The sequence below is a fragment of the Choloepus didactylus genome, chromosome 11 (genome assembly GCF_015220235.1).
Source record: "Choloepus didactylus isolate mChoDid1 chromosome 11, mChoDid1.pri, whole genome shotgun sequence".
In the NCBI taxonomy this organism is placed as follows: Eukaryota; Metazoa; Chordata; class Mammalia; order Pilosa; family Megalonychidae; genus Choloepus; species Choloepus didactylus.
In genome coordinates this window covers 56,378,554-56,450,642 of record NC_051317.1, presented here as the reverse complement: position 1 = coordinate 56,450,642, position 72,089 = coordinate 56,378,554, and the positions used below count along the sequence as shown (strand labels likewise).

At 35.9% G+C, this 72,089-nt stretch overlaps 1 pseudogene; it reads right to left on the bottom strand.

Annotated features, from left to right (window-relative positions):
* Positions 1-14,629: 14,629 nt before the first annotated feature.
* On the bottom strand, positions 14,630-35,612 carry LOC119506026 (annotated as a pseudogene).
* Between the last annotated feature and the right edge of the window lie 36,477 nt (positions 35,613-72,089).

Genomic DNA, 72,089 nt, shown 5'->3' with positions numbered 1-72,089 from the left:
TGTCTTTTGGCAGTTGTAAATGATGCTGCTGTTAACACTGATGTGCAAATATCGGTTTGAGTCCCTGACTTCGATTATTTTGGATATGTACTTAGAAATGGGATTGCCAGGAATTGTCTTCCACAGTGGCTGTACAACTTCACATTCTCACCAGCAACGAGTGCTCTTATTTCTTCACATCCTCTACAACACTTGGGATTTTGTTTTTATTTTAATAACAGCAATTCTAATGGGTGTGAAATGGTATCTCATTGTGGTTTTGATTTTCATATCCCTAATGGCCAATGATGCTAAACATGTTTTCATGTGCTTTTGGTCATTTGTGTATCTACTTTGGAGAAATGTCTATTGAAGCCCTTTGTCCATTTTTGTCTTGATTGTTTGTTTTGTAAAATTCTTGAGACATAGAGGAGATAAGATTTTAAGCATGGTTGATTGAGTTTAAGCTACTAGAGAAGGTGGAGAATAGGTACAGATGCAGAAAGGAACCTTGGATTATTGGGGTAAAGCTGAAGTTTCAAGGTTGCTTTCTGTATGATACATGTGTCAGAGATTAAATGAATTGCTTTGATGTGGTTTGAATTCTTTGTGGCATGTTATGGTGGACAGACAGACCTGAGGGTGGCCCTCATGATTCCCAACCCCTAGTGTTCACACCCTTTGTAATCTCTTCCCTTGAGTGTGGGGATGGGATATGTGGCTTGCTTCTATCCAACAGATAATGGTAAAAATGAAGAAGTTTTTCAGATATAGTTCAATTCCCAAAAAGTTGATTTGGATGTTTTTGAGTTAATCTAGTGGGAGATTATTCTGGGTTGGCAAGTCTTAATCAGGGAAAAGCTCTTAAATGAGGGACTAGGACTCCTCCAGGGGAAAATATTGCCCTTGCTGGATTGATGACATAAGCAGCCACACTGAGGAAAACTACACACCAAGGAACTGCAGGTGACATCTAGACATTTCAATTGGCTTCTAGGACCAGAGGGTGGCCTCCAACCAAGAACCAGAAGAAACCTGGGCCTTATGTCTTATGGTGAAGAGGAAATGACTTCTTCCAACAATGTGAATGAGACTTGGAACTTCTTCCCGAGTTGATCCTCCATATGAGAATGAATCTATGCAGCACCTTGATTGTAGCCTTATGAGACCAGAAGGAGAGAACACAGGAACATCACGTCTAGACCCACAGGAACTGTGAGATAATAAATGCATGTCATTTAAAAACACTAAGTTTTTGGCAGTCTGTTACACAGCAACAAAAACATAATACATAGGGCTTTGAACTCCAATAATTTTGGTGGGACAAATCAGAGTTCTGGTAGTCTGAAGAGTTGAGTTCTAGTCCTTACATGTTAACATTTAGATCCATTTTAACTTACACATCTTTGCTCTAGATCAGTTTCCTGTTTTGTGGGGAAATAAAACCTTAAATATGGTTTAGCTTAAATTAAATCTTTATGATTGCTTCCAACCAAAACATTCTATGATTGTTTAATTATTGATTATCCAGAGAACGATTCTCAGTAGTCATTCTCTACAACATAGAGAGCCATATTAAAAACTTGGCACTTACCACTTTTTTGAAAGTTGGCACCGTCCCCACAGACATTGGCAACAGACACTTAATATTCAAAATAATTTGTACTAATAGAATAATTATATCATCTGTATGTTAAAATTAATACAAAAATTGATTTTTTAATTTGTACTTGGAAGATTGCCAATAGTGAGTTCTGAGGATCTTCAGAAAAAAAAATTGGAATTATATTTTATATTAATCTTATATTTTTAAAGTACATAACAAGCAATTGAGTTTTCTATAAAATCAACAATTCCTAACTATGGCAATTGAATCCTGATAGCATTTATATGACAAATATATTTGACATGAGACACGATTGCTTGTATCTTTAAATTTGCTCCAAAGAACCCTTTTTTATATTGCAGGTAACACTCCTTGTTAGTCTAAAAGTCATCTGATCATGAAGAGACACAGCTTTCTTCTTTCTTATATTTATACAGAACATAAATTTCTTCTATTTATATAAGAATAAATATATTTATTAATATAAAGTGTTACACAAATTTCTTGTATTTTTTTATTCTTATACTCTTTCTTCTATTTATTTACTTTAAAACACCTAAATTTTAACAGCAGCATTAATAGGAGAGTATTAGAGAAATACCCTTCATAAATGTGACTGTCAGAGTTTGAAAATAGGTGACGATAAATAATATACCCGGGAGGGTAGCTACCCAGTAGGGTGGTTTGGAGGTCTATTTTTATTCCTGTCAGAGCCAACATTCTTAACAATGATCCAAAACAGTAAAACAGTCCACTAACCAGATTTGCACATGAAATTACTTTGAAAGAAAGTGCAAAGGGAAAAGAGAAACAGTGCGAAACAAATAAACTGAGGCATGATCACCACAAACCCTTCAAGTTGTTGACAGTGTAAAACTTCAATCTAGGAGTTCTTCAAGCAAATCAGAGTAGAGATGAATGCCAATGGGGTCAGCAATGATTTCATTATTTAGAGCTGAAATTAGGAACATGATGTGAAAAGGACATATTTGAATGTGTCAAAAATGATCCATTATTTTGCAGAAAGATAACACAGATACATATAGGAAAAAATTGAAAGGAAACAAATCAGTATTTTTTTTTTAACTTGAAAATGAACCATGAAATTTGAAACATTTTCAAAACTAAATGGATTAACATATTTTGGCAGGAAAAGAAATAAGGACCTGAGTCAGTCACAGCATGAGTCCTTATGCCATATGTTTTATGTAAACTAAATAAATAATATCATCTTTACATTATGCATGAGACAGCATTTGTCATAAGTGTACAGAACATTTGGCACAGCCTTGAAAATTGGGTTCTTCTTGTCTTTGTTCCTATACAGATATGTTTCTGGGGATAAGTTGCCAAATTTCTTTTAACTTTAATTCCTACAACTGGAAGATGGGAACACTGACACATCACTCAGTGTTTGGTGAGAATCAAATAATAAAATGATATCTACAAAAGTACTTAATGCATACAATGAGTCCATGTAAAAGAAGATTGAAACTACATTTCATTCTTGCAAGAAACAATAGATAAATTAGTAGCTAGTCATCAGTGACTAGACTGACAATTACTCCCTTTATATTCCTAAACCAAGAAAGATCTAATTTTTTGCATCCTGCTTCCATCTGTCTTCCATTGCCTCTGTGAACAACTTGATTGTTTCCTCATCTTCTCTCCTCCTCTTCTGTCATGAAGAAAAAAGGCAAGGCAGCCAATAACGCAGTTAATGAATTTTATCCTTTGAGCAAAGGTTTTTAAACCATACATTAAAGAATTAAAAGCAAATTAAAATCACGAAGTTTAAAATATAAAACCTTCAATGACTCAAACATTCTTTCTCCCAGACTTACCTATTTAGAGCCCCCCATCCAAACTTTCATGTTTTTAAATAATCATCATTTTAGGGAATTCAAAACATTGTAAAAATGGAAGCAAATGTTTTTATTTAATGATTTCCTTCAACTTTATCAACATTTTTTTTTTTCTTTTTTGATTCTCTCTGGAAGAATTACTACTTAGCAATGGTGGACATATCTTAGATCAATTAGAATTTAAGGTTGCCAGATAAAATATAGGACTCCCAGACAAATGTGAATTTCAGATGAAGAACAAACTGTTTTTAGTATATGTCCCATGAGACATTAGAGATTCTTATACCAAAAAAAAAAAAAAAAAAAAAAAAAAAGTTTGTTATATATCTGAAATTCAAACCATATATTAGAATTAAATTTAGGTCATAAAAAGTAGGCCTGTATTTTTATTTGCTAAATCTGATAATCTTGCTAATATTTTCAAGGGTAGAAGTGGCCTAGGATTCAAGTGCTCAGCTAGTTTTCATTTCCAATATGTAAAATGATTAAAAATATGGGGAAATATAGGATATTTGAAGCAACATTTATGAAAATAAAAGAATGAATGAAAATATTAAGAGACAATTGAAGTGAAAACTAAGTGTTTCTAATTATAAGAATAAGAGAAGAGAGGAAATACAGAAAATAAATATTCTAGTTCTCTTCTCATACCCTTTAGGATTTAAGTCACTTTAAGGTATAGTAACAAGTGCTGTCTAAATTGGTTTACATACAGTGATTAAACCAAAGCAGTTCCTGTACAAAGGATTCATGAAACTAACATCTTTCTTGTCTGCAATGACACCTGTCAGTTAGTACCTGATGACTGTTTTAATGGCTGACTGAATGAATGAAAACATGGATATTTTTGAGTCAAGCAATCCTAGACTAAATTAAAGCTGAGTTGATTTAGTAGCTGTATGATATTGGGCAATTACTTAATATTCCTAAACTGCTGTCCACCCATTCATGAAATAAATATATTAGTGTCTCTCAATTCCAAATAAAATCAATTAAGTTTACAAGGTCTGATGTGGACATTATGAAAAATTTTATAATAGTCTTTTCTAATGAATTACATCTGCTTACTCAATAAACCTATAAAAATGTAACTTCTAAAACAATATCTCAATGACAACAATATAATTTTCTAACATCTAATTCTTACCTTCTTTTAAAATATATTTTCATACTTCCTTAGGTGCTTCATGACTGCTAACATGTCCAGTGTTTTTTCCTGGACTATGATATGGCTACTTTGGAGCCACTTAATTCTAATGCCTTTTTGTTGGAAGCTTCAGGATTAAGTTGGGCCTCACACTATCACTCAACCAACAGGTCATTCAGCCCAGTGCTGAGACCAGAACTGGGAAACCTCCCATTGCCACTGTCATCAGAAAGAGAAGTCTGCTACTCCCATGGCTATCCTTTTACACAAGTAGGTTTTAAACATTTTTATTCTTTAACAAATATTTTAAAGTTTTTATTCACTAACTCTGAAAATGTTTTTCATTAGAAGTAGAAGCTTAAAATTCAATGGACTAAAGTGCTTTTGTTTTCTTAGTAAAGACTGGGTTTGGGAGTCAGACTAGATTTCAAATTATATTGAGCCACTTGGAAACTAAATATGTGGGGAAAAGTCAGTTAACCTCCCAATCCTTCTATTTATCAGCTGAAATGGAAGATAGCCACCCACCGATATTTGAGTTTTCTCTCTGTGAGACTTTCTAAGGAATCTGTTTTAACTGGGCTGGAGTATGGCTCATTGAGCCGTTTCCACATGGTAGGTGATGGGAGCTGAGCAAAGTAGCCCCATAGGTTAGGTAAAGTAGACTCAATTTATTCACATTGTGTTTGCCCACAAACACCTTTCTTCTGCTCAGTGAAAAGAAACTGGGAGGGAGCAGGGCAAGATGGCCAAGTGGTGAGGTGTGGAATTTGGTCTCTCCTCCAGGGCGGCTGATAATTAGCCAGGAAATGTATGAAACAGTATTTTCAGGGTGTCCAGTAACCACTCACACATTGTACACAAGTTTATAATGGGTGGAAAAGCTGAGATCACAGAAAAATTTGTAAGTCCCTTGACCAGGGGTCTGGTACCCCTCCCCACTCAGACCACATGGACTGCTTTGTAGCTGGCTCCCTGAAAAGAAAACAACAACAACCACAACAAAAACAACAATCTGCTGGAAGCAAGGAGGGGGGCTCAAACCAGCCTCCACTGCAGAATTAATTTACAAATTAATTAATTAACTTTTGGAACTGGGGGTGCTAGAGAAGGGCTGGGCTCTGGGAATGGGAGGCACATAAAAGCTTGCACCCATTCCCTGGCTACAAAAATGCTTGTTTGTTGTTGTTGTTGCTTTTTCTACATTTTATCCCTTCTCCTTTCTCACTCTCTGACTCTTTATGTTTTTATACTTCAATAGACCCCTGGCAAGGGTGGAATTAAAACTTGGAGAGCAATTATCTATCTAATAACAAAAAGTGCATCTTTAAATGCTCTATTCTGACACTGATGAAACTTTCAGGCTGAGGAAAGTCTTTAGAAAGGGACTTCTTTTTTGTTTTGTTGTTTTGTTTTTTGCTTTTTGTTTTTCTTTTCTTTATTTTATTTAAAAGTAACATATGTGGCTCAAAAATTTAAAGTAACATATGTGGTTATTTCTATCAGGCAGCCTAAGTTGAAGGTCTGGGTTAATCTTTGGGTGAAACAGAGATCCCAGAACTTCTTTGAATTCCAGATTCACTTCTGAAAAAAGTCTCCACCACAGTCTTTAATTGGCAAGTTAGGCTGACCAATGAATTAAGCTTGAGTTGCCTGAAACAGGAGAGAGGAGAAGGGAAAACTGCCCCTGGGAGACAGCTGGAGTTCCTAGGATTGGGAGAGTGGAAGGAGGTCCAGCTTAATTGGCGGCCCTTCTTCTGGGATCTCAGACCCCAGGGGTTGGAATTCAGAAACCATCTTCAGTCAGTCACACCCCGAGATGATCAGAGTCAATGGGAGAACTAAAGGCACTGTGCCACCTTACACTGGTGGGGGATCTGTGGGCTGGCAAGTGTCACATGCTGGACAGGATAGGAAAAGCGAAAGTCTAGGGGCCTCAAGGGAAGGTCTCATTCTCACAGAAACTCCATATCCTCTTCCTGAGATCTGGGTCTCTCTAGACTGGGGAAACCTGACTATATTTGACCATATCTGAAGGTAGCCTTTCACAAATAGGCTACATAGAGGCAGGACAAGAAAAAGAAAAATAAGAGGTGAAAAATTGTGATCAACTAAATAGAACCTAAGTTAGAGGTTTAGAATAAGTTGAGCTGAACACCAAAGGTTAGAGAACAAACACAACCAACAAGGAAACCCTAGGTAAAAGAATTGAAATGAGCTCCAGAATAAACTAATCAAGAAAATCAGATGCATGAACAACTTAAGATAGTGAGCCATACTAAGAAACATGAAAATATGGACAAGCCAAAGGAACAAACTGATCAGTGACTTAGAATAGGTCTATTGGGATCTATTCTGTTTGGGGCACACTGTACTTCTTGAATCTGTAATTTTTCTATCTTTCATAAGATTTGGGAAATTTTCAGTGAATTTTGCTTATATTATTCTTTCTGTTCCCTTTCTCCTCTCTTCTCCTTCTGGGATGCCCATAACACATATATTTGTGTTCTGCTGAGATATAGAAATTGAGGCAACTAATGCTAAATCAATTCATTGAACTGAGGGAAGACCTAATTAAAGATGTTCAAACAAAACTCCTAAATCAATTCAATAAGCTGAGGGAAGATGTGGCAAAAAACATGAAGTATATAAAGATGCTGTTTAACCATAAAGAAGAATTCATAAACTTGAAAGAAACAAATGGCAGAACTTATGGGAATGAAGGACACAATGGAGGAGATGAAAAACACAGTGGAGGGATACAACAGTATATTTGAACAGGCAGAGGAAAGGATCAGTGAACTGGAAGACAAGACATTTGAATCTATACACAAAAAAAAAACATGGTGAAAAGAATGGAAATAATATGAGCAGGGTCTTAGGGAGTTGAGTGACAACATGCAGCACACAAATATATATATATAGCTGTTTGTTGCATCAGAAGCTCAGAGAAAATGAGAGGTTTCCTGCCCCCCAATCACTATTGGTTTAGACATTTTAAAGGCTTTGGGGGACATATTTTAAGATATAGTTAAAATTAAAGCATTATTGTAAGCATACCTCAGTTACCTGTATAACATAGCAATTTATGATTCATCACACAAAATAATACACTTAAAATCAAATTTATTAATTTTTTCTTTATTTTCCCCTTTCCAAAATAAAACCACCTTATAAAAATAATTTTTAAAATTGCCCAGCAGAAATCCATATGAATTGACAATTAGAGTAGGCATAATTTTGTTTGTGGCTTCTTCCACTCAGCATATTTTTGACATCCATTCATGTTGTCACAAGTATTGATAGTTTGATGTGTTTTTGTTTTTTGTTTTTTGTTTTTTGTTTTTTTTTGCCAAATAACTTACCATTATAAAAATAAACCCGGGGAGAACCTAAGATGGTTGCTAAGAGAGACAGGGCAAAAGAACACCTCCATGAAAAATACTAAATAGAGTCCAGTAAGTGACCCAGAACCCCAGTTCCAGTGATGCACCAGCTGGACAAGATCTGCTAAATCCATAGGGACCATGCATTTGGTGAAACCAGGAGTCTGTGTTCTGAAATGAGTGAGTGAGCCTGCTCAATGTCCAGCAGCCATGCTGCAGTGTGGGAAAACCAGGGGTTGGCATTTGGATGTGGATTAGTTCTTTTTTAAGAAAAACCCAAAAGTGGCTGCAGATACAGCAGCAAGAACCACACAGTGAAGCACAGCAGGAAAGGGCTGTGTGAACACATCAATATCTGGCATGGAAGATAGCCTTCTGTGCACCCACTGCTAGTTGTCTCAGAGTGAGGAGGGCAGAGGGGAGCCAAAAAGGGGAGAAAACCACACCCCTTGCTTCCATCTTCCCAGCAAGCTGGGAACACTCCTGCCCAAGGCCCGAGCCACAGCCCAGAGCCGCACTAAGGGAACCAGTGTGATGGGAAGCGTTTCTGGCAACACTGCACAGCTGCCACAATAGCAGGCATGGACAATAGCCTTTTGCACACCCACAGCTAATTGTCCTGGAGCTGGGAAGGCAGAGCTGTGCAAAAGGGGGGAAATTAACACACCCCATTCAGCCATCTTTACAGCAGACTGGGAATGACCCTGCATGTCCTGGTGGCCCAGGGCTTCCCTTGAGGGATGACATGCATTTTTGATATAGCACAGCCTTCCCTCAGTAAAGAAGGGCATGGCTGGGAAGAGGAACCCACCTGGAAATCCCAGGGACCCTATGCCAATACCAAGGACTTGTGGGTCAGCAGCAGAGACAAGCTGTGGTGAGACTGAAATGAAGGTTTAGACTCTTGCAACAGCCTTAATCTCCAGGAACTTGGAGGTTTGATTATTAAAGTTGCCCTGGCTCCCTAACCACTTAGACACATGCTCCACATTCAGGGCAGACAGCACCAACACACCCAAACTTGGTGCACCAATTGGACCCCACAAGGACCAGACCCCCACATACCACAAAGACAAAGTTGGGGAGAACTGAGTTGAAGGGAATAGGTGACTCATGGACACCATCTGCTGGCTAGTTAGAGATAGAGAAAGTGTACACCAACAAGCTGTAGATCTGACAAATTAGAGATTGGTGTCTGAATAATCCTTCATATCATAAAAGAACACTATCAAGTTAATCAAAGGCCAAGAGCCCAAAAACAACAGAAAATGTTAAACCATAGAAAAAACCAGATGATATGGATACCCCAAACCCAAACACCCAAATCAAAAGATCAGAGGAGACACAGTACTTGGAGCAATTAATCAAAGAACTAAAGACAAACAATGAGAGAATGCTGTAGCATCTCAGAAGTCCTTCTGTTTCTGAGCTTTTATAAGGCTCCAGTGAACTAATCAAGACCCACATTGAATGGGCAGGGCCTCACCTCCATGGAAAAACTGGATCAAAGGATTCCAACCTAATCAACACTAATATCTCTGCCCTCATGAGATTTAATCAAACATGGCATTTTGGGGGACATAATTTGCCCAAACTGGCACATGATGTCACTCCTAAACCCAACATTGTAACATTTGACAAAATTTATAGATCACTTGAAGTTTGTACTGTGTGCAAGTTGTGGGAGGCAAGATAATCTAAAAGAAAAATAAAAGCAGGTTAAGAATTAAATGATAGGTTCTAAATTTAAGTTACAACTATTATGTTTCTATAAATCTTATTTTAAATGTAAATCTATAGCCAGAACATAAGGAGTTTTTAAAAAGTATCATTCCATTAATTTTGAAATTATTAAATAATTTTATATTCATATATGCTTGATAAACAGGGAAAGAATTTCCATGCAATTGTCCATTTTCAAAAGACACAGCATGCATATTAAAAGAAACATAAGAAAAAAGTACTACAATTATTTATTTTATACCATACAAAATTAAAGTATACTTTAGTGAAATTAAAGAACATAAATATAATTATTTTTTTCAATATTCAAGATTTGAAATTTTGTTTTGTCCAACCTTGATTAACTGTACACTCCTAATCCATGTTTCAATTCTCACTGAGCCTTGTAACTTAGATTTTTAAAACATATTAGACCATGCCTGCTGTGTCACAGAACTCTAGTTTACATTGCCTGACTTTTCTTCTCTTTTAAAGAGTGTGAATCAATAGTTGGTATCTTGAAGAATGGCAGAATGCTTACAACTAATGGCTTTATCATTTCCTCTTACTATTCAAACCTCACATTTTGGTTTTAATTTTCCATTGGTCTTAGCTGGCAAAACAAATTCAGTCTGAATCCACGTGACATGTTGTTTTCTTTATGTTGTTGTAAGTATGTTTGTTTTGTGGTTGTTTTCATCAGCCCAAACTAAGACTCAATACTGACACTGCCTTACCAAGGGGAAATATCAGTTCTGTTGCTCCCACACATATTTCTATTAATGACTTTTTTGTGGCACTGTTTTTGTCACTATACATTAGTTTGGGGGTATTTTTATTTTGGGAAAATAAAAGCTTACGATAAAATCAATCTTAAAATTATAAAATAAAATTGTAAAATAGAGGATATAAAAACATGCTTTTCACAATTTAAAACCTTTCATAACCATGCAAAAAAAAAAAAAAAGAAGCAAACCACATTTCTATTTGGAATGACATGGAAAACATGAATCACAGTAAAATATCGTCATTTATTTCCCAATTGTAGAGAACCTCATGTAAGTTAAATTTAGGATTAAAAGATGCAACTTGGAATAAATTACATTAAATATTTAAAGTAAGTGCTGTTCTAAAACTAATAATAAATTTTTCTATATGCCTCATTCTTTAGACAACCTTTCCTCCTTACCATTCTTTTAACTTTTCCTTTGTCATATTACTGATTACAGAGAACATATGATTTCTTTTCGGGCTATCTTTTCCCTCATATGTGTGCAAAATCATGTGTCACAAAGAGAAGGCTATGCATTCAAACCCACATGGTGTCCTTGACAGTGGTATGGTAAAGAATGGTAGATGGGAATAAACCAAAAAGCAAAGCGAAACTAATTCCTTTATATTCTTGTCACAACATGCTGGTGAATTTACATGTTCATTCCATAAAGTATTATAACCTCTTTAATAGATGCAATGGAATATATTTTCATTTGTTTCTAGGCTTCCATTTTTCCTTTTTGCATATATATATATATATATATATATATATATATATATATATAAATGTCAATGCTGACAAACATCTGATATCTGGTGAAAAGTAACTACAGAAGCTGAAAGATTTCAATGAAATAAGAAAACTGATTTTATATGAGATACCCATTGCATATTAATAGACAATATTTCAAATACAATTTCCAAATCCAAATTCTGCTGAGTAAGAAAACTTGTCTCACAGATTAGTAGAAAATTCACCAGTACAATTAAATATTTAATGGACTCCCAAATATTTATGTAAAAGCCTTTGGTATTATTTTATTCTTTGATTTTATTATTTTTATTATTCCTATGAATATTAACATTTGTTGAGCTAGTGCTATGTGCCAGGCAAGATGCAAGCACTTTAATTATCTTCCCTATTCCTTTCAAGAAGCTTCTAAAAGGTGTATTTTGATTATACCTTTTTAGTAGTGAGAAAACAGGTTCAAAATGATTATGCTACCTGCACTTCAAAATGGATTAGTTTCAAGTAACAATATATTTTTCCACAGTACTTTAGTAATCATGCAAACAATATGGGATATAATTCTAGGATCAGGATACTTTTCAGGTTTTTTTTTTTTTTTTTTTTTTTTTTTTTGGTAGCCTATGTTAAAATTGCAATCATATTATAAAGTAAAATGTAGGTATAGTATTAAAAAAATACCTTCAACCACTTACCAATCATATAATTACACTAAAAACTAAGAGCATTTTAGAAAATCTGACATTATTCTCAATATTTCCATAAACAAAGAAAACTTTAGAGCACAAATCTGATTAATTGTTACCTACCATATAAACAAAATGTTATTTAAAGAAAATTCCAAAGGGCTTGATATTTTGTAGAGAGCATCAAAATGTATTCATGTAACTTTTCATTACTCATTAAGCACCATGCTTTTTCCAAAACATTAGCTGGTATTAACAGTGTCAAGCTAGCATTCTAGGTATCTATTTTAGAACTACAAATATCAGAAAAATTATCTAGTGGATGGTTCATTGTTCTATTGTGTCACTAATTAATATTTGCTGCTGAATATAAGAATTTTGTTAATAAAATATGGTGTGGGCTTCCAGTAAATGTTCACTAATTAACTACTATGTGATATATGCCACTTTGTTTTTATTATTTTTGTTTTGGAAGACCAAAGTCATCTTTTCATTTCAAATACAATTTGCTTCAAGTTTTGTCGAGATAATACATGAATGTGGTACAAAAGGAAAAAATATGTTAGGAGGCATAGACTCACTCCATACGCTTGACTGTCCAGTTCTCATCCACTCCTAACCCCTAATATCTACAGATAAGTATTAATTATTTTTGGATTTTTCTTCCATATTTATTTGTGACTATAAATTCAAATAGAAATAATTATTTTTCTATTTGGCACAAATAGCACATAATAAACATTTTTGCACTTTGCTTTTCCACTTAAAATTTGCCTTGCAGATTTTTCCTTTATAGAACATGAAGGGCGTTCCCTTACTCTCTTTTTACAATTGTATACTCTTCCACTTGATAGTTGTACTATAATTTATTTAACTGGCTCTGTATCAATAAAAATTAATGATTTTGTTATTATAGACTAAATGTTGGTAAACCTTTTCTCAAAGAGCCAGATAATAAATATTTCAGGCTTCAGACATATGGTCTTTTTAGCACCTACTCAGCTTGGCTGATGTAGCATGAAAGTAGCCAAACACAATAAGTAACAAAATGGGCATGACTTTTTCTAATAAAATATTGTTTAAATAAGTGGTTGGTCAGTCTGTGGACTCTAGATTGCTGACATATATACAAATGCTGCAATGAATCTGAACTCTCCCTAAGAATGTATGAATGTGCTGCTTTATCCATAATCTCCCTGCTTTTGGCTGAATATGTATAAGTCCTAACCATACCTCAGAATGTGTACTTATTTGGAAACAGTCATTACAGATTCTTTCCAAATAAGTATTAAATTAGTATTAGCAAAGTAAGATGAGCTCATAGTAGAGTGGATTGGATCCTTACTCCAATAAATTTGATGTTCTTATAAGAATGGAAGAAGAGCCACCGAAAAGTGAGGAAAGAATGCCATGTGGCAATGGAAGCAGACACTGAAGTGCTGCAGCTGCAAGTCAAGGAATGTGAAGGATTGTCAACAAACCACCTGTGATAGTTTGCCAGGCTGTTTTCACAATAGCACTCATTGAATGGCTTAAACAACAGTAATTTATTGCCTCATGGTTCTGGAGGTGAGAAATCCAACATCATGGTATCACCAGGTCGTGCCTTCTCTTGGGGTCTGTAGTTCTGGTGACGGATTGTCAGCAATTCTCTGACACATGGTGATCTGTCTCCTCATGACTCCTCTGGTTTCTTTTTTTGTGTCCAACTTCCTTTGCCCATAAGGACTTCAGCCATATTGGATTAATGTCTACCCTCATTCAATTTGGCCACACCTTAACCAATAACATCTTTAAAAATCTCATTTACAAGTGGGTCCACACCCACAGAACCAGAGCTTAGGACTTGACATATCTGTACGGATACATGATTTATTACCCAACTTCCACCAGAAGCTAACAGGACCAGAGAAGGACTCTTCCCCAAAGGTTTCAGAGGAAGTATGGTATGGACAACACCTTGATATTAGACATTTAGACTTCAGAACTGTAAAACAATAAATTTCTATTGTTTTCAGACACTAACTTTGTTAAACCAATAAATTTCTGTTGCTTTATGTACTTTATTATGACAGCACTAGGAAATTAAGGCAAGCACCAACAGAATGTATTATTGTGCCTTTGAATTTCCTCTTCAGTTTTCTTCATTGGGGATTCAAACTATACACATGTTGCCTTTGTTTTGTTATTTTTGCTTTTCTTCCACATCTATTCAATTTTTCTCTAAGACTTCAAAAATACTTTTTATATTTCCATTTTATTTTTCCATTATTTATTTTTGTTTAATATTTCACCTGTTTTATAGTGTTTTCTGCATTGTGGGTTCTTTGTTATACTTTTAACATTATTGTCTTTATTTCTGTGATCAGCTTTTTTTATTCCTTCCATCTTTTTAATATGTTCTTTCAAATCAGAGTTAATTTCCCAAGAAAACCTTATTGTCTTTACAGGATTCTTATATTTCTGTTCTGTGGTCCACCTTCATAGATGTGGTTGATTCTTTAAGGTTTTGTTTTTTAGGCATTCCTTGGAGATTTTGCAGGTTTGTTTCCAAATCACTGCAATAAAACAAATGTCCCAATAAAGTGGGTCACATGAATTTTTTATTTCCCAGTGAATATAAAAGTTATGTTTATACTATTTGGTGTGCAATAGCATTACATATAGAAAACAATGTACATACCTTAAATAAAAAGTACTTTATTGCTAAAAAATACTAACCATCCTCGTGGCCTTCAGCAAGTTGTAATAGTTTTCCTGGTGGTGGAGGTTCTTGCCTCAATGTTGATGGCTGCTGTCTGATCAGGGAAGTGGTTGCTGAAGGTTGGAGTGACTGTGGCAATTTCTTAGAATAAGACAATGAAATTTATGACATTGTTTGATTCTTCCTTTCATGAAGATTTCTTTGTAGCATGTGATGCTGTTTGATAACATTTTGCCCCCAGTAGAACTTCTTTCAAAATTGGAGTCAATCCTTTCAAACCCTGCCACTTCTTTATCAACTAGGATTATGAATATTTTAAATCCCTTATTGTCATTTCAACAATATTCACAGCATCTTCACCAGGAGTAGGCTCCATCTCAGGAGGCACTTTCTTTGCTCATCTGTAAGAAGCAATTCCTCATCCATTCAAGTGTTTTCATGACATTGCAGCAACTCAGTCACATCTTCAAGCTCCACTTATAATTCTAGATCTCTTGCCATTTACACCATATTTGGAGTTACTTCCTCCACTGTTATTTTAAGCTCTTCAATTACCCATGAGTGTTACAATCAAGTTTTTCCAAACTCCTATTAATGTTGACATTTTGACCTCCTCACATGAATCACATTCTTAATGCCATCTAGAATGTTGAATTCTTTCCAAAAAGTGTTCAACTGACTTTGCCCAGATCCATCAGAGGAATCACTATCTATGACAGCTATAGACTTATGAAATGTATTTCTTTTTTTTTATTAAATTCAGTTTTGTTGAAATACATTCACACACCATACAATCATCTGTGATATACAATCCACTGTCCACAGTATGATAACATAGTTATGCATTCATCACCACGATCTATCTCTGAACATTTTCCTTACATCAGAAAGACCCAGAACAAGAATAAAAAATAAAAGTGAAAAAAGAACACCCAAATCATCCCCCCATCCCACCCCATTTGTCCTTTAGTTTTTATCCCCATTCCTCCACTCATCCATACACTAGCTAAAGGGGGTGTGATCCACAAGGTCTTCACAATCACACTGTCACCCCTTGTAATTTACATTATTATATAATTGTCTTCAGGAGTCCAGACTGCTGGGTTGGGGTTTGGTAGCTTCAGGTATTTACTTCTAGCTATTCCAATACATTAAAGCCTAAGAGGTGTTATCTATATAGTGCATAAGAATGTCCACCAGAGTGACCTCTCAACTCCATTTGGAATCTCTCAGCCACTGAAACTATTTCGTCTCATTTTGCATCCCCCTTTTGGTCAAGAAGATACTCTCAGTCCCACGATGCTGGGTCCACATTCATCCCCAGGAGTCATACTCTGCATTGCCAGGGAGATTTACACCCCTGGGGGTCGGGTCTCACGTAGGGGGGAGGGCAGCGAGTTCACCTGTCGAGATGGCTCAGTTAGAGAGAGAGAGGGCCACATCTGAGCAACAAAGAAGTACTCAGGGGGAGACTCCTAGGCACCATTACATACAACTTTAGACTCTCCTTTGTAGTAATGAGTCTCATAAGGGCAAGTCCTGTGCTCGAGGGCTCAGCACATCAAACCGCCAGTCCCAACGTTTGTGACAACATCAACACCAGTCCAGGTGAGGATGTCCAACACATCCGCACCTTCCCCCAGATCCTCGGGACTGGGGAGTGGGAGGCTGTAAATATATTTTTTATTGTCTGCCCAAATTACTCTAGGATGTGTCAGTATTTCACTCCAGCCTATACTAACCTACCGTTATCTCACTTCCTATTCAAAGTTCCATGCAATTGTGGTGTCTGAACAAATAGACTGTAGAGTTGTACGGCTTAGAAAATTTAGATCCTGTACCAAATAGATATCTATTCCCTTGGTCTCATATGAAAGTTGAAGTTTTAAAGCACAATGAGTTTCAACCTTTATCCTTTAGTCTGGCTTGCCCTGGTCTTAACCAGAACTGCTTCATTCATATCACTAATTGAAGTTTGGGCTCTTTTTCAGCTTTTTTTTTTTTTTTTTTTTTTTTTACAGTGGCTGTATGCACTAATACTGACATTCATATCTGCCGAGCTCTAGCTCTGAGTTTCAGGTGTCTCAGAGATATGCATTGTTCCAGAGACCAATCAGGTTATACACTAGGGGATCAGCATCTCAAAGTCTAGAGATAAGCCTTACAATTCAGGGATAGAGTTAACTGCTGTAAGAGCTTACAATCTAGGGACTATTAAAATTATTGTGTCCATGTTAGGCTATGTTCTAAGATTCAATTCCGAGTTTACACATTGTAGTTAGTCCATATTGGTGAGGCATCATCCCTCTCACCATGTTTTCTCGAACACTTTTACTCCTATATATAAATTTTCCTACAATTTTATAGAGTTATATTCACATACCATACATTTGTCCACAGTGTACAATCAGTTGCTCATGGTATCATCATAAAGTTGTAAATGTATCACCACAATCAGCACTTGAACATACTGATTACTACAAGAAAAATTGTTTTTTTTTTTAGCAATAAGAAAAAATGATAAAAAGAAAAATAACATGTCATACAATACAATATACTACTAAGGACAGCAAATAACACCACTACCAAGAATCCGATATTACTCCCCTATATCCCCCTCTCATATACATTTAGCATTGGCATAATGCCTTTGTTACATTTAATGAAGGTATATTACAATGTTACTGTTGACCATAGACTCCAGTTTGCTTTGATTATGCTTTTTCCTGAATACCATCCCTTTTTCAAATTTCTACATGGTTGACATTCATTTGCTTTCCCACATGCAAAAACATTTTTATATTTGTATATTTAGTAACAGTCATTGGCCACTCCAGTTTTTGCCACGTTATACAGTCCCAGTCTTTACCATCTATCTTTACCTCTGGTGTCATACATTCTCCTATCCCACCTCTTTCAGCTTTACTCACAGACATCTTTGTTCAGTGTACTTACAATACCGTGCTACCATCACACAGTATTGTGCTATCTATTTCTGGATCTATGCAATCAATCCTAAACATTCTGTAGTCCTTCAGCATCAAATGGCTGATCTCTGCCCTCTTTCTATCTCCTGGTCGCCTGTGTTGTCAGCTTTTAACTCCCAAAGATTGTTCATTAATGTCTGTTCATATTAGTGAGACCATACAGAATCTGTCCTTTTGTTTCTGGCTAACTTCACTAAACAGAATGTCCTCAAGGTAAATCCACATTATTACATGATCCATGTCTTTGTTCTGTCTTACAGCTGCATAATATTCCATCATGTGTATATACCATAGTTTGTTTATCCACTCGTCCTTTGATGGAAATTTGGGCTGTTTCCATCTCTCGGCAATTGTGAATAATGCTGCAATAAACATTGGTTTACAAATGTCTGTTTGTGTCTTAAGTTTCAGTTCCTCTGAGTATATACCCAGCAATGGAATAGCTGGGTCATATGGCAAATCTATATTTAGCTTCCTGAGGAACCTCCATACTGTCTTCCAGACTGGTTGCACCATTCTACATTCCCACCAACAATGAATAAGTGTGCCTCTTTCTCCACATCCTCTCCAGCACTTGTCATTTTCTGTTTTTTGGATAATGGCCATTCTGGTAGGTGTGAGATGATATCTCATTGTGGTTTTGATTTGCATTTCCTTAATAGCCAGTGAAGTTGAGCATTTTTTCATATGCTTTTGAGCCATTTGTATTTCCTCTTCAGAAAAATGTCTGTTCATGTCTTTTGCCCATTTTTAAATTGGATTGTTTGTCTTTCTGTTATTGAGATGCAGGATTCCTTTATATATTCGGGATATTAAACCCTTATCTGATATGTGGTTTCCAAATATCATCTCCCATTGTGTAGGTTGCCTTTTTACTTTTCTGACAAAGTCCTTTGATGTACAAAAGTGTTTAATTTTGAGGAGATCCCATTTGTCTATTTGTTCTTTGGTTGCTCGTGCCTTGGGTGTGAGGTCTAAGAAACCACCTTCTTTCACAAGATCTTTAAGATATTACCCTACATTTTCTTCTAAGAGTTTTATGGTCTTGGTGCTAATGTTTATGTCTTTGATCCACTTTGAGTTAATTTTGTTATAAAGTGTGAGATGGACATCCTCTTTCATTCTTTTGGAAATGGATATCCAGTTCTCCAAACACCATTTATTGAACAGGCTGCTCTTTCCCAGTTGCTTCGGCTTCACTGCCTTATCAAAGATCAGTTGTCCATAGATGTGAGGGTCTACTTCTGAACACTCAATTCGATTCCATTGATCAGTATATTTGTCCTTACGCCAGTACCATGCTGTTTTTAGCACTGTAGCTTTGTAATATGCTTCAAAGTCAGGTAGTGTGAGACCTCCCACTTCTTTCCTCTTTCTCGTGCTATTTTTGGCTATTTGGGGCACCTTACCCTTCCAAATAAATTTAGTTATTGGTTTTTCTATTTCTGTAAAGTAAGTTGTTGGGATTTGAATTGGTATTGCATTGAATCTGTAAATCAGTTTAGGTAAAATTGCCATCTTAACTATATTTAGTCTTCCAATCCATGAACATGGCATGTTCTTCCATTTTTTCAGGTCTTGTTCAATTTCTTTTAGCAGTTTCTTATAGTTTTCTATGTAAAGGTCTTTTGTGGCCTTGGTTAAGTTTATTCCTAAATACTTGATTATTTTGGTTGCTATTGTAAATGGGATTTTTTTCTTGATTTCCTCCTCTTGTTGCACATTACCTGTGTATAGGAACACTCAGATTTTTGCATGTTGATCTTGTAGCCTGCTACTTTGCTGTATTCATTGACTAGTTCTAGTAGCTTTGCTGTAGATTTTTCTGGATTTCCTACATATAGAATCATGTCATCTGCAAATAGTGAAAGTTTTACTTCTTCCTCTCCAATGTGGATGCCTTTTATTTCTTTTTCTTGCCTAATTGCTCTAGCTAGAACTTCCAGCACAATGTTGAATAACAATGGTGATAGTGGGCATCCCTGTCTTGTTCCTGATCTTAGAGGAAAAGCTTTCAGTCTCTCCCCATTGAGTGTGATGTTAGCTGTGGGTTTTTCATATGTTGCCTTTATCATATTGAAAAAGTTCCCTTCTATTCCTATCCTTTGAAGTGTTTTCATCAGGAAAGGATGTTGAATTTTGTCAAATGCCTTTTCTGCATCAATCGAGATGATCATGTGGTTCTTCTGGTTTGATTTATTGATGTGGTGTATTACATTAATTGATTTTCTTGTGTTGAACCAGCCTTGCATACCTGGAATAAATCCCACATGGTCACGGTGTATAATTCTTTTAATGTGCTGCTGGATTCAATTTGTGAGTATTTTATTGAGGATTTTTGCGTCTATATTCATTAAAGAAATTGGTCTACAATTTTCTTTTTTTGTAGTATCTTTGCCTGGTTTTGGTATTAGGGTGATGATGGCTTCATAGAAAGAGTTAGGTAGCTTTCCCTCTTCTTCAATTTTTTTGAAGAGATTGAGCAGGATTGGTACTAATTCGTTCTTGAATGCCTGGTAGAATTCACATGTGGAACCATCTGGTCCTGGGTTTTTCCTTTTGGGGAGCTTTTTGATGACTGACTCAATCTCTTTACTTGTGAGTGGTTTGTTGAGATCATCTACTTCTTCCTGAGTTAATGTTGGTTGTTTATGCTTTTCTAGGAAGTTGTCCATTTCATCTAAGTTGTCTAGTTTATTAGCAGATAGTTGCTCATATTATCTTCTCATTATCTCCTTAATTTCTGCAGGGTCGGTAGTTAGATTTCCTTTCCCATTTCTGATTGCATTTATTTGCATCTGCTCTCTCTCTTTTTTTTGTTAGCTTAGCCAGTGGTCCATCGATTTTATTGATTTTCTCAAAGAACCAACTTCTGGTTTTGTTGATTCTCTCTATTGTTTTCCTGTTCTCAATTGCATTTATTTCTGCTCTAATCTTTGTTATTCCTTCCCTTCTTCTTGCTTTGGGGTTAGTCTGCTGTTCTTCCTCTAATTCCTCCAGGTGAGCAGTTAACTCTTCAATTTTTGCTCTCTCTTCTCTTTTAATATAGGCATTTAGGGCAATAAATTTCCCTCTCAGCACAGCCTTTGCTGTATCCCATGTTTTGAGAAGTTGTGTTTTCATTGTCATTTGCCTCGAGGTACTTACTAATTTCTCTTGTAATTTCTTCCTTTACCCACTGGTTTTCTAAGAGGGTGTTGTTTAGCCTCCATATGTTTGTGAATTTTATGACCTTCTGCCTTTTATTTATTTCCAACTTCATTCCATTGTGGTCTTAGAAAGTGTTTTGTATAATATCAATATTTTAAATTTGTTGAGACTTGCTTTGTGACCCAACATGCAGTCTATCCTGGAGAATGTTCCATGAGCACTTGAGAAAAAAGTGTATCCTGCTGTTGTTGGATGTAGTGTTCTATAAATGTCTGTCAAGTCTAGTTCGTTTATCATACAATTCAACATCTCTGTTTCTTTAGTGATCCTCTGTCTAGATGTTCTATCCATTGATGAGAGTGGTATATTGAAGTCTCCAACTATTATTGTAGAGGTATCTATTTCCCCTTTCAGTGATTGCAGTGTTTGCCTCATGAATTTTGGGGCATTCTGGTTTGGTGCATAAATATTTATGACTGTTATGTTTTCTTGATGAATTGACCCTTTTATTAATATATAGTATCCTTCTTTGTCTCTTTTAATTGTTTCGCTTTTAAAGTCTAACTTGTCTGATATTAATATAGCTACTCCCACTTTTTTTCCGGTTGTTGTTTGCATGAAATATCTTTTTCCAACCTTTCACTTTCAGTCTATGTTTGTCCTTGTGTCTAAAGTGAGTTTCTTGTAGACAGCATATAGATGGGTCCTGTTTTTTAATCCATTCTGCCAGTCTGTGTCTTTTTATTGGGGAGTTTAATCCATTTACATTTAGTGTTATTACTGTAAGGGCAGTACTTTCTACAACCATTTTGTTTTTTGGAATTTATATGTCATATCTTATTTTTTCCTCTCCTTTTACCTTTCCTGATAATCTTCATTTCTGCACTCTTCTCCATCTCTCTCTCTCCTGTCTTCCTATCAGCCTGTAGCACTCCCTTTAGTATTTCTTGTAGTGCTGGTCTCTTATTCACAAACTCTCTCAGTGTCTGTTTGTCTGAAAATGTTTTAATCTCTCCCTCATTTTTGAAGGAAAGTTTTGCTGGATATAGAATTCTTGGTTGGCAGTTTTTCTCTTTCAGTATCTTAAATATATCATGCCACTGTCTTCTTGCCTCCATGGTTTCTGCAGAGAAATCTGTACATAGTCTTATTGGCCTTCCCTTGTATGTGATGGATTGCTTTTCTCTTGCTGCTTTCAGAATCCTCTCTTTGTCTTTGACATTGGACAATCTGACCAGTAAGTGTCTTGGAGTAGATCTATTGGGATCTACTCTATTTGGGGTACTTTGTACTTCTTGAATCTCTAATTTTCTGTCTTTTAGAAGAGTTGGGAAATTTTCAGTGAATATGTCCTCTATTACTCTTTCTGCCCCTTTTCCCCTCTCTTCTCCTTCTGGTTTACCCATAACACGTATATTTGTGCATTTCATGTTGTCACTCAGCTCCCTAAGACCCTGCTCATATTTTTCCATTATTTTCACAATCTGTTCTTTTGTGTGTATGAATTCGAATGACCTGTCTTCCAGTTCACTGATCCTTTCTTCTGCCTGTTCAAATCTACTGTTGTGTCCCTCCATTGTGTTTTTCATCTCCTCCATTGTGGCCTTCATTCCCACGAGTTCTGCCATTTGTTTTTTAAGTTTATGAATTCTTCTTTATGGTCAGCCAGTGTCTTCTTTATATCCTTCAGCTCTTTTGCTATATCTTCCTTCATTTCATCAAATTTATTTAGCATTAGTTGCCTCCACTCCTGTGTCTCAGCTGAGCTATTAGTTTGTTCCTTTGGATGGTCCATGTTTTCGTGTTTCCTGGTATGGCTTGTTATCTTAAGTTGTCTAGGCATCTGATTTTCTTGATTAGTTTATTTTGGAGCTTGTTTTCTATCTTTTACCTAGTGGTTTTCTTGTTGGTTGGCTTTGTTCTCTGGCCTCTGTTATTCAGTTCAACTTATTCTAGACCTCTAACTTAAGTTCTATTTAGTTGATCAGAATTTTTCCCCTCTTGTTTTTACTGTTTCTTGCTCTGCCTCTATGTAACCTTTTTGTGAGTGGGTCTCCTCAGATATGATCGACCCTAGTCAGATTTTCCCAGTCTAGTGAGGCCTGGGTCTCATTGGGAGGGTATGAAATTTTCCTGAGAATGAGACCCTCCTATGAGGCCTTTAGAATTGGTGCTTTTCCTCTCCTGTCCAGCAGGTGGTGATAGCCAGCCCGCAGCTCCCCCACCAGTGTAAGGAGGTATGGAGCCTTTAGTTCTCCTGGTGACTGTGATCCTGTCAGGGTCATGGCTGACTGAAGCCGGAATCTGAATTCCAGCCCCTGGGGTCTGAATTCCCAGAAAGAGGACTGCCAGTTGAGCTGGACCTCCCTCCACTCTCCCAATCCTCAGAACTCCAGTTGTCTCTCAGAGGCACTATTCACTTCTCCTCTCTCCTCTTTGGGGCCTCTCCAGGTAGATTCCTTGGTCAGCCTGAGTTGCCAATTAAAGACTTAAAGACGGGGTGGAGGCCTTCAGTAGTGAATATGGAATTCAAAGACGTTGTGGGTACTCTGTCTCCCCCAAGCCCAGCCCAGTCCCCCAACCTGGGCTTTCTGATAGAAAATAACCACATATATTACTTTTAGATTTAAAAAAAAAAAAAAGTAGAAAAGAAAAAAGGAAAAAAGAAAAAAAAAAAAGAGTCTCTTTTAAAAATCTTTCCCCAGCCTGGAAGTTTTGTCAGTGTCAGAATAGAGCATTTAAAGATATGCTTTGGGCTATTGTCTGATAATTACTCTCCAACCCCTTCAGTTCCACCCCTGCCGGGGGCTATTGAAATGCAAAAAGATAAGGGATCAGTGAGAAGCCAGAAGGGACAAAATGTAGGGGGAAAAAATGGCTTTTTTGGAGTCTGGGAATGGGTGCCCGCTTTTACGTGCCCCCACTTCTTGGAGCCCAGCCCTTCTTTAGCACCCCAGCTCCCAAAGTTAGTTCATTAATTTGTTGATTAATTCTGCAGTTGAGGCTGGATTGAGCCTCCCTTCTTGCCCTCAGCAGATTGCTGTTTTTTGGTGTTTTTTCCCCCCTTTCAGGGAGCCGGCAGCAAGACAGTTTGTGAGGTCTGGGTGGGGAGGGGTGCCAGACCCCTGGACCGGGGAACTTACAATGTTTGCTGCAATCTCAGCTTTTCCTCCAATACCAAACTTGTGTCCAATGTGCGACTGGTTACTGGAGACCCCGAAAACACTGTTTCATATAGTTGTTGGGTAATTGCCAGCTGCTCTAGGGGAGAGATGAAATTCTGCTCCTCACCACTCCGCCATCTTGCCCCGCCTCTGAAATGTATTTCTGAAATCATAAAATTTGACAGTCAAATGTATTCCTTTATTGATAGGCTGCAGAATAGATGTTATGTTAGCATGCATGAAAACATTAATCTCATACATCTCGTTCAGAGCTCTTGGTGACTAGGTACATTGTTAATAAGCAGTAATATCTTGAAAGTAATCTACTTTACTGAGCAGTAGGGCTCAGTAAAATTTGGGCTGGGAAGTAGGGCTGAAAATATTCATTAAACCATGTTGTAAACAAATGTGCTATCATCCAGGCTTTGTTGCTCCATTCCTAGAGCACAGACAGAGTAGATTTATCATAATTATTAAGTGCCCTAGGATTTTCAGAATGGTAAATGGGCATTGGCTTCCATTTAAAGTCACCAGCTGCATTAGCCCATAACAAGGGAGTCAGCTTGGCCTTTGAAGTTTTGAAGCCAGGCATTGACTTCTCCTTTCTGGCTATGAAAGTTCTAGATGGCATCTTCTTCCAAGATAAGATTGCTTTGTTTACACTGAAATCTGTTGTTCAATTAGTCACCTTCATCAATTATCTTAGCTAGATCTTCTGGATAACTTGCTGCAGCTCCTATATCATCACTTACTGCTTCACATTGTATGTTTATGTTGTGGAGATGGCTTCTTTCCTTAAAATTGTGACATAACTTTTCTACTGCAGCTTCCTCACCTGTCACAGCCTTCACAGAACTGAAGCAAGTTATGGCCTTCCCCTGGTTTAGGGTTTGGCTTTAGGGAATGTAGTGGCTGACTTGATCTTCTATCCAGCAATATCAGCAATAAGACTGTTTCATTTTCTTATCATTTGTATGTTCACTGGATTCCTTCAAGGACTTTAATTTTCTTCCAAAACTTTTTGTTTGATTTCACAACTTGGCTAACCTTTTGGTGTAAGAGGCCTAGTTTGTCTCTCTCTTGGTTTTTGAAATGCCTTCCTCAGTAAACTAAAACATTTCTCATTCTTGATTTAAAGCAAGAGACTTGCAATTCTTCCTTTCTCTTGAACATATAGTGGTCATTGTAGAGTTATTAATTGGCCTAATTTCAATATTCTTATGTTTCAGGGAATAGGAAAGCCTGAAGGGTGGGAGTGAGAAGAAGGGTGGGAGAAGGAGAGCAATGGGGGAAAAGCCTGTCAGTGCAGCAGTGAGAACACACACATTTATCCATTAAGTTTGCCATCTTATGTGAGTGAAGTTCATGAAGCCCCAAAACAATTACAATAGTAACATTAAATATCACTGATCACAGATCACCAAAACAGATATAATAATAATGAAAAATTTTGAAGTATTGTGAGAATTACCAAAATGTGACACAGAGGCATGAAGTAAGCACATGCTGTTGAAAAAATAGCACTGACAGTTTGCTTGATGAAGATTTGTCACAAACTTTCAATTTGTAAAAAACAATGTCTGTGATATGCAATAAAACTAGGCATGGCTGTATTTGTTCTGTGTTTTGTTTTCATTTTAGGCAACTAAAGATATAGTGATTGGTAACATATTTCTTCTGCTTCATGGCAACAGGTTTCTAATGGGTTTTGTATTACTTTCTGCCATTTTCTTTATCATTTTTCATAGTATGTATCATTCTTTCCTTTTCCTACAGGCACTCAGTGTCTATTTTGTAGCTGTTCATTTTTAGTACTCACAATTCAATTATTTGAGTGGGACACAAGTTATTCTTCCAGGACTTTTTTTTTTTTTTTTTTTTTAATTAATGTTTCTCTTCTTTTCTTTCAAGATGGTCTGTCTTTAAGTGTGACTTACTTTGGAGGTTCTTTGCCTTTTCCTGCCTAGTCTGAGCCACTGAAAGAAATCATGTCCAGAAACACATTTGTTGCCAGATTTGGTCACTCCATTCCCTATAACTTCTATTTCAGGCAACTCAGGGGACATACATTTTTAAGAAGTGTGTTTGGGTGAAATTTTCTTTAATCTGCCTCTACTGGTCCCTCTTTCCACTCTCTTTATCTTGTCTCTTGCATCTTCCACCTGATCTCAGCTGATTACAGCAGCATTTACATGGTATTCTAGTTTGTTAATGCTGCCGGAATGCAAAACAGTAGAGATGGAGTGGCTGTTATAAAAGGGGGTTTATTTGGTTACACAGTTACAGTCTTAAGGCCATAAAGTGTCCAAGGTAACACATCAGCAATCAGGCACCTTCACTGGAGGATGGCCAATGGTGTCCAGAAAACCTCTGTTAGCTGGGAAGGCACATGGCTGGCATCTGCTCCAAAGTTCTGGTTTCAAAATGGCTTTCTCCCAGGACATTCTTCTCTAGGCTGCAGTTCCTCAAAAATGTCACTCTTAGTTGCACTTGGGGTATTTGCCCCCTCTTAACTTCTCCGGAGCAAGAGTCTGCTTTCAACGGCCGTCTTTGAACTGTCTCTCATCTGCAGCTCCTGTGCTTTCTTCGAAGTGTCCCTCTGGGCTGTAGCTCCTCTTCAAAAGTTCACTCTCAGCTTCACTGAGTTCCTTCTGTTATGTCAGCTCATTTATATGGCTCCACTGATCAACTTAAACCCACCCCGAATGGGTGGAGCAACACTTCCATGGAAATTATCCAATCAGAGTCATCACCCACAGTTGGGTGGGGCACATTCCAAAGAAGCACTCAAACAATTACAATCTAATCAACACTGATAATGTCTGCTCACACAAGATTACTTCAAAGATAATGGCATTTGGGGGCCACAATATATTCAAACAGGCACACATGGTATTGGGATAAGTGATTTAAAACCACTTCCTACTCCTATTGAAAAAAAATGCAGACACATGCACTCATAGACACATATGCACACACATTTTTTTCCAGAAAGAACAGGTAAAATACTGTAATAAAAATGTCCTTTATATCATTATATTTTATGAATCCAGAAATGAGTCTTAGGAATTTTAAAATTTATTTCAATAACCACATAAGATGAATTCATAATTATATTTATTATTAATGTAACACAAACATTGCATACCATTAAAGAGAGAGTCCATCACAAAAGATTGTAATTTGTGCTTTCCTTTTCTTAATGTGATCTGATGTTCTTCTGAGGTAATTTGATGGGGCTTAAATAAGAAAAAAAAAACACCATTTAAATGTGAGAAAAGTATAAACACTTTAATTAACATGTAAAGAAAAATATCCAGATGGGCAATAGTAATGTGAAAAAAGTAGTAGTGTAACTGTGAACAATGACACTTTGAGTCATCATTTTTCTACTAAAGTGACCACTTTGACCAAACTGAATTAAGAACTGTACCCTCATAAAATAGATACTACCTTGATTAATATTCATGGAATATCAATATTCATGGCCCTGCTGTTTGTAAAGGAATAATATTCAAAACATATTTATTCAAAAGCTATAAAGAATCACAAAGCTTTAAGGCATCACAAGGTCATTTTGTCTATCTTCTTTCAAATGTGAGAGCAATTAAGCCATTTTAAGTGATTTAAACTCTCTATTATAAGAACTCTAGGAAATATTTTTTTAATCTTTTTAAACAAGTGTCAATACTTAGCACTTAGTAAAAAGTGTGAGCACTAAAATATATGTATATTGTGGTACATGTGTTATAATTTCAATTGTATTTCGATTGATCTTCAAGACATTTTAAAAATCTCCTACAATTCTCCTTTTTCATATTCACAAACCCTAGATGTTCTAGGACTACAAAAATTTTCACATAATAAAACTAGATAAATTTTACCTGAATTAAATTCTTTATTTATTTCTTAACATTCTCCAGCCACTCATTTTGGATTATTCTTCTTAACAAATTTTAAAAAATGGAATGGAATATTTAAAAAATCAATTAGAGTCCTCTCATTTATTATCTAATATTAATATTCAATTTTTCCAAATTTTATAATATTTTATAATGTCTATTAGAGTAAATTCAAACACCTTTGAAATTCCATAAAAATACAAAATGTATAAAACTTTTTAAAATTATATTTTGAGTACAAACTCAAAAAGATATTAACTACTTCACACCTGTTTTGTGGAAAACCATGGTTTGTAAAATTGAAAGACATTTTATTTTAGCTATTTTTAGTAATTAATTTTAATATTGGCTAAATTTGATGAACAAATTATTTTCTATACATACAAATATTTGGCATTATTTATTTTGACATTCTAAAGGAAGCATACTAGAGTCATATTTTGCTTTTACAATATTTTCATTTCACTGAAGAATAATGATGTTGAGCATCTTTTCATGTATATTCATTATTCAAGCTAATATCAACTTAATAATTTCCAGAATTTTATGTATTGGGTTTACCTTAAATATTCTTTTTTTTTTTTTTTTTTAATTTGGGAGGAGAGAGTATATAACTGCTTCTATAAATCAACTTTAACAAAGTATAATTTATGTACAGTAATACCAAGAGTTTTAAAAGATGTCCACATAGAAAACATTCTACACACACTGAAGATCATCCCACTCTACATCCAAGCATTGACTACTCTACTATTCATAATTAGAGATCAGATTGCATTTTATGTATTTCATAAACATAGAATCATACAATATGTATTCATTTACATGTGGTTTCTTTCACTCAGCACAATTATTCTTTAATTCATCAGTGTTTTGTAATGTATCCATAATTCATTTTTTTTTACTTTGGAAAAAAATTTATTGGTCCAATTAAAATGCAAACCTATTATTTGTATGGCAAGGTGGAAAATTATACAGTTTGAAAGTTCTGTGAGGTCACAGAGGGCCCCAACACCTCCCCACCCTGTCATGCATCCACATATATACACATACTCGAAAAGGGATTATACCAAAACACCTTGCTTTTTCTCTTTCTTTTTGTTTTTGTAAAAATGGTTTATTCTACGACTATTGCAAAAAAAAAAAAATTAATCACCCAATGAGTAAATATTGGCTTAAGGCATATGGCAGAGCACCTCACTAACTCTAATATGCATATAACAAGGTGGAGAACCATCTGTTTTCCAAAGAGAGGGGGTTAAAACAGTATAACCATTTTGAAGTGCTGCTAGATATACATACCCAAACTACTACATACATACACAGAACTTAAAAACAAACAAACCAGCCCAACTCAAAGATGCTGACAGCCTGGCATCTAAGCCTTATCCACACTTCACCAAGGATCTGCAGGGGCAATGCCCCAAATGTTCCCACCATAGAATTTTTCTGCCTTTGGCTTCCAACACATGAAAGGCAAAATGTGAAAATGCTAGTAGAAGAGCAGCTCAAGAGCTACAGCTGCCTTTTTTTTATTTTTCTTCTCGTTAAAAAAGCTACTTAATGTGAAGGTCTTAAGTTCCCTTCCCAGGAGGAGACATGTGCTCCGTCAGTCCCCACAGGGTTCAAGGGCAGGGCAGGTGCAAGCTCCTAGCAACACGAACTGCTAGTGGGAGATGCCGCAGGCTGACCCACCCAATGTTACCTGGTTATTTCAAGAAGTGTGGTTGCCAACAGTTGCCTTGATTCCAAATCACAGGCTGCTCATAAAGAGTGTGAATTTGGCAGTGTGGTGGCTTACCCCAATGGTGTGGACAGGGCCTGCTGCCTTGAGGACTAGAGTGTGAGGTGCAAATGTGGCTCCTCATCCCCTTGGATGTTTGAGTTATAGTGGGACCCACCTGGACCAGGATTGGCCGGGTCTCGTCAGAGCACCAGAATGTCATGCCAGGAGTTAGACAACTTTTCCTGGAAAATATTCCTTTGTATTGCTGAATGATAATTATTTCAGCAACAGCCATAGAAACCACAGCCACTGTAATCATCAGATCATGCAAAGGTAGATTGGGCTGTACATGGGGGCACTTTAGGAAGCTGAAATCTGTCTCTCATTTCAAGCACAAGGGATTTGTTCAGGACATGGGAAAGACCTTATCTGCATTCTATTACAATTATGGGAAGCAGTGACTGAGAGCAAGCTTCTAGCAGGTAAAGGTGGAGGAAATAACCAGAACAAAGTGATCCAACATCATGTATTTTAAATACCCAAGTGTTCGTCATATATTATACCATTGTTCTATAAACACATGCCAAATTTCTTCTCACATTACCCACAATATTACTAAATAATGACTGCTTACAACCATCCTCCTTCCCAATGCTCATATGATACAGCAGGCTCACAGCAAAGTCTTACATCCCCAATACCATCAGAAGATTTATTACTACACTATTAGATAAAGCCCTTCATGTAAGGCTGACATAAAAAAAAAATTATGCATTATTTGTTTAAGAAAATGCTTGTCCACTATGGATACCTTTGGGGAGGAGAGGATAAATATGGAGTAAAGGGACTAAGTACACACAGATTCCTAAAGTCAACAGGAAGGAAACTGGAGTGCCACCACCTGCGACACCCTTGGGTGCACCAAGAGGGAAGACATGGGCAGGTGGGCTCCTGGACTTGCAGTGGGCCCCCTTTATTCTCCACCACCTGCACAGTATTTTCCCTTGCTTTTCTTGAAAAATAGATTGTAGATTTGGTACTCAAAAGAAGGAAGGGAAATAGAAAAAGTAGAAGCATCAAGGATAAGACAAACAGCCCAGGTGAGGGTAGGTTTTGGCACAAAACCAAAGTCTGTCCAGGTCCAGCTCTCTCTAAAGCTGTCTGTCAGTCCTACCAACCATACCTGTTAATTGGGTGTGGGCTCTGTGAGCAGAAGTGGGCAGGGGGTGGAAATGGAAGGGGAAGTGGAGGAGGGTCAGATTATGCATTGTTGTTGAACAGGAGCCTATTGCAGAGTCACACTCTGGTAATGAGGATCGTAAACACACACATTGACCAGAAAGGGCTTTCAGTGCATCAGCACAAGGTCCTCGTCTTCCTCCTGTGGCTGCCACACAGAGCTGACTTCCCCCCATGATAGGCCCTTTAACGTCGGAGTCTGAACTTGTACTTTACATGTTTCCCAAGGTATTTTTTTATTTTATTTTGAAATAAATTCAAAGTTACAGGAACAGTTGTAAAAACAATATAAACCCCATACACAGCATACCCTGACCTCCTCCCCTGATACCCCGATCCACAAACTTAAACATGCTGTCACACCACCATTTCTTTCTTTCCCTCCCTCCCTCCATTCCTCCTTATCATCCATCATCTATTGCTCTGTCTTCTGAACATGAGACCAAGCTGCACACATCCTTGAACAAACACTATAATTCACATATACAATTCCCATGAACAAGAACATTCTTTTATGCAATCCCATGAAGCGCAACTAAGAAGTTCCAGAAATTCAACATTGATACAAAGCTTACATTCTATATTTCCTTTTTTTTTTCCTTATGTCCCAACTGTGTCCCTTTGAGCCTCCTGTCCTCCATCCTCAGATCCCATCCAGGATCATCTTTGGCATTCAGTCATCATCTATTTAGACTGTCTTTTTTTTTTCAATTGTGGAAACCTATATACAGCCTAAATCTCCCCATTCCACCCCCTCCCTAGTATTCCGTTAGTGGGATTAATCACATTTAGAATGTTGTAATTCTATCACCTTCCCACCATCCATTACTAGAAATTTCTCTTCACCTCAAACAGCAACCCTACACTCATTTCTTAACTCCCCATTGCCCCTTCCTCCACTTCTTAAAACCCATACTCTACTTTTCATCTCTATGGTCATATTCTCTGATAATTTCTTTGTGTTTTCTGTGGGGCTTAAATTTAACCTCTTAATTCCATAACAATCTTGGTTTTCTTTGATACCAACTTAACTTCAATAGGACCCATAAACTATGCTCCTATACTCCTTCATTCCCCCTCCTTTATATAGTTTTTGTCAAATATTACATATTTTACATTGAGTACAAAACTACTGATTTGTCATTAGAGTTTATGTATTTTATATCCTGTAGGAAGTAAATAGTGGAGTTACAAATCAAAAATTATTGACTTCTATTTGTATTCTATTGTGGTCAGAGAATGCGCTTTGAATATATACAATTGTGTGTTTGTTTGTTTGTTTTTTTAATTTATTGAGGCTTGTTTTATGTCCCAGCATATGGTCTATTCTGGAGAAAGATCTGTGATTGCTAGAGAAAAATGTGTGTCCTGGTGATTTGGGTTGTAAGGTTCTATATATGTCTGTTAACATTCTCTATATCTCTTTCTCCTTTGTTTCTCTTTGGTAGGGCTCCTTATAGTATCTGAAGTAGGGCAGGTCTTTTATTGGCCAAATCTCTCAGCATTTGTTTGTCTATGAAGAATTTAAGCTCTCCCTCAATTTTGAAGGAGAGTTTGCTGATAAAGTATTCTTGGTTGGAAATTTTTCTCTCTCAGAATTTTAAATATGTCATGCCACTGCCTTCTCACCTTCATGGTGACTGCTGAGTAGTCACTACTTAGTCTTATGTTGTTTCCTTTGTATGTGGTAAATTGCTTTTCTCTTGCTGCTTTCAGAACTTGCTCCTTCTCTTCAGTATTTGACAGTCTGATCAGAGTATGTCTCGGAGTGGGTTTATTTGGATTTATTCTATTTGGAGTTCGCTGGGCATTTATGCTTTGTGTGTTTATATTGTGTAGAAGGTTGGGGAAGTTTTCCCCAACAATTTCTTTGAATACTCTTTCTAGACCTTTACCATTTTCTCCCCTTCTGGGACACCAATGAGTCTTAAATTTGGATATTTTATTTTATCTATCATATCCCTGAGATCCATTTCAATTTTTTTGATTTTTTTCCCCATTCTTTCTTTTGTTCTTTCATTTTCTGTTCTGTGGTCTTCTAGGGTGCTGAGTTGTTGTTCAACTTCCTCTAATCTTGTATTATGAGTATCCAGAGTCTTTTTAATTTGGCCAACAGTTTCTTTTATTTCATAAGGTCTATTTTTTATTTACTCTTGCAATTTCTTCTTTATGCTCTTCTAGGGTCTTCTTGTTCTTCTTCATGTTCTTTATATCCTGTGTCATGCTCTCATTCTTTGACTGTAGTCCTTTGATTAATTGTGCCAAGTACTGTGTCTCCTCCGATCATTTGATTTGGGTGTTTGGGATTGGGTTCTCCATATCATCTGGTTTTAGCAAATGCTTTAAGATTTTCAGTTGTTTTTGGCTTCTTGGCATTTGCTTTGCTTGATAGCTGTGATCTCCCAGGACTTCTGCCAGGGGAAGTCTGTGCTATGTCACAAGTGCACACCTTCCCTCAAGGGAAGCCCCAGGCCACCAGGCTGTGCAGGGGCGCCCCCAGCTTGATGCAAAAATGGCTGAATGGGGCATCTCAACCCCCTCCTTTTCACAGCTCCACCTTCCCAGCTCTGGGACAACTAGCTGTGGTTGCACCCAAGGCCACTGTCCATGGCCGATATTGGTGCATGTGCAGGGTGCTGTGGGATACACTCCCTGTCAGACTGGGTTTCCTGGTGTGGCTCTGGGCTGTGGGTATGGCCCCGGGCATGAGTGTCACCAGCACGCTGGGAAGCCAGCTGCAAGGGGTGTGATTTTTTTCTCCTTTTGGCTCTCCCCTCTGTCCCTCTGGCCCCAGGACAATTAGCAGCAGGTGTGGGGAGGGCTATCCTCCACACCAGACACTGAGGTATTGGTTACAGTCTGCTCCTGCAGTGCTTCACTGTGCAGTTCTCACTGCCGTATCTGCAGCCACTCCTGGGTTTTTTGTTTTTTTTTTTAAAAGAACTAGTTGGTCTTCAAATGCCAACCCACACTTTTCCCACACCACAGCGCAGCCATGGGACTTTCAGCTGGGTTACTCACTTGTTTCAGAATGCAGACTCCCTGTTTCATCAAGTACATGGTCCCTGTGGATTTAACAGACCTTGTCTGGCTGGTGCATCACTGGATTCTGGGTCACTTTCTGGTTTTTAACTAGTATTTTTCATGGAGGTGTTTTTTTGCCCTGTCTCACCTAGCCACCATCTTAGGTTCTCCTCCTGAGGTATTTAATGGAGTTCTGGTTTCTTCCTCAATGGGGCCTTCTTTGTCTTCCTCTATATCATCCTTTCCCTATGGTAGTTTGGGAAAAATTCCTTGCATTTCCCTTTGTGTGGCTCCAGGACTCATTTGGGGGTGGGGTGGGCACAGTGGGGGGCCCAGGTCCTCTTGAGAAAGCTCCTTCCATTGCTCCTGAACAGAAGAGACTCCTTTGATGAATTTGGCACCTTGGATCACAGCCGGGTAGGAGAAACAGAGTCCGTCGGTCTGGATCTGTCCCATTCAAAACTTCCTCAATTCTGGCAGAACTTTCTTAATGTCAACAGAAGAAAGGTCCTTTCTACTTGTCCATCAGCAAGAGGCAGGTGTTGTTGAGACAGAAGATCCCCAACCTGCCAATGGCAGCACTGCAGTGCACCACCATGGGGGTCATGCTTGAGGCTGGGTGACCCCAACACTGGACTTTGAAAAGAAAGTTCAGGAACAAGACTGGCCACTCGGGGTCTCCAAAGTCAGGCTGTGTGGTCTAGTGGAAATGTAAAGCCTCTTGGGTTCCTTGAGTTGTTAAATTTTTCCAGTTCTAACTGTCATACTGTATCATATAACTTGACATCTTCAGTTATCAATGATAATTTCAAATTTGTGTCTTCAAAGATCATTTCTCTTTCTTCTTTCTGTGGCCAGTACTGTGCACATTTTAAGGATGTCTTTTCCATCATTCTGTTGAGCATGACCACGGCCCTGCTCTTCTTCTCCCACACCATCTCCCTCCCTATTTGGCAAGGGGCCATGTGTAAGAATGTGACTTCTTTGGGCTTCTCCCACTTTTATCAAACTGGTATTTATATAATTATTATCTTCTTGATGTAATTTAATCAACTATGGCCAAAGGTACTGATATCTCTGTACTTATTTCCAGTGTTGTTCTTAGGAAGTTTGGACATTTTACACGGGAAGCTACTGGCTTCATGTCGGATATCCTGATAAATGGCTGCCCAGCTACCTGCCTTGTCAATCTGCCCAACATCTTTTCCATCTCCATGAGGAACCTGGGCTGCTACAGGGCCTCCTGCTCAGCTCAGCTCACTGTGAGCTTTGCAGTTCTAGGCTGTGTGGAACTCTTTGCATAGAGTCCTGCTGCAAACCTAGACCCCAGAAGCTACCTGCCCCCAGTGCTTACTTCTTCAGGTCAAACTGTAAGCCGGAAGTGAATTTATTCATTTTCATTGTTATCATACCATTGTACTATTATGCGTTTTGTTTGTCCTTAGATGGATATTTGAGTTGTTTCTAGTTTTTGGAGATCATGACCAAACCTGTTATATACATGTATGTATAAGTCTTGCGTGGGTATACCTTGTCAGCTCATTTTTTTTAAATATTGCATTTTCCATGTTTTTCCCCCTTTTTTTGTATCCTATCAAAGAAAGCTTTGCCTGTCCCAAGGTCACAACACATTTTCCCTCTATGTTTTCTTCTAGAAGCTTTGTCATTTTAGTGTCCACATTTGGGTCTATGATGCTTTTCCAACTTTTTAGGTATCAATTGAGAATGCTCAATGTTTATTTTAGTCATATAGATATTTAATTATTTCAGCACCCTTTGTTGAAAAGACTTTTCTTTCTGCATTGAAATTTCTGGGCACTTTTGCTGAAAATCAGTGGACCATATAACTATGAGTTGATTTCCAGATTCTTCAGTCTATCCATTTATGTAAATGCAGAACCTTTTATCAATACCACAGTATCTTGATTACTGTTGCTTTATGGTAAGACTTTTAAAATTGAATAGTTTAAATTCTCCTAATTCTTCTTTTGTTCAAAATTATTTTGGAAGTTTACTTTCAATGAAATTTTAGAATTAGCATGTAAAAATTACAAATTCCCATTTAATGGTGTAAGAAAACCAATTGTACTGATTGTATAAATCTATAATTACTTAAAATATCATCAAATAAAATCAAATAGTGCATTGAGAAGATGAAATAGCTCTCAATCAATTAGTTTTTATTTCAGTAAGCAAATAGGGATCAATATAAAATACAAATATCAGTGTTTTTTTAAATCTCATTAACAGATGTTAAAGATTATACATGGTCATATCATTGACAGCAATAAAAATCTGATAACATTCAATTTTCTCAATCATAGAAAAAGTGTAAAAGATTTTATATATAGGAACTTCATCACCTAGAAACTTAAGGCAGAGGTCACACTTGAGTATGTATGGGTAGAATCATTTCCTCAAAAACAGAAACAAAAAAGTATATTTGTTAAGTCACTTGCAAATACAAGGGATTTTAAAGCCCCAACAGGATTTTACTTGTAAATTGACAAGCTGATCATAAATTTCTTATGAGAATAAATTACCAAGAAAAATTAAAGCAATATCAAATAATAAGAATGAATTTTAAAGCTAGAATAGTAAAACAGTGTCATGTAATACAGTGATATCCATGGAAATGAATATGTAGTTCAGAAACAAATGTATTCTGCAAATGATATGCATGATATCCAACATATCGGGCATTACAAATCACTGGGACAAAGCAGAATTTTCAATAAATAATGATAGGAGTATCATTTCTCCATATGGCAAAAATTAAATATCCATTTCACATTGTATACATAAATATTTATATATTTTTAAATACTTTAATATGAACAGCAAAATAATTTAGATGTAATATAGGAACATATGCTATTAATATGCATAATAATAATATTTTATCTGGTTTTGTCTGTTTAATAAATAGACAAAACCAGATAAAACATTAAGGAAGCAATTAATAAATTTGTCTACAATAAAACAAAGACAAAAATCAGTTAAGATAAAATACATCATTGTTTCTGTTAAAAGACTGGCACAAACAAAAACAAATGTAAAAAACTCACAAAATATTCAAAATCCAATAGAAAATTGCATGAATACTATTTCATGAATGCAAAGCCCAGATCAGGAAAGCCTCATGACTAATAAGCATAAACAACATGCAATCTGTCAAACGCAAGGTAAAATTATAAAACCATGCAACATCCCTTAATATTATATATAGATACATAGATATAGATATACAGGAAAAAAAATGTAGATATAGATGTAGATATATACCCAAATTCCAAGTTTTGACATGGAGATCACCTACATTTTGGAAAAGTATTTGGAATCTGTTCTAGTTTGCTAATGCTGCCAGAATGCAAAACACCAGAAATGGATCATCAACCAAGAAAGGGTACCTCCACTGGAGGATGGCCAGTGGTGTCCAGAAAACCTCTGTTAGCTTGGAAGGCATGTGGCTGGCATCTGCTCCAAAGTTCTGGTTTCAAAATGGCTTTCTCCCAGGACATTCCTCTCTAGGCTGCAGTTCCTCAAAAATGTCACTCTTAGTTACTCTTGGGGTGTTTGTCCTCTCTTAGCTTCTCCAGAGCAAGAGTCTGTTTTCAACTGCCATCTTCAAACTGTCTCTCATCTGCAGCTACTCTCTCAGCTTCTGTGCATCCTTCAAAGTGTCCCTCTTGGCTGTAGCAAGCTCTCTCCTTCTGTCTAAGTTCATATACTGCTCCAGTAATCAAGGCCCATGATGAATGGGTGGGGCTATGCCTCTATGGAAATTATCTCATCAGAGTTATCACCTACAGTTGGGTGGGTCACATCTCCATGGAAACACTCAAAGAATTACAATCTAATCAACACTGATACATCTGCCCACACAAGATTACAACAAAGACAATGGTGTTTTGGGGGACATAATACATTCAAACTGGCACAGTAGCATAGCATATAGTTGATGCACAGTCTCTATAGAACAGCAATTCCAATTGTAAGCATATATTGAAACATGCACATTAATCTATAGACAATGAAATTATTGAATCATATTTTTAAAATAATGACAAAAACTTAAAAATCATTTGCATAGAAATAAATAAGTAAATCAGAATAATCTCAATGCCACATAACTCTAAAGAGCAGTCAACATAAAAGAAGTATCTACACAGACATCTTGGAAATATAACATTGAAATAAAAAGTATATTCTGGAATGATATTCATGGGAAAGGTAAACAAAGGAAACACTATGAAAATTTTAATCAACATATTTTGTATTTATTGCATATATATTTATTAATATATATTTGCAATAGCTAATATATTTATTAATTTAATATATTAATGCATTTTAATAATATACAAATGAGTCAAAAACATGAGGAACATGGAAATCTATAGGAGTAAACAGAATTGTAGAAAAGTGTTTGGCATTCTGAAAGGAACTGTTATTGGTAATTCTGTTAAGTATTTATAAATATAAATATATACTAATATAATAATTTTAATAATATAATAATTTTAATTTTCTGTCATGGGTAAACGTGTTTGAAAATTACTGACCATATTTTTGTATTTATTTGAATATTTCATTATTTTATAAGATTGAAATCTACATTCAAATGGGACAAATGTATGGACAAAGATTTTATAGAGGGATTTCCATTAGGGCCAGTGAAGGAAGTGAAGTCATTTTGGGAAACAAATTGCTTTGATTTGACTTGAAAGATGATAAATGCTGGGGAAAGTTTCAGTACAGCAGAAACCAAGAAACATTTTATTTCCTTCCAACTCTGCCAAATGTTTTAACTGAGTTAAGTAACCTAAAATGTGGCACTGAAGAGTATGTGAATAAGGATATTCATTACATTTAGCAAATAATTTAAATAAAAGAATGTTTCTGCCTACAGACAAGATAGATGAGAATTCTTCCTTGGGATGGATGTTACTGGAGGTGCATATGATATTAAAGCCACATTGGGAAATAACTTGTCACTGCCAGTTCCTCATCTTCATTTGTTGGATGTAACTTAAAGGACAAATTTAAAGTTTAATTGAGTCTCAAAGCAATACCTGTTTTAGTATTTCATGGTAGCTGCAATTTCAGGATTTGGTTTCAATCCCAGATCTGATTTTCATATCTCTATGCCAATTTTTTCTATGTGCAAAATGGGGATAGCAGTATTTCTAACCTTATGGGAGTCTTGTGAGATACTTACAGAATTCTTCTGAGATTCTTATGGGAAACTTAACAAAGATTTAATGTCTGAAAAATATTTAATACAGGTAAAATTGTTAGATGAGTGCCTGGCATGCTCAATTAATGTGAAAAGGAATCAAGCACTTTCATAACTTGTGTTTCAGTCATTTTGCACTTCTGTCTTTGGCTCTTTTTTCTAACTACTGGAGCAAAAACCAGCTTTTCAGCAGAATATAGACATTACTTTATGTAAATTATACCTCATTAATGCTGACTTTCAAAATAGAAGCAAAATAATTATTTTGATTCCTTCTTGTTTTGGGCTTCAACACCTAATTATATGATATAGTAAATTATTTAGTCTAAGGCAAAAGAGAATAAGGAAAATCAAAATGTATTTGTACAAATTAAGAAAAATTATAATTTACATGATGGTGAGCAAGTTGTTCCCATTTTTAATGATAATTGATACATTTATATCATAATTCACTGTGTCTAGTTCATTAAAAATTTTATAGACTAGCATCTTATTTTCTCTAACAAAATTAGACTTAAATGTTAGCAATGAATGTATTTATCAAACAATAAAAACAATGAATAATCCAAGAGCAGGTAGTTTTAGTATAAACTCATTAAATTTGGGATATAATGTATATTCCTTTCTAGTGATGTTGGTGTCTAAAAGAAGTATTCATCATTTGTGCTATATTTCATAGTCAGGGATAAATTATTTCCTTAATTGTGCCATAGAGACCTCTAAATTATTATGTTTTCAGTGTTATGAAATATTCATTGCATTCTTTTAAATTTAATAAATATGTTTCAAAATTATGTCATTGATTTAGAAATAAAATTACCAAAACCTTCAAAATTCATAGACCAGTAAGGTTAAGTCAGAAAATAATCATCTTAGTTAAGTAATGAAAACACATTTTTTAGTAATATTTACCAAGCTAACTAATATACACCTTGAGAAGAATATCAATCATAGTTTTGCAATTTTTTTCTGGTTTTGAAAAAGCCACTTACAATTTTTTTTTTCCTGAAAAATCCTTAGCAGGCTGTGCTAAGTGACGATGGCAAGGGGCATGTAGTAAATTAAATAAGGAGCTGAACACTTCAAAAGTAGTGTGAATTAAAAAGTATATATGCATAGAAAAAGCTTATTAAAATATTATTTTTAAGGTTAAAATAAAGAATGTATAATGATTTGTATACAAAGCATGTATGATGAATTAAAAATATATGTATAGAGAAAGTTTATTAAAATATTTTTAAGATTAAAACAAAGCATGTATAATGATTTGCATACAAAGCATGTATAATGAATTAAAATACATGTATAGAGACAGCTTATTAAAATTTTATTTTTAAGACTAAAACAAAGCATGTATAATGATTTGTATGCCCAGAGCTTACTAATTTTTAAAATTATTCTTGATCACTTTCTCTTATATAATGAGCTCTTCTGTCAAGCCCTTTGAATCAGAGGAGTTTGAAAGACTAATGTTCCTTTCATGGAATGATTACTCAAGTGTCAGATTGCAGCATAATCTACCTTTTATTCCATTCAGGCAGTACAGAGGGATTTGTTTTTAAAAAACTGCATTGATAACATACAAACATTTGATTATTGTAGACATTCAAACAAACGTGAACAATTCTTGATGTTCTTCAACTTTAAATATGACTTCCCACATTTAAAAAAAATTCTAACAAATAGATTTGAAGACCACTGAGATTATTTCCCAAGTGTCTTATTTTGTTTCCTATGTCATATTTATTTTTGTATTTCTGCAGTATGTTTAGAGAAATATGCCTTGACTACCTTCCAGCTTTCTAATTAATATTTTAGATTATATATTGTCATTCATATTATTCATGGACTTTTAAAAATTATGGCCATATAATCTGAGACATTGGATGGCTTTTTTCCAAAGCAAATGGCTTCCAATATGTATTTTTCCTATTTGTTTGTTTATGATACAATATAGATGAGAATACTATTTTACATATTTAAAAATCTATTTTTCTCTAAAAATGTTTCTGTGAGTATCCTTCCTTATATTTGTTAAGTATAACAATTAAATTTTTTGATAACTATGTTATCCTGAAGATATTTTTCTCCTCTTTGTAGTTCAGAGTTTTGCTTGATTGGCGTTGGTATTTGGTTTCCTTAGTTAAAGAAGGACTCTTTAGTTCCCTGGGTGTGAATACAGATTCTGTTAAGAAAGAAAATGTCTCTGACTAATGGTCAAACATGAAAATAGAGAAAATTTGCATTTTAAAATGTTTTTCCACAGAAATCTTTTATTTTCAATTGTTCTTTAATCTTGTTCATACTCACTGTCCACTCTCTAGTAGTGGTTTTCTGGCTCTTTTAATCAATTATCTGGGAACAAATACACATGGATCATTCTATCTCTTAGCTCCCTCTTCTCCTACATATATTACAAGTTTTCCAAAGATCTGACAGGAATATTTTTTAATTCAATTTTATTGAGATTGTTCACAACCATACAATCATCCAAAGTGCACAATCAGTTGCCTACAGTACCATCATGCAGCTGTGCATCCATTATTCCAGAAAGAAATGAAAGCAAAAAAGAATGCTCAAATTCTCCCATACCCCTAACTACTCCCCCTCCATTATTGACATGTTATTGGTATAGTACATTTGTTACTGTTGATGAATGTTAAAATACTATTAACTGCAGCATATAGTTTGCAATAGATATATTTTTCCTATATACCCCTCTATTATTAACTGCTATAGTTTCATACATTTGTTCTAGTTCATGAAAGAGATTTCTAATATTTGTACAATTAATCACAGACATTGCCCACCACAGGATTCACTGTTTATTACATTCCCATCTTGTAACCTCCAACTTTTCTTCTGGTGACATACATGACTCTAACTTTCCCCTTTCCAACACATTCACACACCATTCAGCACTGTTAGTTATTCTCACAATAACATACTACCTTCACCTCTGTCCATTTGCAAACACTTAAGCTCAACCTAGTTAAACGTTCTGCTCATAATAAGTAACCACTCCCCATTCTTTAGCCTCATCCTGTACCCTGGTAACTTATATTTCATGTCTATGAGTTTACATATTATAATTAGTCCATATCAGTGAGACCATACAATATTTGTCCTTTTGTGTCTCACTTATTTCACTCAATATTGTGCTCTCAAGGTTTCCTCATGAGCCTGTTTTTTTTTGTTTGTTTGTATTTTTAAGATAGTTTTGTTCACCTACCATATGTGCCATTATAAGTAAACAATCGATGGTTCCCTGCATAAACACATATATATGCATTCACCACCATGACCACTATTTATATAAGGATATCTTCATTTCTTCTACAAAGAAGGAGAAAGAGTCAAAAAAGGTAGAAAGACAAAAGAAAAAGGAAAAGAAAGAAAAAAATATGACAGATAAAAAGCAAAAAAAGGAAAGAGAGAATTAAACTAAAGTGCAATAAAAGTCAGACAACATCACCAATGCCAAGAGTCTCATACCTCTTTCTTATATGCCCCTCTTATAGGCATTTAGCTTTGGTATGTTGCTTTTGTTACACTAAAGGAAGCATAATAAAATACTTCTGTTAACTATAATCCCTAGTTTGCACTGATTTATTTTTTCACTAATACCACACCATTTTTAAAACCTTGCAATTTGACATTCATTTGTTCTCCCTCATGTAAAAACATATTTGTATATTTTATCACAATTGTTGAGCGCTCTAGGTTTCACTGAATTATACAGTCCCAGTCTTTATCTTTCTTCTTTCCATCTGGTGTCCCACATGCTCCCAACCTTCCTCTTTCAATCATATTCACAGTCATCTTTCTTCAGTGTATTTATATTGCTGTGCTACTATCACCCAAAATTTTGTTCCAAACCTCTCACTCCTGTCTTTTCCTATCTGTCTGTAGTGCTGCTTTACTGTTTCCTGTAGAGCATGTATCTTGTCCAAAAACTCTCATTGTCTGTTTGCCAGAGAATATTCTAAACTCTCCCTCATATTTGAAGGACAGTTTTGCCAGATATAGGATTCTTGGTTGGCATTTTTTTCTCTTTCAGTATCTTAAATATATCAAGCCACTTCCTTCATGCCTCCATGGTTTCTACTGAGAAACCCACACATAGTCTTCTCAAGCTTCCTTTGTATGCAATGGGTCACTTTTCTCTTGCTGCTTTCAGGATTCTCTCTTTGTCTTTGATTTTTGGTAATCTGGTTATTAATAGTCTTGGCATAGGTGTATTCAGATCTATTCTGTTTGATGTATGCTGCACTTCTTGGATCTATAATTTTATGTCTTTCATGAGAAATGGGACATTTTCATTGATCATTTCCTCTATTATTCTTTCTGCCCCTTTTCCCTTCTCTTCTCCTTCTGGGGCACTCATGACACATACATTCATATGCTTGATGTTGTCATTCAATTCCCTGAGATGTTGCTCATATTTTTCCATTCTTTTTCTTATCTGTTCTTTTGTGTTTAGGATTTCAGGTGTCTTTTTCTCCAGTTCCTGAGTGTTTTCTTCTGCCTCTTGAATTCTACTCTTGTTATGTCTTCATTGTATTTTTCATCTTTTGTGTTGTGCATTTCATTTCCAGAGATTCTGCCTGGACTATATTTTTGTTTTTGTTTTTGTTTTTCAAATTTTTGATTTCTACCTTATGTTTACCCAGTGTTTCCTTTATTTCCTTCATCTCTTTTGCTATATCTTCCCTGTACTCATTGACTTGGCTTTTGATATGTCTTAGCATATTTCTTTGAAAATCTTTAATTGATTGTTTCATTAAAGTGAAACAATATCTCAACTCTATCTTCATTGAGATGTAAGTTTTTCCTTTGACTGAGCCATAGCTTTGTTTTTCCTAAGGTAATTTGTAGTTTTCTGTTGTCTAGGCATCTGATTTCCTTGAATACCCCAATCAGATTTTCCCAGACCATACCTGGTTCAGGTTCCAGAGTGGGGCTATATTCAGAGCCAAGTTTCCCTGAGGATGTGTCTTAGAAAATTGACAGACTTTCCTGTGAGGCCTCTATCCACTGTGCTTTTCCTAGCCTGCCTAGCAGGTGGTGGCTCTCAGCCTGTTGCTCCTGACTGGTGTAAGGAGGTGTGGCCCCTTTAATTCTTAGCTTAGTTTGTTTCCATTTTGGCTGTTTTCTCCCAGGTCCTGGCATCTGAGCTCTGAAGGGTGGGCTGGCACTAGAGCTGGACCCCACCTCCTTCCTCTTAGGGAAGATACACTCCCCTCAAGGGAGTTATTTTATGTATTTGAATAGCTCCTTTGTCTCTCTAACTCTGTAACTCCAACCCTGTCTGGGTCAGAGTGCTGCAAACTGAAAATGGCCCCTCAGATTGAGAGTAAGAAAAAAGAGAAAGAAAGCCCCTTTTCAGAGCCAGTCCACAGTCCCCCAGTTTTGCCCTTCACCTGGTCTTCTGGTCTCCCTCTCCTGAGGCAATGGTGTCCTCCAGCTCTCCAAGGTCAGCTTCTAAAAGCCTCTGTATTTTTTGTTTTTTTAATTGATATTTTTTTCCATCAGCCCCACCTCCTTTCCACTGGGAGTGACCTCAGGGTAATTTGCTGCTTGTTAGGATTTTGTGTTTGTAGCTTGTATTCCAACAGTCCAGTTGTGTTGATTAAAACCCCAGTTGGTGCTGGGTTAAGCTCTATCCACTTGCTCCAAGAATGCTGCTTTCTCCCACAGTGAATTCCTGCAGCTCAGCCTGACATGGGGGGGAGGGCTCCCAGCGTGGGTCTGCAGTTTTTACTTACAGATTTTATGCTGTGATGTCAGCCATTCCACGCAATCCAGATTAGTGTATGATGTGTGCACAGTCATGGTTTTCCCCCAGCAGTTGTTCCAGATTATTTACTAGTTGTTCCTGGTTGTGTATTATTTGTTCCAGAGGACTAACTAAATTCCACACCTCTCTATGCCACCATCTTGCCCCTCCTCCCTCAGGAATACTTTTTGATGGTTCATGTCCTTATCCATGTAGATCAGTAGATTCCTTAGATTTTCAGATTTGACCATCTTCTGCTCCAATTTTTTATATAATCTACTGAAATGGAATATTGATAAGAAGCAACAAAAGATTTTTTTTTAATTCTAGAGCTTCTGTGGATTTAATATTTATATATTTATTCTGCCATTTCAAATGGATTTTTATGAGGTGAGGTAAAGTATTGTATATAATAAAAATACTTAGAATAAATCTCACTGGCTTCTTCAATAATATCATTCCAACTTGCCTTTCCAAAACCATATAAATAAAAGCATAAGGCCTATTTTTCCAAAGGAAAATAAAACTGCTTATTTTTATTTCCATGTATCACCAAAAAATCCCTATCTCCTCTAAAATTAAGAATATGACAAGAATATTCACTATCACCAGTAAAATTTTATTCAGCATCAGAGGTATTCGTTAATGCTATTTGGCAATTTTTTTTCCAAATACCTGTAAAGGACATAAAACTATATTTATCACCAGAGTATATGATTGTGTACTTGAAAAATCCAAAAATCAATATAATTCCTACCAGAAATGAGAAAATTTAATGATATAATAGGATTTAAAATTGACAAACAGAAATTAATAGCCTTTATAAATAAAACCATAATAATATAGGAGATATAGTGAGAGAGAAGACACAACTTACAATAACAGAAAGCAATTACAAAATAAAACATGCAAAAATGCCTTGGTGTGAATTATTTAGAATAAAATTGATTTTTCTTACCAAATTACACATCAAAAAATGGAAAATAATCTATTTAACAGAGGGGACTGAATGAATATGTTTTGCTATATTTATACAATGAAATAAAATGAAGTTATAAAAGGGAATCATGATCATAATACAATTAATATGGGCTGATAGCTCCATGCAAATTATTTTAGGAAAGCAAGGGAGGAAAAAGTGTACAGTTTGTGTATGTGTGTGTTACGTACAAACATTTATTCTGTATTTGGATTAAACATGAATAAATATATATGAATATTATGTATATCTATTCATTTGGAAACACTGAAATGATAACTACAATTGTAATAAAAGTAATTTGTTTAAGAGTGAGGAAATAATGCAGAGAGGACAAGAATGGAACAAAGACATTTTTCTAAATATTTCTCATTTAAATCTTATTAAAAATTTCACATATTTCAAAACCAATTAAAATTACACATTTTCTTACAATCAATAACTAAAACAACCCCAAACATGTATTATTTGGGGATATGATTTACCAAAAATAATAATCATTCCAAATGACTTTAGAACATGATGGTTTGACTTTCCATTTCCTTCGTATAATATATGCTAAAATCAGGTAGAGTTTCAAAGAAATCCTAAATGATATTCAGTAAGCTAATATCATATAGGTAACTAATACTAAATTATTATTCCAATGCTATGTTTAAGTGAGTGGGCTCTGGGGACTTTTAATATCCTAGGTTAGGGAGATAGGAGCATTCTGTTCCTAAAACAAATACAAGCACTGGTTTCACTTCCAAGTGATTGAAGAGGGGGAAGGATTCAGAGAGTATCTGACAAATTTCATTTTTTTCCAAGTTATACAGGATATATTGGCACAGGCAGAGGACACTATTATACATTTTTGCCTAATCTTTATCTTCTGTTCCCCACAATTTGCCAGGAAAAAATAAACTTCAATACCATTTTCTCCATGTGGTGAGATTTTATTTTGCATCATAGCTTATTTTACTGAATTTCATAGGAATATGGCTGTTGTTTCAGTTTCCTAAAGCTGCCAGAATGCAATATTCTGGATTGGCTTTTACAATTGGGGTTTATTACTTCACTAATTTAGTTTTAAGTCCATGTCCCAGTTAAGGTATCAATAGGATGATACCTTCTCTGAAAAATGGCCAATGGTATCTGGGGTTCCTCTGTTACATGGGAAGACACATGGCTGGCTCTGCTGATCCTTCACTCCTGGGTTTAGCTTCTGGTTTCAGTGGCTTTCTCCAAGATGAAAGTTCTCTGAACTTCAAAATGTCTCTGCCTTTGATCTTCTCACAGAGGACTGCATGCAGCAAGGTGATTATGACCCACTTTGAATGGGCAGGGTCACATCTCCATGGAAACTACCTAAACAAAAGATCCTACCCACAATATGTCTGCCCCCACAAGACTGGATTAAAAAACATATGCTCTTCTGGTATACACAGTAGATTCAAACCAGAACACTCCACCCTCTGGACCCCCAACAGACATGTTCTTTCCAAATGCAAAATGCATTCATTTCATCTGTGCTGGTTTGTATATTTATGTACCCCAGAAAGAGCCATATTCTTTAATGCATTCTTGTGGGGGCAGAAGTATTAGTGTGGATTGGGCTGGAACCTAATCAGTGTCCATGGAGATGTGACCCACACAACTGTAGGTGTTAACTCTGATTGGATAATTTCCATAGATGCATGGCCCCACCCATTCAGCATTGGCTTTGCTTAGTTTACTGGAGCACTGCATAAGCTCAGAAAGAAGGAGCTCAGAGCTAGCTGGAGCTGAGACAGACATTTTGAAGATGGCTGTTGGAAGCTGATGCAGACATTTTGGAGAATGCCATTTTGAAATGCAACCTAGGAGCAAGCAGACGCCAGCCACGTGCCTTCCCAGCAAACAGGTTTTCCGGATGCCAATGGCCTTTCTCCAGTGAAGGTACCCTTTGTTTATGGACACTTTATGGCCTTAAGACTATAACTGTTTAACCAAATAAACCCCCTTTTATAAAAGCTAATCCATTCCTGGTGTTTTACATTCCAGCAGCATTAGCAAACTAGAACAACATCACAATATCACAAAGGCCTTAAATCATTTCAGTACAAAATTTAGTCAAAATCAGTTACAGGTGTGATTTGTCCTAAGAAAAAACCCTCCTCTGGTTGTGGACCTGTGAAACTTAGAACAAGTTATCTGCTTCCAATATACAAAGGAGTGACAGTCATATGATAAACATCCCCATTGTCCTAGGGAGAAATTGGAAGGAAAATAGGGTTCATTGCTTCAAACAATTCTGAAAACCTGCAGGGCATACTCCGTTAGATTTCAAAGTCTGAGAGGCATTTTATCCTTGGGGCTTGAGAGAGAGGCAGTCCCACCCTTTCCAAAGGTAAGGCAGTGGACTTGCTCTCTCCAAATGCTTGTTGATTGCCCCAACATATCTAAGTATTGGGGAGATGACCTTGTTCTTGGTTCCAACCTCCTCAAGTTTTGGGGTGACATCTGAACTCTCTGCCATCTCCAGGGCACAGGCTCTCCCCTCTCTGAATAATGGGGCATTGGCAAAGCTCTTCCCAATCCCAACGGAATGTGCTCCACCCTCTTTGAACTCTGGGCAAACTCACCCTCTCCACATGCATGGGTGGGTCCACTCCCCTGGGCTGAGGTGTCTTAGCTCAAGACTTGGCTTCCAATTTTCTGCCTTTAAAATAAATTTTTCTTTAATCTGTCCCTTTTCTATCCCTTTTAGTCCAGACTAGCAGTGGCTCTGTTTTTGTAGATCCCACAAAAAACTTGTTGGTTCAGCATGTAGCACATAGGGATCAAAGCCATCAGACAATAGGAGATTTAGAAGTCAGTCAATTTTTGTCATGAATTAAAATATTATATAGCATATTTAGCAGTCTCCAAAGGGCGTATTGCAGAAAATATTAAAAATAAATAAAGACAAGTTTCTAAGTCAATGAAAGCTTTTCAAAATTGGGATTCTTAGTTTATGGAATCCATTCATGTCCTTTAAGGGGTCTGTTTTAGTTTCCTAGATTGCTCAAAACAAATACCATAAAATGGTTTGCATTAAATTATAGGGATTTATTCAGTCATGGTTAGAGTCCAGGAAAATATCCAAATCAAGGAATTATCGCAGTGATACTTTCTTCCCAAATACTGGCTGCTGGCAATCTTTGGCTCCTCTGCCACATGGCAAGTCACAATGGCAGCAACTTCTGGTCTCTCCCTTCTATTCTGGATTTTGTTGATTTCACCTTCTTGCTTCCATGGCTTCCATGGCTTTCTTTCCCTCTCTGTATTCATTCATTTTAAAAAGGTCGCTAGTAATAGGATTAAGACCAATCCTGAGCCACACCTTAATTGAAGTAAATTCACCAAAAAGACTGACTTGCAATGGGTTCACACACACAGGTATGGATTAAACTTAAGAACATGTTTTTCTGTGTTATATACAACTTCAAACCACCACAGTGTCCAATGTCTTTATCAGGAGAAGATCTTTAGTTCTCATTTTGTAAAGAAATATATGAACTCAAGTTTAAAGGTAATTCGGAAATACAGGTGGGAACAAGTGAAATGCTCTTTAGAAGAAAATACAGGAAAAATGAATATTCAAGAAAGTATGCCATAATAATTAGAAACCAATTTTGAAATTAGAAAAAAAAAATGTAGATTACTCCAAAAATATTTTGTAACTATTCCCCAAAGTAAAATGGCAGTATCTCACATTCAGATAGAATTTTCTAAAAATGAAGTTATATTTGCATACCTCTCAAGCTACATGATAAGGGGACTTGATAAAACTATTAAGACAGACAATCCATGCTAAGACAGCTTCAGGGACTCATAGAGGGATTCCAGGTTTCTCAATGTATTCAGTGTTTTACAAAAACATCTAAATGGAAAACATAACATTGGCTTTGGTATAGCTCAACAAATATTACTTTTTTAATATTTCCTTTTCTAATGTGTCAGTAATAATGTCACTTCCTGGAAGAAACTGGGGAAAGATCAGAATCACAGCAAAATTTTACGTAGATGACTGTGAGGATTCTGATTTGATTTATTAGTATTCTCCTAATTTACAATTTTTAAATGTTTTCATTAACTTTTTTAAAAAGATAGTTATTACATAATCTTACAGTAAAACATTTTGTCAGAATTTGTTAAAGCTTTCTATTATCAGTGAGTTCCCACAAAATAAATAAAATAAAACTTAATAGCATATGAAAGTAAGGTTTATACTTCCTAGAGATTAAGACTCTTGATTAGGGTTTTACAGTATGATATGGTTTATATTTTTTCCTATTATCAAATTAAAAGTAAAACGGCAGAGCTTGGGCAAGATGGCGGCATTGAGAGGAGTGGAAGCTAAGTAGCCCCCCTGGAACAACTACAAAAAAAAAAACAAAAACAACTAGTAAATAATCCAGAATAACTGCAAGGGGACAAATGAGACCATCCACTCATCATACACCAACCTGAATTGGGAGGAATGCCCAAGATCCCAGCATAAAATCTGTAAGTAAAACCTGCATATCCAAGTCACGAGACCCACTCCCCCATAGCCTGAGCTGCAAAGTCTCCTGGTGCCAGAGAGAAGCTCTCTCCCAGAACGCAAATATATCTCAGCTGAGCTCCAACTGGAGTTTTAAGTAGCGAGTGTGAACTGCTCACTACAGGTATGAATCCCCAAAAAACAGACAGAGGCTATGGGTGACGACTGACCTTGGAGAGCTGGAGGGTCACCTTGGACTTGTTCTGAAGGGGACTATCTGTTGTTTTTTTGGCTCAGTGGAGAAAGCCTCAGTCATTTTCAGTTTCCAGGGCTGTGACTCAGAGAAGGGTGGAGACAGCACAAGCAGAGAGAGAGAACATTGAAATGCTAATGACCTCCCCCTAGGTGGTCTATCTTCTCTAAGAGGAAAGGGGTGGGGCCCTTTCCATTGAGAATCAGACCCCAGAGCCTGGGGGAACACGGCCATACCTCCTCACACCAGTCAAGAATTAAAGGCTAACAGGCATCACCTGCTGGGCAGAAAAGCACCGTGACCTGAGGCATCACAGGGTGGAGCAATTTTCTAAGACATACCCTCAGGGAAACCAGATACTGAATATTTCTTCCCTCTGGGACCTGAGCCTGTTCTGGTCTGGGAAAACCTGATTTGGATAACCAAGGAAACCATGCCTAGACAACAGAAAATTACAACCTACACTAAGAAAAACAAAGTTCTGGCCCAGTCAAAGGAACAAATGTACACTTCAACTGAGATACAGGAATTTAAACAACTAATGCTAAATCAATTCAAAAAGTTTAGAGAAGATATTGCAAAAGAGATAGAAGCTGTAAAGAAAACACTGGGCATATATAAGGCAGAAATCGAAAGTACAAAAAACACAACTAGTAGAATCTATGGAAATGAAAGGCACAACACAAGAGATGAAAGACACAATGGAAACATACAACAGCAGATCTCAAGAGGCAGAAGAAAACACTCAAGAACTGGAAAACAAAACACCTGAAAGCCTACACACAAAGGAGCAGATGGAGAAAAGAATGAAAAAATATGAGCAATGTCTCCAGGAACTTAAGGATGAAACAAAGTACAATAATGTATGTATCATTGGTGTCCCAGAAGGAGAAGAGAAGGGAAAAGGGGCAGAAGCAATAATAGAGGAAATAATTAATGAAAATTTCCCATCTCTTATGAAAGACATAAAATTACAGTTCCAAGAAGCGCAGCTTACTCCAAACAGAAGAGATATGAATAGGCCTATGCCAAGACACTTAATAATCAGATTATCAAGTGTCAAAAACAAAGAGAGAATCCTGAAAGCAGCAAGAGAAAAGCACTCCATTACATACAAAGGAAGTTTAATAAGACTATGTTCAGATCTCTCAGCAGAAACCATGGAGGCAAGAAGGAAGTCATGTGATATATTTAAGATACTGAAAGACAAAAACCACCAACCAAGAATCCTATATTCAGCAAAGCTGTCCTTCAAATTTGAGGGAGAGCTCAAAATATTTTCTGACAAACAGACAATGAGAGACTTTGTGAACAAGACACCCGCCCTACAGGAAATACTAAAGGGAGCTCTACAGAGTGATAGAAGACAGGAGTGCATGGTTTGGAACACAATTTTGGGAGATGGTAGCACAACAATGTAAGTACACTAAACAAAGATATCTATGAATACTGTTGAGAGAGGAAGGTTGGGAGCATGTGAGACACCACAAGAATGGAGGAAAGATAAAGACTGGGACTGTGTAACTTGGTGAAATGTAGAGTGTTTAACAATTGTGATAAAATGTACAAATATGTTCTTTTACGAGGAAGAACAAGCAAATGTCAACCTTGCAAGGTGTTAAAAATGGGGAGGCATTGGAGGAGGGATTCAATCAACATAAACTAGAGACTGTAACTAATAAAATCATTGTATTATGCTTCCTTTAATGTAACAAAGGTGATATAACAAGGTAAATGCAGATATGAGGGAGGGATAGGGGAGGCATGTTAGACACCTGACATTGGTGGTATTGTCTGATTCTTTACTCTACTTTGATTTAAGGTTATTTTTCCTTTTGCTGCTTCCTAGCTGTCATTTTTTTTTTCCTCTTTCTTTTCCCTCTCTACCTTCTTTGACTCTCCCTCCTGCCTTGTGGAAGAAATGTAGATGCCCTTATATGGATAATGGTGAAGGTGGTGAAAACATAAATATATGGCCATACAGAGAACCATTGATTATTTACTTAGGATGGAATGTATGGTGAGTGAACAAAACCATATAAAAAAAAAATGGGTTGATGACAAAACCTCGAGGGCAATATACTGAGGGAAATAAGCCAGACACATAAGGACAATTATTTCAGGGTCTCACTGATAGGAACTAATTATAATATTTGAGCTCATAGACATGAAATACAAGGTACCAAGATATAGGATGAGGCTTAACAATGGGGAGCAGTTGCTTAGTATGAGCAGAATGTTCAACTAGGATGAACTTAAATGTTTGGAAATGAACAGACATGTCGGTAGCAAGATGTGAGAATAACTAACAGTGCCAAATGGTGTGTGAATGAGGTGGAAAGGGGAGGCTCAGGGTCATATATGTCACCAGAAGGAAAGTTGGAGGTCAAAAATGGGAACGTATAAAACTGAATCCTATGGTGGGCAATGTCCACGATCAACTCTACAAATACTAGAAATAGCTTCCATGAACCAGAACAAATGCATGACAATACAATTAGAATTTAATAATAGAGGGGCATATAGGGAAGAAATATATACCTATTGCAAACTATATACTACAGTTAGTAGTATTTCAATGTTTTTTCATAAACAGTAACAAATGTACTACACCAACACTACAAGTCAACAATTGAGGGGGGTTGGTTAGGGATAGGGGAGGATTCAAGTTTCCTTTTCTTTTTTTCTTTTTTCATCTTTCACTTTATTTCTTGTCTGGAGTAATGAAAATTTCTAAAAATTGAACAAAAATTAAGTGTGGTGCTGGATGCACAGCTGTATGAGGGTACCCAGGGGCAAGTGATTGTACACTTTGGATCTTTGGATAATTTTATGACATCTGAACAATCCCAATAAAAATTAAAAAGGAAAAAAATTAAAATAAATAATAAATAAATAAATAAATAAAATTAACCAGGGGAAAAAAAAAGTAAAATGGCAAAATTTGAAGGTACTTTTTTTTTACCCATCAGACCCTAGCCTAGTCCAATAAGTTAAAATAAAAACAAAAAAACAAAAAACAAAAAAACAAAGAAGAATCTTACTGCTAGAAAGAAGTCAAAACTGGACCTGCATCAGCACACACAGAATAGCAGAAGTATTTGCGTGTTGAATTTGGTCTCTTTTGAATGGAATACTGAAACACACAAAGGAAAATCAAGCCCTGGAGTAATGGAAAGGTATAGAAGAACACGTGACCTTAAAAAAATTCTGAGACACAATGTGAGTGAGGGAAAAAAAAATGAGGAGAAAACAAATTTTTTTATTAACAAATTTATGTAGACACTCATAAACAGATTTGAATCTTGTTAGAATGACACTTGGAATATCGAAGACTGGAATCTGATAGTCAGAAATGGCACTGTGGTTAAAAGTATTTTTTTTTTAAATAAAATTTTCTTATATTTGTTAAGTAACATGCAAAAAAAAACAATTCAAATACTCAAAAAATGAGAACAATCTGAAATCCAAGATCTTTTTGTAAGTTATTCTTACATATGCGTTCTTTTATATTATTTGATTAAATCTAATAGTATTAATTTTAATAATAAAATAAAGATAATCAATTAGATTACGTGTCCACCATGTGCCATGTACTTCTTATGATCTCTGATTTTCATGCAAGCTTCCAAGTAAATGTTAGTAATGTGGATAAGCGCATAAAGTAACAGGTTCACATAGTTTAAGTATCATACCCCAAATAATGAAACTATTACAAAGCAAAGCTAGGATGTAATCCAAGGAATGTCCTGCTTTGTAATCTGCAATTTCTTCAATTAAATCATGATAAATAAGGTTAAAGTACTAATATTTGATTTCCAAAGTTGTATGTATGAGTTAGAAAATTATTATCTATATTTGGCAATTAAATAATGACGGTTTGGAAACCCATTATTTAGAAATGTCAAAAAATATTAGATCTGCTACTCAATGGATATGAAGTGTACACCAGGGAGGCAGGAACAATTTCTGTTCAATATAAAACACAATACTAAGCATACGGTAGATGCTCAAAAGTTGTTGATTAAATGAATGAATGGACAGATGAATGAATACTGATGAGTTTTATGTAATACAAAAGTAAATTCTGCTTTATTAAAAATTCATTTCTCTAAGACTTTTCTTACATTTTTGTGGTGTAATTTTAAGAACTTATTAAACAAAGCTGAAGAGAAATTTTTCACAGGGGAGAAAAGTCCTTTTTTTAGTGTGTAGGGAAGTTTCTTTTGTTTGCTTTTGATTACTGTTAATATAAAACTGTACATATGGTGTTGATTTTATTTTTATATTTACAAATAAATGTTTTTATTTGTAATATTTGATAATATTTGAGTAATATCGGATTGAAAAAATATTGAATTCAGTCCATAAAAAGGAATAAACTACTAATATTATTAGTCATATTGGGCATGCACATTTTTATGATATATTTGTCATAAACAGGCTACAAAACAATATAAAGAGTATAGACTAGTGTCTGATAAATAAAATTTTGCTTTATTTTTCCAAGAACACTGCCCAAATTTAAATCATGGCCCTGCTCCTTGACTTCCATGTTGCTGGGCCTATTGGCATCCAGTGGCATTTAATTATTTCCATTCTTGTGGGAAACAATCCATCTTACTGTTTCCTGAGAAGAGAAATGTACTATGCACTTGAAAAATACTTTTAGCATGAGATTTGTCTCCTAAGATGCTTACAGAATCACCCCAAAGTCTAAAATATTAAGGTTCGTGCTCTATTACAACACATGCATTACAATTTAGTAACTAAACATAACTTGTCTAAGTAATGAAGTTTGGTTCATTTAAGAGAAATAATAGTTGAGCCCAAGGTAAAAAAAAAAACTGTTGAAAAAGGCAAGTATAAAGAAATTATGAGTGCAAAAATTAAGACCCAAATCATAAACAACCAAATGAAAATTGTACTTAATTCTAACTCATTTATTGTTATTTTCTGAGCAATTCTAAAACTCTGATTTCCTGCATTTTTACATGTAATGGAACATGCTTTTAACAAATCAGTATTTTCTCTCAGAGAAATTAATAATAAAAAAATCAAATTGTCTGTGTGTTTTCAGACAAACGGTTTTTTTTGTTTGATTTGAATCGTATTTGAATCTCAGGAAGATCTATGTCTAGAACCCATGTGTTATTACACAGATTCCACATATTGTGATAGTAGGTGTAACAATCTTAAGTCCCTGAAATACTGTTAATGTTACCAGTTAACACAACACTTCTTCTCCTGAGATTCTCAATGGAGAATTAATAAAATTAAGAATAACAGTGAAAATCTAAAGCACTTGATTATTAACTGGTATTGGGTCCCAGTCTCACAATTCAGTAGACTCTGGTCACCAAGTGATTTGAAAAAGATTCCTAAATGGTTTCTCTGTAGCCATAAGCCTAACACCAATTGGAGGAAGAGTTCAAGGTGGTGAAAATAACAGAATGTGTGAAAAAGGGAGAAAAACAAAGTCGACATCCAGCCTCATGAAATAATGCCAACTATTTTACTCTCCATGATAGTGATTATTAGAAAACAAGGGCCACAAATATTTTGATGTCTGACCAGCAACTTAGCATTACCTCTCCAAAGGAATAGCTTAATCTTTTGGATCATACTTGCAGGGCATAAATATTTTCCTTAAGCAATTTTAAATATAAGATTTCTTCATATATTATTTATAGTGAAATAATTTAAAAATATTTCAAGTTATATGCTAATAAAACCAAATTCACACTTTATCCTATAATTATTATTTTTCTTACCCATACACCAAAAGATTTATTGACTATCACTTTTCCAATGATCAAACTGCTTATTTTGGATATTAAAACCCTCAGTTGCACTCTTACTTTTGAGGGAAAAATAAAGACACTAACTTGTATACATTGTATAGAGAATCTCTTATGTATGTGTATAGACACACACATATTCAAATATATTAAATAAGAAATGTCTAATTATAATGTTGCCTGACTCTTTAATTTTGTAGCTAATTTAAAAATAATGTAATTAGTGGTTGGCAAAAAGACAAATTGTTAATGGACAGACAATTTGTCAATGGGTGGAAGTTTCGAAATTTAAAATATCTTTTAGAAATTAAAGTAGTGCTTTATTTGTATGGAGCATCACATATCAAATAAATGTTAATTTAATAAGTAAAATGAAATTTGTGTTTTTAAGTTTTCTGTAAGGTATAAAAATATTACTTGGAATTGTTTTGTTTTGTTAAGTTTTGGGCAATGAAAACCAATATTGGATCAACAAAGAAACAATAAAGACCAAGTTAGAAACAGGAAATTCAAGCTCTGCTCTAGCTCAGTTCTGACCTTGACCAGCCAAGTCAACTTAGAAAACATCATAATCTCCCTGGGTTTCAGTTTCTTCATACATAAAATGAACATCTCTTTCCTATTTAGCTTATACAACAACCAAATCAGTAATATTATGAATAGTTATCCTCTATGTCAGGTGTAATCTTCTCCTGAAAGTATTCCCCTTCTTTTGAAATGTGGGTTAAATGATTCCCCTCTGTGCTCACAGTCTATTTCTATAATTGTCTTTATTACAATGCAAAGCTAATTTTGGTTGCCGAGTGCTTTTCACCGTTCCTGGTAAAATGAAGTGAACTAAACTATAAAACAACTTATAAGTGAAGTATGTCATTGTAAAGCATGTTAAAACAAAGTTTTATTTCACATATTTTTTAAAAGTGCCTAGTTTCATGAGACTGGCATTCATAAATTGTTATAAGACATTCCTCTAATGACCAAACCCTCCCTGACTTTAACAGTATAACTATAAATTATCTCAAGTTGTGAAAATACAGGGATCTTGGTAATCTGGTAAAATTAATTCTCCTTCCCAGGTTCCTATTACAGAGTTTACAACATGTGGGTGTTATATAAATGCAGTTGGCTGACAGACAAATAGTAAATCATGGTATAATCAAACAATGATTTATTACATATACTCATGCTTTTCCAACTCTCTCTTGATATCCACGCAGTGTTTCCTCTAAGGGTTTACAGGAATACATTTTCGAACTTTGCTTTCTGGGCAGCCCTGTTTTGGCTCTTTTTCAATATGGAAAGAGATTAATGAATGACAAGTTACACAACTTAATTGCCCAGAGTTAGTTTGGAGATTTCTCATTTGATATTCAAGACATTGTTACCCATAGCTTTATGCTCTTTTTAAAAGGGGGAAAAAGTATTTTTCACAAAAACATGTCTGACTGTATTTTCACCTGTCAACCCATAAAAGTACATTTTCAATAATTTTCCACATCTATAATGTGCACTAAGTCCCTAAGGGATACTATACAACTTTCCTTAGAAAAGACAGGATTTGTGCACAACAAACACACCTTATATTCATTGTAAATGAGATACTACCTGTTGAAATTAAGACAAAAATGTATTATTAACTTTAGATGATTAAAGTTGATCCTAGATTAGTATCAACCTATATTGAGTGCCCAGTAAACTGTTTATATTAGACTTTTATTGACACTTTGACAATTTCTCCATTGTTGTTTGTTTTATTCAGTGTTTATAGACTGAGAATATTACCTGGGCAAAAAAAAAAAAAATACAGTATCCAACTATTTTCTGTCTATAGAAGACCAATTTATATTCAAAGATACAAGTAAGTTGAAAGTAAAACATTGGAAAACTATGTACCATGCAAATACCAACCATTAGAAACTGAAATAGTTATTTTAATACCAGAAGTAAGTAGATTGTAAAACAAAAATATATATTGGTATAAATAAAGGGGGACATTTCATAACGATATGAGTCAATCCATCAGAGAGATTTAGCAAGTATAAAAATATACGTACTCAAAATGCTAACGTTAACTGAAACTGTGGAACTGTAACCCATGACATTCTTTGAAATTTTCTAACTACTTGCTGGATTGCACTTAGAAAGTTATCACTTCTATGTATATATGCTATATTCCACAATAAAAAAAAATGTTGTGGTTGGCTTAGGAAGATTCTTGACAGGATTTAATAAAATCCATACCATGGACCTATTGAACTATTCATTGGAAAATTTGAGATTGTGGGACTACTCAGTTATATCAAGTCACTAGTTTGACCATGTTCCCCATAGTTTGGTGAGACAACTTATTGAATCTATAAATGATTTTGCACTGGTAGTGCCCTTAAGTTTTTTATGCAAGGGAATAAAACAGGTAATCAGTTACTTTTTTAATGTATAAAAATTTTAATAGGAAATGGAATTCAGAATATAAAATAACATTCATTTCTTTGTACAAACAATTCAATACTCTAAACTGTAGGTAATATATTTCATTAACTTTCTTAATAAAGCACATGCAACTAGGGATGCTAAATTCTGTTACTCTTTGACTGAATCCTCTAACAAATAAACTGTTGGTAAAAACTATATATATATATATATACTCAAAAGCAAACTGCAAAATTAAGCAAAATGGTGAAGGGACTGAATACAAAATAAACAATGCCACATAAATGTCAGAAACTTCAAAACCCCACATTCAAAGATGGATAGCACAACCAGGCATAAGACTGATAAGGAAACAGAAAAATTAAGCAGCACTATAAATCAATGACTCAACAGATATATCTGGAACAGTCCACCCAACAACAGCACAATAATACTTATTCTTTGCAAATGCAAATAGAAATTCTTCAGGATATACCATATCATAGGCATTATACAAGCCTTGATAAATTTAAAAGCATGTAAATACAAATATGTTCTCTGACCATCATTAAATTTTTTAATTCAATTTCATTGAGATTATTCACAAACCAAGCAATCATACAAAGTATACAATCAATTGTACATGGTACCATTATATAGTTGTGATTCATCACCACAATTTTTTTTTCAATTTTAGAACATTTTCATTATTCCAGAAAGGAAATAAAAATAAAAAAGAAAACTCAAATTCTCCCATACTCCTAATGACCCCCCATCCATTAGAGACTCAAAGTATTTGTGTAGTATGTTTGTTACTGCTGTTGATGAAAGAATGTTAAAACATTACTAACTGTAGTACATAGTTTGCAATAGGTACATTTTCCCCCATATACCCCTCCATTATTAACTTCTAGTAATAGTGTCATACATTTGTTCCAGTTCATGAAGGAAATTTCCATTCTTTTCTTTATCTGTTCTTTTGTGTGTAGGATTGCAGGTGTCTTGTTCTCCAGTTCCAAATGTTTTCTTCTGCCTCTTGAAGTCTACTGTCCTATGTCTGTCTCCATTGTGTTTTTTATCTCCTGTGTTATGCCTTTCATTTCCATAGATTCTGCCAGTTGTTTTTTCAAACTTTCAAGTTCTTCCTTATGTTTGCACAATGTTTTCTTTATATTCTTCATCACTTTTGCCATATCTTCCCTCAATTCATTGATTTTGTCTTTGAATTAATTTGGCATATTTATTTGGAAATCTTTAATTAGTTGTTTCAATTCCTGTATTTCAGTTAAAGTGTAAGTTTTTGTTTTGTTTTGTTTTGTTTTGTTTTGTTTTCCCCCTTTGACTTGGCCATATCTTCATTCTTCTTACTGTGATTTGCAGTTTTCTGTTGTCTAGGCATCTGGTTCCCTTGGTTACCCCAATTAGATTTTCCCAGACCAGAACAGGCTCATGTCTTAGGAAGGGGGCTATATTCAGTATCAGGTTTCCCTGAGTGTGTGTCCTAGAAGATTGACAGACTTTCCCCGGAAGCCTCTAGATGCTGTGCTTTCTCTAACCTGCCCATCAGTTGGCGCTTGTCAGCCCATCACTTCCCACTGGTGTAAAGAGTTACAGTCACTTTAATTCACAGTGGACCCTTTCCTGGCCAGAGACTAACAGTATCAGAAGCCAAGTTTAAGTTGTTTCTGGTTTGATTGTTTGTTTTCCCCCAGGCCCTGGGGTCTGAGTTCTGAAGGGAGGGCAGCCTCTAGAGCTGGGTCCTGGCCCCCTCCTCTTAGGGAAGATATACCACCTAGGGAGTTATCTTCTGCATTTGAGTTACTCTGTTATTTCTCTGACTCTGTTAACTCCAACCCTGCCTGGGTCAGCACACCAAGAACTAAAAATGCCTGAGGCTTTCTCCACTGAGAGAGAAAGCCCCTTTTCAGAGCCAGACCCCTGCCCCCCAGTTTTGTCTGTCAGCTGGAAATCAGCCCCACCTCCTCTCCACTGGGAGTGACCTCAGGGTACTTTGCTGCTTGTTAGGGGTTTGCCTGTGTTTGTAGCTTGTATTCAGCAGTCCACATTTGTTACTTAAAATCCCAGTTGAAGCTTGGTTGAGCTATATTCACTTGCTCCCAAGAGGGACTGCTTCTTTTTCCACAGCAAGGTTTTGCAGCTTATCCTGCCATGCTGGAAGGGGTGACAGTTCTGCAGATTTTACTTACAGCTTTCCATCTCAGCCATTCCAGGCTGATGTATGTGTGGACAGTCATGGATGTCACCCAACAGTTGTTCCAAACTATTTACTCTTTGTTCCTGGCTATTTACCAGTTGCTCTAGAGGACTAACTAAATTCCACACCTCTCTTTGCCACCATCTTACCCCACCTCTCCAATTAAATTTAACTAGGAACAGAAGGAAATTTGGAAAATTAATATATATGTGGAAATTAAACACTACATAATGATCACTGGGTCGGAGTAAAGAAATCACATGGTAGATTATTTTTGAAATGCGTGAAAACAAAAGCACAATATACCAAAACTTAAGGTTTGCAACTGGTGTAGTGATCAGAGAGAATAGTATAAGTATAATGCCTATATTAAAAAAGAATGATCACAAATCAATAACCTAACCTCCCACCTAAAGGTACTAACAAAGAATATAACTTCACTGAAAGTAAGCAGAAGAAAGGATATAATACTATTTTCTACATGAAATAGAAAATAAAAAAGTGATAGAGTAAATCAATGGAACCAAAAAAATGATTCTTTGAAGAATAACAATACATTGACAAAAATTTCATTAGAATGACTGTGATGGTTAGGTTCATGTGTCAACTTGGCCAGGTGATAGTACCCAACTGTCTGGTCAAGCAAACACTGGCCTAACAATTGCTGTGAAGATGTTTGAGGCTGGTTAATAAACCAACAGGCTGGTTTATTAAATCATCAGTCAATTGACTACAGCTGTGACTGATGACTCACCAAAAGGTGTGCCTTCCACAATGAGAGAATGCAATTGGCTGGATTTAATCCAATTAATCAGTTAAGACTTATAAGCAAGACAGATAGAGGACCCTCACTTGTTCTTCAGCTGCCTAGTGAATCATTTCCTGAGGAGTTCATCGAAGTTGCTGGTTCATTTCCTGAGGAGTTCACCGAACATGTTCGTCGAAGATCCCAGTTCATTTCCTGAGAAGTTCATCGAAGTTGCTGGTTTGTTTCCTGAGGAGTTCAACAGACATCTTCCTTGGAGTTGACAGTCTGCTGAATGCTCTACAGAATTTGGACTCGTGCATACCCACAGTTGCGTGAGTCACTTTTACAATTTGATAGTCAGAGACACCTCTCATTGATTCTGTTTCCCTAGAGAACCCTAACTAATACAATGACCAAGAGAAAAAGAGAAAAGACTCAAACTACAAAATGATTACTGTAAGAGTGAACATCACTCCTGACATTACAGGTACATAAAGAATTATAAGGGAATACTATGAAAAACTGTATACCAAAAAATTAGGTAACTTTGGCGAAATGCACAAATTTCTAGAAAGACAGAAACTACCTAAACTGATGAAAGAAGAAAAATAAAATCTGAATAAAAGTAAAACAAGTAAATAGATTAAATTAGCAATTAAAACATCCCACAAAGAAAACTCCAGGCCCAGATGATTTTATCTATGAATCCTAATAAAGGATTAAAGAATTAATGCCAAATCTCCCCCCGAACAATTGCAAAAAAAGAAAAATAGAGAGGAGACAACACTTCTCATTTCATTATACAAGACCAATATCACCATGATATCAAAACTAGGCAAATGTATCATGAGAAAGAAAACTACAGACCAACAGCCCTTATGAATATACAAGCAAAAATCCAGATACTAGCAAACTGAATCTAGTAATATATGAAAAGATTAAACATTACAATCAAGTGGGATTTATCTCAGAAATATAAAATTGTTTTAACAAATGTTAGGCAATAAATGTATTATACCATATTAATAGAGTAAATGTCAAAAAACTTATGGACATCACAATAGAGGGAGAAAAAATGGAACAAAATCCAATACATTTTCATGAGAAAAACATCCAACAAACAAGTAAAAGAAGGAACTTCATGTGACACAGCCATCTTAAAAAAAAAAAAATGAAGAAGAAGAAAAAAAAAACTACCATCATGTCTAATGGTGAAAGAAAGGATATTTTCTGCTATGATCAGGTATAAGACAAGGATGTCTTTTGCAATTATATTCCATATTGTTCTAGCTAGGAAAATTAAACAAGAAAATTGCATAGTTAAGTCAGCAAGATTGGAAAGGAAGAAGTAAAACTATCTTTACTTGCAGATGACATCTGTTTATAGAAAATCAGAGAATCCACTAAAAAACCATTATAGATAAGAATCAAGTCTAACAACATTGTGGGATGCAAGATCAATATACAGAGGAGCTAAGATGGCAGCATAGAGAGGAGTGGAAGACTGTTAGTCCCCCCTGGAACAATTCATAAATGACCAAAAAACTAGTAAATAACCTGGAATAACTGTGGGGAGACAAACATGACTGTCCACTCATCATCCACTAACCTGAATTGGGAGGAATGCCCGAGATTGCAGCATAAAATCTGTAAGTAAAAACTGCGGACCCATGCTATGAGCCGACAGCCGAGAGTCCCTCCCTCATGGAAGCCTCGCAGTGCTAGAGAGCATTACTCTCTCAGCCCAGCTCCAACTGGGGTTTTAATGTTAACTGTTCAATACAGACAGCGAATCCTCAAAAAGCAGACAGAGGCTTCTGGTGACAACTGACCTTGGGAGAGTCGGGGGACATATCTGTCTCAGGACGGGGAGCCCAGAGGATCAGGTGCTATCTCTGGCTGATGGGTGAATTTGGGAGCTTTCTGTCCCTTTCTTTCTCTGTGGAGAAAATCTCAGCTGTTTTCAGCCCACAGCACTTTGCAGTAAAGACAGCCTCAGCCATTTTAAAATCGAAACATTTTGATCAGCAAAGTCAGAGAGACAAAGAACTTATGGATATGAAAATGACCTCTCTGGAGGGGGCATAGCTTCCCAAGAGGAAAGGGAGGGGCCCAGCTCTACTGCCTGCCTTACTGGAACCAGACCCCAAAGCCCGGTGGAGGAGAGCCATGGGCCATACACTCTTACACCAGCCAGTGACAGGCTGACAGGTGCACCTGCTGGGCAGAAAAGCACAGGTGTATCAATCCCCTAAGAAAAACCATCAGGGAAACCAGATACTGAATACTTCCTCCTTCTGTGACCTGAGCCTGTTCTCATCTGGGAAAACCTGATTGGGGTGGCCTAGGAGGTCAGATGCCTAGACAACAAAAAACTACAACCTACACTAAGGAAAATGAAGTTATGTCCCAGTCAAAGGAACAAATGTACACTTCAACTGAGATACAGGAATTTAAACAACTAATGCTAAATCAATTCAAAAAGTTTAGAGAAGATTTTGCAAAAGAGATAGGGGCTGTAAAGAAAGTACTGGGCATACATAAGGCAGAAATCAAAAGTTCAAAAAAGCAACTAGTAGAATCTATGGAAATGGAAGGCACAACACAAGAGACAAAAGACACAATGGAAACATACAACAGCAGATCTCAAGAGGCAGAAGAAAACACTCAGGAACTGGAGAACAAATCACCTGAAAGCCTACAAGCAAAGTTGCAGATGGAGAAAAGAATGAAAAAATCTGAACAACGTCTCCGGGAACTTAAGGATGAAACAAAGTACAAGAATGTACATATCACTGGTGTCCCAGAAGGAGAAGAGAAGGGAAAAGGGGCAGAGGCAATAATAGAGGAAATAATCAATGAAAATTTCCCATCTCTTATGAAAGACATAAAATTACAGATCCAAGAAGTGCAGCATACTCCAAACAGAAGAGCTATGAATAGGCCTATGCCAAGACACTTAATAATCAGATTATCAAATGTCAAAGACAAAGAGAGAATCCTGAAAGCAGCAAGAGAAAAGCGATCCATCACATATAAAGGAATCTTGATGAGACTATGTGCAGATCTCTCAGCAGAAACCATGGAGGGAAGAATGAAGTGGTGTGATATATTTAAGATACTGAAAGAGAAAAACCACCAACCAAGAATCCTATATCTAGCAAAGCTGTCCTTCAAATATGAGGGAGAGCTCAAAATATTTTCTGACAAACAGACAATGAGAGACTTTGTGAACAAGGCACTGCTCTACAGGAAATGCTAAAGGGAGCACTACAGAGTGATAGGAGAAGACAGGAGTGCATGGTTTGGAACACAATTTTGGGAGATGGTAGCACAGCAATGTAAGTACACTGAACAAAGATAACTGTGAATACGGTTGAGAGAGGAAGGTTAGGAGCATGTGAGACACCAGAAGAAAGGAGAAAAGATAAAGACTGGGACTGTGTAACTTGGTGAAATGTAGAGTGTTCAACAATTGTGATAAAATTTACAAATATGTTCTTTTACGAGGAAGAACAAGCAAATGTCAACCTTGCAAGGTGTTAAAAATGGGGAGGCATTGGGGGAGGGATGCAATCAACATAAACTAGAGAGTGTAAATAACAGAGTCATTTTATTATGCTTCCTTTAATGTAACAAAGGCAATATACCAAGGTAAATGCAGATAAGAGTTGGGGATGGGGAGGCATGTTAGACACTTGACATTGGTGGTATTGTCTGACTCTTTACTCTACTTTGATTTAAGGTTATGTTTCCTTTTGCTTCTTCCTAGCTGTCATTTTTTTTTCCTCTTTCTTTTGCCTCTCTACCTTCTTTGACTCTCCCTCCTGTCTTGTGGAAGAAATGTAGATGACCTTATATAGATAGTGGTGAAGGTGGTGAACACATAAATATGTGACCATAGAGAGAACCATCGATTGTTTTCTTAGGTTGGAATGTATGGTGTGTGAACGAAACCCAACAGAAAAAAATGAGTTGATGACAAAACCTCGAGGGCAATATACTGAGTGAAATAATTCAGACACATAAGGACAAATATTGCAGGGTCTCACTGATAAGAACTAACTATAATATGTAAACTCATAGACTTGAAATGTAAGGTACCAAGATACAGGACGAGGCTTAAGAATGGGGAGCCATTGCTTAGTGTGAGCAGAATGTTCAACTAGGTTGAACTTAAATGTTTGGAAATGAACAGAGGTGTTGGTAACAAGATGTGAGAATAGCTAACAGTGCCGAATGGTGCATGAATGAGGGAAAGGGGAAGCTCAGAGACATATATGTCACCAGAAGGAAAGTTGGAGGTCAAAAGATGGGAATGTGTAAAACTGAATCCTGTGGTGGGCAATGTCCATGATTAACTGTACAAATATTAGAAAACTCTTCCATGAACCAGAACAAATGTATGACAATAAAACTAGAAGTTAATAATAGAGGGGCATATAGGGAAGAAACATATTCCTATTGCAAACTATATACTACAGTTAGTAGTATTTCAACATTCTTTCATAAACAGTAACAAATGTGCTATACCAACACTATGAGTGAACAATTGAGGGGGGTCGGTTAGGGATATGGGAGGATTCAAGTTTCCTTTTTTTTTTTTTCTTTTTTCATCTTTCACTTTATTTCTTGTCTGGAGTAATGAAAAGTTTCTAAAAATTGAAGAAAAATTAAGTGTGGTGATGGATGCACAGCTGTATGAGGGTACCAGGGGCAACTGATTGTACACTTTGGATCTTTGGATAATTGTATGGTATCTGAACAATCCTAATAAAAACTAAAAAGGAAAAAAAAAAAAGAAAAAAGATCAGTATACAAAAATCAATTGTAGTTTTATACACTAACAATGAAAATATCTGAAAATGAAGTTTTTAAAAATTCAATTTTCAATAGCTTACAAAGGATAAGATACTTAGGGGTGCATTTAATGAAAGAGTGTAATACTGTACACTGAAACTACAAAACATTACTGAAATAAATTTAAATATATCTAAATAAATAGCAAGACAACTTATGTTCATGGATTGCAAGACAACAGGGTTTAATGCAATCCCTATCAAAATCCAAGCATTTTTTTGTAGAATTGACAAGCTATCATAAAATTTATATGGAAATGAAAGTAACCCAGAGTATCCAAAGTATTATTGCAGGAGAAAAACAAAGTTGGAGGACATGCAATTCCCAATTCAAGAAGTTAAGATGGATGAAAGCTGCGACAATTTCTGCAGTTTTTAAGATATACTTCTTTGACCCTGAAAAAGGATTTTTCACAATCCAGTATAATATAATATTATATTACATTGATTATAATGCCTACCCCCCAGATAAGGAAACATTGGGGCAGTTTATTATTCAATCATATAAACTCTCATAAAAATACTTCAAACTATACAGAAGATAATAAAAATTTTATTTGCCAAACTTTCTTGTCACTGCCATTTTCATTAATGACTCAGGAAGATAGAAGATTATATTCTATATATTTTCAAATAAATGATTCTATACAAAAATAGAAAAATCATATCCAATGCATCACAGACCAAAACTATTGTTGCTAAAGTTTCTCAAGATCTAAATGGGATCATCATACATTGACCCTAAAGTAAAATTTTCTTTCTATGCTATATCGCCATCTAGCACACTCTCTAGGTATTTACTTACTTTATTTGTGCATTTGTGTATGTGCAGATGTGCATCTGTGTGTGTAGTATATGCATGGTGATGTAGTATATATAAAAAATTATCATGAATACATACCATATATTTAAGCAATGAAGGCATATTCTATGCACATTCAAAGGGTATAACATTTACAGCTGATGCCTGTTTAATTTCCTGTGTGACAGTTATCACTTGATTTCTGCTAAAGACATGTTTCCATTTTCACAATAAAAGAGGAAACCCCTGAATATAAGAACACAGTTCATATTTTCATGTTTCCTGGTATAGTTTGTTATCTTAAGTTGTCTAGGCATCTGATTTTCTTGATTAGTTTATTTTGGAGCTTGTTTTCTATCTTTTACCTAGTGGTTTTCTTGTTGGTTGGCTTTGTTTTCTGGCCTCTGTTATTGAGTTCAACTTATTCTAGACCTCTAACTTAGGTTCTATTTAGTTGATCACAATTTTTCTCCTCTTGTTTTTTCTGTTTCTTGCTGTGCCTCTATGTAAACTTTTTTTGAGTGGGTCTCCTCAGATATGGTTGACCCTAGTCAGATTTTCCCAGTCTAGTGAGGCCCAGGTCTCATTGGGAGGGTATGGAGTTTTCATGAGAATGAGACTCTCCTATGAGGCCTTTAGAATTGGTGCTTTTCCTCTCCTGTCCAGCAGCTGGTGCTTGCTAGCCTGCAGCTCCCCCACCAGTGTAAGGAGGTATGGAGACTTTAGTTCTCCTGGTGACTCTGATCCAGTTGGGGGCGTGGCTGACTGAAGCCAAAATCTGAATTCCAGCCCCTGGGGTCTGAGTTCCCAAAAGGAGGACTGCCAGTTGAGCTGGATATCCCTCCACTCTCCCAATCCTCAGAACTCCAGTTGTCTCTCAGGGGCACTATTCCCTTCTCCCCTCTCCTCTTTGGGGCATCTCCAGGTAGATTCCTTGATCAGCCTGAGTTGCCAATTAAAGACAGGGGTGGAGACCTTCAGTAGTGAATACAGAACTCAAAGAGGCTGTGGGTACTCTGTCTCCCCCCAAGCCCAGCCTAATCCCTCAACCTGGGCTTTCTGATAGAGAATAACCACATATATTACTTTTAGATTAAAAAAAAATAGAAAAGAAAAATAAGAAAAAGAAAAAAGAAAAAAAAAAAGAGTCCCTTTTAAAAGTCTTTCCCCAGCCTGGAAGTTTTGTCAGTGTCAGAATAGAGCATTTAAAGATATGCTTTGGGCTATTGTCTGATAATTACTCTCCAAGAGCTTCAGTTCCACCCCTGCCAGGGGCTATTGAAATGCAAAAAGATAAAGGATCAGTGAGAAGCCAGAAGGGACAAAATGTAGGTGACAAAAATGGCTTTTTTGGAGTCTAGGAATGGGTGCCTGCTTTTATGTGCCCCCACTTCTTGGAGCCCAGCCCTTCTTTAGCACCCCAGCTCCCAAAATTAGTTAATTAATTTGTTAATTAATTCTGCAGTGTAGGCTGGGTTGAGCCCCCCTTCTTGCCCTCAGCAGATTGCTGTTTTTTGGTTTTATTTTCCCCCTTTCAGGGAGCTGGCAGCAAGACCATCTGTGAGGTCTGGGTGGGGAGGGGGGCCAGACCCCTGGTCCGGGGAACTTAAAATGTTCACTAGGATCTCAGCTTTTCCTCCAATTCCAAACTTTCGTCCAATGTGTGACTGGTTACTGAAGACTCCAAGAACACTGTTTCATATAGTTCTTGGGTAATTGTCAGCTGCTCTAGGGGAGAGATGAAATTCTGCACCTCACCATTCCACATCTTGCCCCACCCTAGTTTTTTTTTTTTTTTTTTTTTAATAGCTTAATTCTATTGTGTTGAAAAAACTTACTCTGAATGATTCCATCTTTGGAGTTTGTTAAGAATTTTTCTAAGACCAAGAATATAAACAATTCTGGAACAGGTTATATGTATCTTTCAAAAGCAAAAAAAATTCAAGTTTCCAATTTTGTTGCTTCTGCCCTGTATATGAAATCCTTCCTGGTTCCTCTTTCTTTCTGCCTGGGCCAAGTAAAGCAAGGGGAAATAATAGCCCAATTACCATGAATTTACATCTCAATGTTTCCTTCTTCTCTGGATTTTTACTATAGTTAGTATTTTTGCTCCCTTAACTCTTTATTGCCTTTAAAAATACGATTTTTGTATTTTTCTGTTCATTTTCTAGTATCAATTACCAACAGAAGCAATAGTGTGTTATCTAGTATTCCCTAACAGGAAGTGTAAGAATAATAGTGCTAATTTAAATCATTGCTACTGTGTCATGTTCTCATTTATCACATACATCCAACGTGCCAACATGGGAAATTGAAGGCAGGGCTGTATATAGGCGTACCTGGCAATATTGTGGTTGCTGTCAAAGGGATTTGATATGGGCATCACATTCTACTCTTGCCTGAAGACATACATGAGCATCATCTGGATAGAGTCATAACTTTATTAGAGAGGAGAGTGATCTACTCTGAATGGAGTACAAAACTGTGTTCTGTTCCTGATTCCACTATTAACTTGCCACTCAACCTTGAGAAAATTACTTCATTTCTCTGCATTTCAATTTTCTCATTTCTAACACCAGGATAATGCTTCTTCTGGCATGAAGTTTGATGGTGTTTAGGATGACTGCATTCGGAGCACGGTGACTGGAGGAGCAGAGCCTCAAGGTCTTCATTATGCAGCTTTCCCTTTAGCAGTGAAATGAAAGCAGCACTGAAATAGCAGCCTGGTAGTTTTTAATGCCTGGATTTTCTTGTATTATAGATTACCTTTCTTATTAATATTTAGAACTACTTATAAGTACAACTAACATTTTCTCAATTACCATTCACTCATATGATACCTGGAAATAATAATTAAGAGAATAACAAATTGGGTTAATAAATGAATGGAAAATATATTTATTTTAATTTTCATTTCTAAAAGTTCATTTAGTGAATCTATAAAGAAAATGATACATCTTTATAGTAATGAAATTACTTAACCAAAACAAATAGCTTGTGTTTTACCTCCTAAAATAGAGCTGGTGACTTGAAGAAAAGCAGAACCAATGACAAGAGTTTTATTCAGGACTTTAGAAAATACACCAATGAAAATAACCAGGTTTTTTTTTTTTTTTCCTTTATTTTTTGTTTTTGCCTGACTATGTCTTTCTTACTATGGATTAGTGCAAACTTAATAATTTTAATACTTAAAACTACCCCTTCAATGTAGTCATGGAGCCTTCATGTAATTCTAAAGTGACAGAAATTATGAAGATAACATGAAGACAGCAAGCACCTTCAATTTCTTTTCACATTTCTGAAGGCAACTGTGAATTTCTATGAGTTAAAATAACCTGAACCTTGCAAATTTTGCTGCAACTCACCACAAAAATTTCAGACAAACAGAATTAACATTCTAATGCCCCCAAAATGTTGAAAACATGTATTAGAATAGAACACATGTATTGTGGAAGAAGAAACATTATTCAAAGCCATATTAAAAGTTGCCATATGAGAATATTTTAAGAAATCTCTTCCTGGGGGAGCAAGAAGTAGCTTAAATGTTTTGTGATATTAAATTGTGGAAAGCCAGTTAAATTAATTTTGTTTTCAGTATTTATCAGAGGTTATGATAAGGACAAGATTGTATATAGGAACAGCAAGCCTGGGTCCTTAATTTAGCACCCATTGGCATGTCAATTTGCGTATAGCAAGAGGGAAAGAACAGTTGGAGCTAATCGTTTGCAAGGGTTAGTGTAAATTTCTCTTTTTTGCAGCCTTTATATTACATAGTAATCATAATATTGGATAAGTGGAGAAAAACACAGTGCTTATTTTAGGGATTTAAGATTTTACTCCTCAATAATATGAACATTATTTTATCAAATAAAAATTTATAACCCCAGGCTATGGGCAGCACAGAATTTAGGAAACAAAAGTTTGAGCTGTTACCAAGTAAGAAAAGAGACTCAGACCAGAGAAAGTAGTGCACTGAAATTATCTACCATGTCTCAGACTATTTTGAAGAGTATGTTACAACAGTATTTCTCATGTTTTAATAACAATAATAACAGCAATGGTAATACTATTATTGAGTGTCTAGTGATAGAAAAATAAGACATGGCCCTTCCATAGAAATCCCAGTTACACAGCATTTAAGTATATTCAACATCCTTTATATTTATCTCAGTTTCCTATGCATTACATTTTATTTTATGCTATAAATTGTAATAAGAGTTGTTCCTCAGTACATAGACAAGCTAGAACAAAAATTTACTGATTTGTTTCTCAATTATCACTTCACTCAAGTATTATTTTTAAAGCCCTATCTCTTTGTAAAGCAATACCTATTGACAAAGCAACATTTGGGAGATACAAAGAAAAATAAGATGTAGTTACAGAACTAGGAATTTAAAGTCTAAGATCTCAATAAGCAAAGTTCCATTTGTTTGGGAATCTTTAAACTCTGAAGTGTTAACTTGGGTCAAGAAATCTGAGACATTGTTGTGATATTAAAATATGAAGACTTCCTGGGGAGAAAAAAAGTGTTTGCTTGGCTAAAGTCTTCAAAATTTAAAACAAAAACTTGAAAGGAAAAGAAAGATTCAGCATAATTATCAATATGCTTGCAAATTTTTCTCCTCTACTATCTTGCTTTTTTAGATTTTCTCTCTTTTAATAAAATTAAATAGCTTCTTATCCCTTTATTCCAATCGGCTTTTACTA